General features: G+C 59.0%; 4 protein-coding genes across 4 annotated transcripts; 3 read left to right on the plus strand and 1 right to left on the minus strand.

Annotated features, from left to right (window-relative positions):
* The first annotated feature begins 2,950 nt into the window (after positions 1-2,950).
* Positions 2,951-7,441, plus strand: LOC117647013 (low-density lipoprotein receptor-related protein 1B). The gene is made up of 4 exons (XM_034388491.1): positions 2,951-3,144; positions 5,087-5,242; positions 6,256-6,396; positions 6,530-7,441. The coding sequence occupies exons 1-4, from the start codon at positions 3,021-3,023 to the stop codon at positions 6,613-6,615; spliced, it is 507 nt and encodes a 168-aa protein (XP_034244382.1). The 5' UTR covers positions 2,951-3,020; the 3' UTR covers positions 6,616-7,441.
* On the minus strand, positions 7,399-8,712 carry LOC117647011 (EEF1A lysine methyltransferase 2). Its single transcript, XM_034388490.1, has 6 exons — positions 8,519-8,712; positions 8,332-8,430; positions 8,173-8,257; positions 7,996-8,100; positions 7,696-7,921; positions 7,399-7,610 (listed from the first exon to the last, which is right to left on the minus strand). Exons 1-6 carry the CDS (start codon positions 8,575-8,577, stop codon positions 7,507-7,509), a joined length of 678 nt encoding a protein of 225 aa, XP_034244381.1. The 5' UTR covers positions 8,578-8,712; the 3' UTR covers positions 7,399-7,506.
* Positions 8,713-8,750: 38 nt separating this feature from the next.
* LOC117647010 (exocyst complex component 4) lies at positions 8,751-14,674 on the plus strand. Its single transcript, XM_034388489.1, has 16 exons — positions 8,751-8,810; positions 9,296-9,457; positions 9,538-9,707; positions 9,790-10,170; positions 10,246-10,396; positions 10,482-10,892; positions 10,971-11,098; positions 11,186-11,270; positions 11,353-11,486; positions 11,569-11,746; positions 11,840-12,060; positions 12,142-12,382; positions 12,459-12,647; positions 12,730-12,900; positions 12,999-13,205; positions 13,282-14,674. The coding sequence occupies exons 1-16, from the start codon at positions 8,751-8,753 to the stop codon at positions 13,447-13,449; spliced, it is 3,057 nt and encodes a 1,018-aa protein (XP_034244380.1). The 3' UTR covers positions 13,450-14,674.
* Positions 14,675-15,119: 445 nt separating this feature from the next.
* LOC117647406 (neuropeptide CCHamide-1 receptor-like) lies at positions 15,120-31,910 on the plus strand. The gene is made up of 6 exons (XM_034389133.1): positions 15,120-15,469; positions 29,481-29,743; positions 29,873-30,188; positions 30,263-30,493; positions 31,405-31,561; positions 31,639-31,910. Exons 1-6 carry the CDS (start codon positions 15,458-15,460, stop codon positions 31,908-31,910), a joined length of 1,251 nt encoding a protein of 416 aa, XP_034245024.1. The 5' UTR covers positions 15,120-15,457.
* The last annotated feature ends 19,916 nt before the right edge of the window (positions 31,911-51,826 follow it).

Raw genomic sequence — 51,826 nt, forward strand, 5'->3', positions numbered from 1 at the left:
TCCGGGATTTCGACCGCCTCCGCCGGTCCTCTGGCCCACTGTGGGCCTTCCCTTCCGCCCTGCGACCGCGCGAGCTAATAATACGCACGCGAGGCTAAAAATACACACAGAGACCATCCAGGTGGCGACGAGTGTGAGTGTGGTGCGGTGTGTTTGCCAGGTGATAAGCGGAGGGGCGGGCCCAGGGGGTGGGGGAGGGCGGCGTGTTCTCTTGTTACAGTGGCGGCACGAGTCACGCCGCGTGTCAAACGCGAGGCGCGGCGCCACTTTCAACACTCCCACAAACCGGGTGGCGAAGCGGCGAAAACGAGAAAATAAGAGGGGGAAAACTGGACCGGTCCCGGGTTCGAATCCCGGTCGGTCCCCGTAGCCGGTCCGTTTTCTTCGCCGCCGGGCCCGTCCCCCGAACCACCCCGAACACACAAAGCCGCCGCGAGTCGTGCCGTGCCCTATTAGCGCCCCGGAAGCACCGCGAGGCACTGCCTTCCAGAAGTTGCAAAAGCGGTGCATGTTTTACTAAATGTCGGCAGGCCCCGCCGCGCCGCGCCGCGCCGCGCCCCGAAACGGAACGAGGTAATATACGTGCGCCACCCGCCCCTCCCCTCCTCAAGGTGCACTCTTATCTTGGCCGTTTGACCTTAGGCCCAGGATGGCCAGGATGCGCGGTGCGGCGCGGTGCGCCCAGGGCCGGGCTATCGTGCATCGAGCACGATCTAGACATGCTTCGGTACAAACCGTCGGCCGACTCGCAATTCGCAGACGGGCCCTCAACTTTGACCCCCCGGCCCGCCTTCGCTTCGCCTGCCGGGGGTGCGTTCGTCGCGCTGCCTCTGTCGCACCCCTGCGGCGCGCCCAAGAGTGCGAGAGAGTGCGGCACTTGGGCCCGCTGGAGGTGACCGGGCCGTGGCGTGCCGCGCTGGGCGCGCTGGGCGTCCATGGCGACACGGCGACACGCGCGGCGCCGCGCGGTGACCGGGCCGCGGGCCGCGAGCCGCAGCGCCAAGGAGGCCTCCAAGAACAGCCCCGCGATAAGGGCGGCAGGGCCCGCTCCCAACTTTTACTACCCGGGGCACCGCGAGTCCGAGTCCACGACAAGGTGAAGACTGCGACGCAGAGTCCATTTGCCAGAAGACCGGTGGAGGCGGTCGAAATCCCGGACACGTTTTGAGCTCCAGAGTCGCTTAACGGGACTCGAACCGAGCGTGTGACCCCACTACTGGATTGCTCTCAAGACGAGGAATCCATTGGTGGGGTCACACGCTCGGTTCGAGTCCCGGGAGCATTTCCTCAGACCAAAAAACATGTACCTTCGAGGACTTCGCGTACTTTCGCGTGGCAGGGGGTGGGCGGCGGCGGACGACGGTGACGTCACCGGCGCGTTGACCACCGCGCCGTCTCCGGTCTGCGGATGGCGTCCGGGGCGCCGGGGCGGCCGCTGCAGCCAAGGCAGGCAAGGTCAATCGGGGCGGGGCGGGGGAGCACTCGGTGTCGTCACCCACCACGTCACGGTACCCCCACCTGGACGGCGGCGTGGACGGCCTGCCCCCGACGCGGCGTGGCACGGCGCGGTCGTCGCAGTGACCGTCGTGTTTGCGCCCTTCACCTCCGCCCCGGCGGACTGGCTGACTGGCTCGAGCTTCAGGATTTGCCCGCCGCCATTTGAATTTCAAATGGAGGTCATTTCAAAATCCCGCGCTTCCGTCCACCCCCGGTGGTCGGTGGCCGGCTGCCCGTCGTCGCCCGGATAGGGGGAGGCGAGGCGGTGGTGGTGGTGGTGGGGGGATGCGGTGCAAATGGGACTGCAGCAGTGCAGGATTAGAACGGCCGCCGCACTACAGTGCAAGGGGTAGGGGGGGGGGGCACTCTCGACCAAATTGAATCCACCCGAAAACAAAAAACAACCCCCAACGTTGATGAATTTCTAATTGCAAATTACTCTGCCTCTCTGGGTCGTCGAAAAGAAACGCCAAAACCGCGGCAACATTTTTTTTCTTTCGTTAAAATTCGCACACTGGAGGAGTGGAGCGTGAAAACGACCTCTCCAGTCATTTTGCCCGCGAGCGCGGTAAATGCAGCGCCGTGGTCTGCTTCCCTTTACAGTGAAGGGGCACTATTAGCCGGTTTATGGCTCGGGCGTTCATGCAACGTCGACAGCCGGTTTACGAAATGTCTTGGGTCGCGCGCGCGCGGGGGGCAGGATTTTCGTTCGGGTGGTCAAAGCGAGCGGGCAGCGGGCTCGAACCAGCTCTATCTTGTTCCCTCGGGCGGCGGGGCGGTTGCCTCTAGACGCCCCACCCTTCCCTTTCCCTCTCGCCTGCACCGCCCCTCGCCTCCATAAACTACTCTCTGACACCCTCCGGCCCTCAGGCCCTCCGCACGGTGTGCTAGCGGCTCGGCCACTAGTCATTACAACTGCTTTCACTGAAATATTGCTTGGCGCGGCGATGGCACCTGAGGTTCATCATCCAGATTCTGATTCACGCCGTTGGGCTAGAAACCTGCTGCCGCCACTTAGAACGACTCTCGGAGGGTCCGGCCTCCCCTGGCGCGGCAGGCCGCGGGGCGGGCCGCGCTGGAGACTTGGACGGCCGGGTGGACACCGGGCCGCGAGATAAGCGCCAAGGACGCCGAGAAGGACGCCACCGACACCGAGCAGGGGAAGGAGGACGAGGACGGCGAGGGAGAACCGCCACCCCCTCGGCGGCCACGGTAGCGTAGTGTGTAGTACTGCCCTGGCGTGACCACACGCCGTGCCGTGCCGCGCGGCCTCCACCGCGCCCATTGGCCAAGACCCCCGGGCAGGCCGCGGAGAGGGGGGAGCTTCTGGAGGCACGGCGAGGACCCCGTTCGGTTCGGCGGGGTGCTGCGGGCCGCGGCACGCTTCGGCCTCCAGTCCGCATCCAGACGGCGTCTTGCTCAGGCCGCCTCCGCGCCCCGCCGCCAAGCCGCCTCGCCGCCCGTCCGAGCCGAGGTCCTTGAGGCCCCCTAGCGGCCCCCTAGCGGCCCCCAGCAGCAGCAGGATGCGCGCCCACTGCCTGGTGGCGCTGGTGGCGGTGCTGGCGGTGCTCGGCACCACGAGCGTCGACGCGCTCACCGCCTTCGGCAAGTCCAACAGCCAGGACAACAAGGACAAGACGCCTACAGGTGAGTACGCACTACGCACGTGTTGCGTCCCACTGTCGTTTCATATTTTTTTTCGGCCTTTTTCGCCGCGGCCGGGTTCGAACCCGCGACGTGTGCAATGCATGGCTGGCCGGGCCGCGCTGGCGTGCACCCACACCCAAAACTACCCCGAAAGCACTGCCTATCAATCAACTGCGGAAAAGGAAAAAAGGAAAAACACCGAAAGAAAAACAAAGAAAAGCCAGAAAGTGAAGTGAGGGAATGCCTTGAACTGGGCTCATTTCCGGAGCCCTCAAGAAAAATGTGTTGGTCGAGGACAGGGCCTCCGTCACCAGCACGCAACCCGCCTCGTCTCTCTCAGGGCGAGGGCCCCCCTCACTGATTCAATCCCGATCAACTCCACAGTGTATCGTCGCTCCGTCTCTCTCTCTCACTCCTGCGGGGGGGCGTCGCGTAGGTGCGAGAGAGACGGCGGCGGCACGCTGTGCGAAATCAGTCTGGCGGCTTCGCCAAGCTTCGGCGGCGGGCTTTGCATGATACTTTCGGGAGGTGCTGGCGCGCTGCGCGCTGCGCGCTGGGAGGGGGCATTGGAGGCACATTCGTGACTGCATCGGCGGCCTGGCTGTTTCCACGTTCCACACAGTGTGCCACACACGAGCGCGCTGGCACTGCTGGCGCTGCTGGCAGCCCGTCTGACATGCTGACAACTCGTTTCTTCGATTTAAGGCAGTAGTATTCTCGCCATCGCCGTTTACCTGCGCCCGTCACGACACCGCACCGCCACGCCGCCGCTTGCCCCCCCAGCCTCCTCCCCCCCCCCCCCTCCGGCCGCCGCCGTGCCGTACAAATACTATCGCGTGACCTTGAGAGCTTTGGTGCTTCGGCCGCACGCGTGTTTTCCACCCTTTTCAACTAGCGCATCTGGAGATGGCTCATGGATTGTCTACTCGGACGGTTATGTTTACCGATCGCAGTGGACGAAACCAAAATATCTTCTCTCGAGACGATTTTCTGGGCTAAGAGACGCACGCCGCTTGAACGTCGAGGAGTTCGTTGTGCAGGGTCACGTCCACGATACACTACTAGCCCGGTCGGCGGGGGCGGGCATCACCCCTGCCAAGGGAGCCAAGGGCAGGCGGGGCTTGGGATCAGAGACACCTGGGCGGTGGTCGAGCGGAGGTGGAGCTAAATTTCGGAAATTTCGGAAAGAACGCTACGAAATTCGTGTGCATTGTTGTCGAAAATCTAGTTTGCGAACCTTGAACCCGTGCCTGCCGACCCGCGGAGACCCTACAGTGATTCCACACGGCGTCGCTCCGTCTCTCTCGCACCCCTACGGGGCGCCCCGTGAGTGCGAGAGAGACAGGGCGCTAGCTTCCATGTTTGCGTAGAACGGTTATTGCGCTAATCGCGGCTGGCATCTTTCTGGAGGCGACCGCCGCGACCGCCGGCTGCAACTACCCGTCTGTCTCTCTCGCACACCCGCCCCACAGCCGCGAGTGCGAGAGAGACAGACTGCGCGGGAGGAGGGAGCCTGAAATAGCCGGGCGACAGCCCCTGCAAGACCGGCACAGCGCAGCGCGCGGACAAGGGCAACGGCCGAGTCCGCCGAGCCATACCGTTCCGATGCATGAATATGAATATTCCCGAAGGCTTGCCGAAGGCGCATGAAACTCGCACTCAACCCCACAAAATAAACTTAAAAACAAAAACAATGAAAAAAAAATGCAAAAATGCATCTTGCATGGCGCGTTGCGACGAATGCACGATGAATGCCCCCCCCCCCACGGAACGAAAGCACAAACGCATCAAGCAGGCAGCACAACCGTACGGCATGATAACAAGAAAAAAAAAGTGCATTCATTTTTTTATTTATTACAAAAAAATGCACGAAAAATAATTGAAGTATCCGGGAGTTGAAGCCACGGAACCGGCGGCTGATGCTTGCTGTCTTGATTTGCAGCCAAGGTGCCAAAGGGGCGGTTGTGCAACTCGGGGGCGGACTGCGAGGGGACGGCCTCCACGACGTGCATGCTGGACAAGGCGGACGGCAAGAAGCACTGCCTGTGTCGGGACGGCACGGCGCCCGTCAACAGCAAGTGCACCTCCCAGCCGGTCCGTAAGTGAACAGAAAAAAAAAGCAAGGGCGTCGACGGGGTGTGGAATTCCGAAAGTCATGCTACCCCCTGTTCACCCCACGGAGTCACGCCGCCATTGCCTCCGGTATGTGGTCTGGGTTCGAATACCGCCGACTGCAAACCCCTTTTTTCAGCTTTATGCTTTTCAAGGGCGTCGTCAGCGTGGGTACACTGCCCGGTCGAAATCTAATCCCGCGAGCCGCAATCACCGCCGTGCAGTGCGGCGACCGCGCTGCGACATTCAGCTTTTTGGGGTGACTCGGTGACTCGGTTTGGAGGACTCTCTGGTTTCGGGCGGCAGGTCCGCGTCCGCGGCACGCGCGCCGCACCGGGCGGCGCCGCGGCGAAACGCCTCAAGTCGGCCGCCGAGACGCGGCGGATACGGCGACGCCACGGCGACGCGGGTCGCGGATCGATACACCGCCTGACGCCTTTATGCCCGTACTTAGCATGCTAAGCGGCCAGCCGGCCAGCCAGCCAGCCTGCCAGCAGGCCAACATAAACCCCGCGGAGATACTATGCTGCTGCGGCGCGACGCGGTGTGTCACCGCGAGAGGGCCTGCAAACTTTACAGCATGCACCACTTGGCAAAATAAGAAGGGGTTGGTTTTGAACGCCAGCATGGCAAAACTCGCCTTGTTTTTGTGAGAGTGTGCCGAAGGCATGTGTGAACTGGCCGTGGGTTGGCGGGGCTCCCTCCCGGAGCGCCTGCAGTCGGCAGGGTAGGCCGTCCCGCGGGGCTGGCGTGCGCTGCCCGCCCGCAGGTTGCCTACCCGCCGGGCGCTCGCCGCTCGCCACACGCTCCACCGCAAAATTGCCCGTCTGTTCCTGTTCCTTTCCACGGGGCGGTGCGAGGGGCCGGTCCGAGGGGCGGTCCCTGACTCCGACTCCCTGACCCACTGCCGACGTGGCCGAGGCCTGCAATTTCGGCCGACCCTCGCACCCCACAGTCCCCCACCGCCACCACGACTGACTCTGTTTTCTCACTTTGCAGTCCCCGGAAAGCCGTGCAGCAGCTCGCAGGACTGCATCCTCAACGCCGAGTGCATCACGCCGAACGACACCAGCAGAAAGCAGTGCACGTGCAAGGAGGGCTACGAGTACCAGCCCAGCATAGACGACTCGCTGTGCAGTGGTGGGTGCCGCCGAACACCGAATGACGATACACTGTCGGTCCTTCCGGTCTCGATAACGATATGAGCGGGAAACGGAAGTCGGGCGACTGTACGTACTCTGGGTGCTCGGCGTGACAACGTGACTTGTTGCAGGTTGCGCCGCGGCCCTGCCCTGGCTCGTCACGCTCCTCCTCACGCTGTTCGTCCTCGTCTCCACGGACCGGCGGAGCTGTTCATAGTGGCTCGGCGACCACCGTCACGCCAGACGCCACCGCGGCCAGCAGACTCACTCTGTCTCTCTCGCACCCTCGCGGGACGCCCCATGAGGGCGAGAGAGACAGAGCGACGAAAGCGGAACCCGGAATCAGTTTGCGGCGCGCCCTCCCAACGTCGAGCAACACTGACCCAGCGACCAAAAATGGGTGGCTACCCCCGCCAGAGTCATCTTTCTCCATGTCTGTCTTTTTCCTCTGTCATTTTCACCTTGACCATTAATGTGCCCACTTTTATAAAATTATTTCATCGTGACTTCACTCTTACCCTGTTTTGTCCGTGCCCATAAAACATATAACAGTAATTTCCATTTCTTAGACGCTTAGGTGGGAGAAGTCACAACCACTACTGTTCATTTGCTTTACCGCACCTCAGAATGTGCACCAGAAGAGTCATTTGTTAGTCTTATAGTAGCCAACTGAACCATCTTTGCTTTAACAACCAGAATTTAGATTTGGTGAGTCTTTCTTTTGGGCTTTCTACATTTGCTGAATTTCCACTTTTCCAAATTTCATTTGTAAATATTTGGCACGCATAGATATTTAGTGTTCTGGAATAATCAGGCTAATTTAATGTGATGATCCTTTTTTTTTGCGATAGTGATACTTTAACTGCACACACACCTACAGTGATCACTTTAAAATTCAATCAAAATTAGACGTGTTTTAGGTTTTTTTTCTTCATGGCTTTTGTTTTGTAAATGTAATATATCACTAGATTATCTTTTTTTATGTAAATGAAAGCGATGGTTTTATAATAAAATGATGTATCACTTCTTTATTAAAAAAGATAATTAAAGAAATGGTGTTAAAAACAAAAATGTTTGAAGGTACATTTACTGACAACCCAAAGCCTCTTCATTGTGAGCTTTTCCTTTGAAATACGACCGATGCAACTTTGCTACCAGTCTTGCCTCCGAATTGAAATTGTGGAGTTGGAAGAACGCAAACCACTGAGAAATCTGGGAATGAAATTTAAGTGAACATGAAAGCTCTCCAACAGTTACAATAATTACATGCGTAAAATCTGTCCAGCAGATCACTTACACTTGTTAAAATGAGCCTCAAGTTCAGCCTGAGTCCAGTTGCAAGATGTTAAGATGAACAGTCCCTCCACATCCAATAGATTGTTTACAGATTCAATGTAAAGACTTCGTTTCTCTTGGGCATTTTCTGGATTAAGACTTATGGCATCATAAGTTCCTTTATCAAGGACAATTTTAAATCTTCTACCATTAAATGGACATGCCGAATCAGCCAGAATATCACATGTCTGGAAATTTACCGAAATTGCACAGTAAGACATTTATTATTGAGAGGTTCAATTACACCCAAACCATTTAATACCTCAAATTTGATGTTCAATTGGCGGGCTGATGAAACTTCCTCAGCCAATTTCACAGCCGCTGCCGAGTAATCGACTCCAGTAAGATTGGTAAATCCTTCATCAGCCTAATTGAAGTAAAATGATATTTTACGTTGGGAAAATAAAACAGAAGCTCAAGGAAACAGTGAAAAACTTACCAGTTCTACGAGCAACATTCCATTGCCACATCCCAAGTCAACGATGCTGTCGCTGCTCTGGATGTCTTCACTGTTGCACATCCACCTGCGTGCAGAGGTAAAAAGCGTACAGGAAAATCATGTCACAAGTACGACAACACAGAGTGACCACACACAAACCTCACAACTCGCATTGCGCTATCTTCGCCGAACCAAATTTCTCCGACATCTCCATGGTCCTTAAAATTTGCCAGTTCGGTTTGGTACGCTGAATCCCAACTGAAATCCAAACAAGGTGTCAGGAGGCATCAAGTAAACATAACCCAAAGAGCCACGAGGAGTGGAAAAATAATATATAAATGCATACTATTCCTTGGTTCCGAGCTCAGACGTGGGTAGCTCAGAGGTTTCTTCTGAGTTGCTCATGGTTTTGAAGGAGTGTTACAACGAATTTTTGGCTTCGGAAACTGAAATAAGTGCCGAAGCCTCTTTTCAGCAGCAAAGCAGGCAGCTAACCGGGAATGACAAATTAGTCCATCTCGGGTATGAGAAAGTATTCAGTACTCAGTTGAATCAGGACAACTCCCAAAAGGGCCACCATGGCGGGGGTCGCGCCCCCAACAAAACCGCCTCGCAGCGTCAAGCAGCCAAAAGAAAGCGTAAGAAACTAATTTTTTCTGTCAAAGTACATTTTGAAGGCTTTCGTTCATTATAATTCGTAACTTTTTCTTGATGAGGTGCCCTGGTGGCTCGTGTCCTAACCTTTCTTTGGGTGGGAGGTCACCGCTGTCAAGATTGAAAACATGTTGATTTCGGAAAGTCATGCTGATAGAGAAGGAGTCAATACATTAAAGGCACTTGCATGCAACTCCAGTTATGTTGTATGAACGTCTACCTCCTTTTTATGGAGGTGAATTAATGACAAGTGTCACATTTAACCTACCCTTCACCTTTTGACATTTCATCCTAGTTTGTTTACATTGAGCATTGAATGGGCAGACCATGTCATGAAAGAATCCTAGGGTCTATTTTATTCAGTTGTACTCTCCCATGTAGTTTGTTTAACAATTTTTGCTGAGATGAAGCATCCTGTTATTTATAGATACTGATCAATAACTGTGTATGTGTCGTTATTCTGTTTCAGAGTGGACTGTTAATGTCCGTTATTAGAACTCTATCTGCAAGCGAATCCAATGAACAGCGTGACCGTGAGAAAGCCAAGCTTGAGAAAGAATACAAGCGTAGTGATCAAAGACTTGATGAGCTCATTTCACTTCATCACAATGATCTCACACAAGTTATGCAGGCAAGAAAGTTGACCCTGTTCCTTTTTCATTAACTCTTGGATAATCTCTAGGAGTAACCAACAAATTTTTTTTTTAACAGGTGTTTGCTAAGTTATCAGCCACCGTGACAGCATCTAGAGAAAAAATACTTGCTGTCAAAGAAAACTTACAGGCTTGCAAAATGCTGCTACACTGTAGAAGAGATGAACTGAAGAAACTGTGGCTTGAAGGAGTAGAACATAAACATGTCTTGCAATTGCTGGAAGAAATGTGAGTTATATTTATTAGCTTATTCACTATACAAAAATGAAATAACTTTGACAGTTCGTTGATTGTATGCTACAAATTTCAGAGAACAATTACGTGAAGTACCCTCTCAGCTGGCCATACATCTTGCCAAAAAGCAGTATTTGCAAGCTACTAAATTGTTAGTTTCTGCACTTTCACTTGGTGATGGTAGTTTGGAGAAAGTAGAAGCTCTACGAGATTTAAGGAATGAACTTCAAGCAAAGAAACAACAATTACATGTCAAGTTGCTAGAAGAGTTGAGTCATCACTTATATGTTGAGTCCACGCAAGATGTTCTAGCTCTTAGACGTCAGGGTTCTGGAAGAGACATGAATGCCTGTGCATCTCCATTCCAACGTGCTTCTGAACTTAGAGCTTCAGCACGGGGAAAAGCAAGACGCAATCTACTTGACGTAACAGCATTCCCCGGAACCCCTTCAAATAGGTAACTGCAGTAAGATTCCCGCCTAATTTCAAATGTGCAAGACATGTTACTAATTTGCATGTTATTTACTTTTAGACCCGGTTTAAGCCCAAAAGGTTCAGCAGTTGATGCATTTGACTTGTCAGAGGATATTGATTTCACAACCACTCACGTCAATCCAGAGCACTATGTTGCGATTATAATTGAGTGTTTGGCAGTTCTTGGAAAGATACCCGAAGCCGTAGAGGTAAATTATTTGCTTATCATGTCAAAGCAAACTTTTAGGTTTGTCATTAAAAGCAAAGAATGAAATATTTATTTTTTCTCTGCAGTCATTGAGGGTTCAAATGCAGTCAGAGCTGCTGGGAGTTGTTTCACGAACTACCCGTGCTTTGCTGGATGGCGTAGTTTTACAAGCACCAATCACTGGACAAGCAGGGCTGGCAGGGCCCTCCTTGTGGCCTGTGCCTAGTGTAGTGAGTATTCCAAATGGACCAGGAACTCCATCTCAGGTTCCGAATGGAGATGGCAGGCACAAAGCTGGGCATGGAAGTGGCTCAGGCAATACTCAGCCAAACCATCCCCTGCCTGAGCTCCTCTATACTTTACTGGATCAATTCCGCCACATCGCAGAAGGGCATCGATTTGTTTTAAAGCGCATGGGACAAACATGCGAAAAATACAATTTAAAGAATATTCGACTGTATGAAATATCTGACCTGTGGTCAATGGTGCAGGCAGTGGTAAGTAGTATTTCCATGTAAGACTCTTGTTAGTTGAATACAAATGCCAGATTTCTGTATGTGATATTTTTATTGCAGATGCAATTAGTTCTGACTGATTACTTAGATATTCAGAACACAGCAGCCGACGCACAACAAGCCACATCATCATTCTCTGAACAAAGTAGTGATATATCTTCCTATTTCTCTCGTCGAAAGATACAGAGGTTTGTGTTTGAAATTTTTATGTGTTTTCTCTTTTTCTTCACTGCTTGTAGGTTCATTCAAAATTATCATGACACTTTGTATTACAGACCAAAGAAAACTCCTCTATTTAAGTTCGAGCATTCATTAAATGCTCTAAATACAAGTATTGCAGAAGAGCAATCTGGTTTGAAAGTAAGTTTCTCCAAAATACTGTAAGAAGTTACCTGGAGCTACTTCTATGTTTCCTTCCAGTAACATTTAACCTTGGCTCTAGGTTCATGCTGATGGCCGCCCTCAAAGAGATAAGCTTTTGATTTGTTCATCTGATCCCCACAATATAACTCTCATATTTATTCCTATAACAAAATTCATAGAAGAAATTGAAATGGCAACAAACTGCAAAGTTGGGTAGGTATATTTACTTGCCGGTTTACTTTCAAATTTATGAGTAGTTCTTATTGATCTGATTAAAATATTTTATTTATTGAAGGGTCCCTTGCACACTCAATGCATTCTTATCTGACTACATTAAAGAAGTTTTCCTTGGCCGTTACCAATCAAAAATGTCTTCAACTATAGAAATGGTGACGAAGTCACCAGAGGCATGGAGAGGTATTATTACTCCAGAGCAAATGCGCGAACTCAGGAGGACACGGCCTCTCCTTTTGGTATGTTTTTTCATTAAATTTGCACTGTTTGGATATAATCTGTACCTTTATGACTTAGTTTTAGTAACCATTGTTATTCTTTTTTTCATCCAGAGCACTGTTGCAGTAGACGGCTGTGTCAAGGGTTTACATCAGCTCATCATGGCTTTGCCTGTTTATACGGAACATTTCCTAGGAATTGTTAGTAATTTACTTTGCAGCTATCGTGAAACATGTCAGGCTGCCTACAGAGGCAAGGTGCAGCCAGAGTCAGAGGATAAACGTATTTTCAGTGCAGCATTTTTGAAAGATGAAGATATAAGTAGATTTATAAAGTGAGTGTTCAACATCCCTTTTGCACAGTTATTTTTTTTAAGTACATCTTTGCTGAACAAATTATATGCTATTCTATTCAGATCTTTGCCAAACTGGGCAAACTTACAAGCCCAAAAGGCTATTCATCTCCAAAGACAAAAGCGTCGTGCCTTGCATAGAGAGGAAACAACAGACGAAGAGAGTCCTGAGGACATACGTCAAAGAAACGAAAAGGAGGCAGAAATTCTAGCCAGTGCCTTAGGTGAAGGAGGAGTGAACCATCATGAAATCATATCAGATGTGAAACATTTACGCAGTTTAGCATTACTGCAAGAAAGCATGGTTAGTGAAGTTGTTTTAGTATAGTTCTCTGCTGAATATGGTTGCAGGAAATTAATTTTTAATTTCTTTGTGTTAGGAATGGTTTGCTGGTTGTTTATATAACTTTGCCAGTGAGCTTCCTCGTCAGTCACCCACCCAGCCTGTTGTTCGAGTTATGTCAGAAGCCAGCCCTGTGGTACAGAATGCTACTGTCGATGGATTGCAGCAATTGGCCAAAGAATTTGAAGACCTTGCAGATACGTGCCTGTTGGTTTTACATCTTGAGGTGGGGATCCTTTTTTTGTTTTTTATTGTTATTCAGAGAGAGAGAAAAGTTACTGAGGACCTTCTTCCCTTCTGAAATTTAGGTTCGTGTTCAGTGCTTCCACTATCTCCTACCCAAAGTCAAGGATTATGGCAGATTGGCAGATTGTGGCATGGACTCTCAGGAACCAGATCCTAAGGTTCTAGAGCTAACCAGGGCTCTGACTGGCTGTGATGAAGCACTTACAAGCATTTTGCAGCCTCTAAAATGCAAAGTTAGTTACTCCTCATTCATTCATTCATCATACAAAGAATAGTCAATCAATATTTACTTTAAGAATGTATTCATGTTTGATTCTTGGCTTTTTTGCAGTACGTATTTGAGGGCTTGGGACATTTTATGTCCAAAATATTGATGAGTGTTGCCCAGTATATTGATCGAATCGATGAAGGTGGTATTCAGAAAATGTGCCGCAACATATTTACATTGCAGCAATCCTTGACCAATATTACCATGACAAGAGAAGTAGCTTTGGATCACGCAAGGCACTATTATGAGCTCTTTTATCTTACACCTGAGGCAAGTATAAATTTGTGAAACTATCCTTGTCGTATTCATCAAGGTTCTTTTCCCTAAGATTCATTTATTCTTGCAGGAAATTCTCAGTGGTGTTGTTGAGAAAGGACCGCAGTTTTCTGAGTTAGAGTATATGAATGCATTCCAGCTTGTCCATCGCAGCCAACCTGACCAAGATGTTACAGCTCTGAATGCTCATCTGACAAGGCTCTCAGACATACTAGGGGAAGTTGGAGTGACTGTATGATACAAGTATGGCTCAGGCAGACGAAGTCTGTTCTGAGCTTCCCACTGTCTCCAAATTCAAGAAAGCAGGATGCGTCGCTGATGCATCAGTTTTCTGACTTAATCACTCAAATTTATCATGCCCCTTAAGATATTGCACTGTGTGATATTTTCTTAAAGTCTTAATTGTTCATAATCATCATCATGGAGGTCATAATCACAAATTTTGCAACATCATCTGAGGTATAAGTAAACCCAATGTTTCATTACAAGTGTGGAAATATTTATGAAAATTTATAAATTGTTACATGGAATATCCTTTAATTGTTGATTTTTAGAGTAGTTCAAGTTAAAGAGCCATAGATTGTCCTATATATCAATTTTTAGTAGCATAAAACTTTAAAGAAATGGCATGTGATATCAAGTTGTTGACATAATACTGTTTTCATGACAAACATCTGTCCCCTGTTATTGTTAATGTATCTAATATATAGTGCTGTTTATAAACCCATCATTTATATTACTCATGTAAATAAGATATCAAAACTCAGTTGTTTCTAATCATTAGCTCATGAGAAAAACAAAGGAACAGATGTTACATTTGTATGTGTAAGCAATATTAAGGGCTTAGTGTTCCCATAGTTCTTATCTGTTAATCCAGCAGTAAGTGAGGAAACATCATGGTTTGACCAAATATGTGATTTTCTTGTAGAAATAGAAAATTGACTTTCCTGTAATCTTTTTAAAAAAAGCCATGGAAAAAGAAATCAGGGTTTCCTTAGTGCTTCCAGTTAGAGAGTTTAATGAAGTGATTCGTATGTTGATATACTTGTGTTTAAAATTCAGCCTCATCTATTCCTTTTTCGAGCATTTTCTTTGACCTTGGCAGTTTTTGAAAATACTTATTTATGAATAGTGTTTTACCCTTTGGATTGTGCAAAATTTTGATCATCTCTTTGTTTTGCTCGTCTGTGGATATCATGTTTGTGTTGACTTTGCCACTCTTCATACAAAGTATTTGAGACGATAGTATATGATTTCGAGATGAAAAGATAGTATTTTTAACTATTTTTTTGTCATTTTTGTATAGAACTGTATAGTTGTAGCAACTTGTCCCCCACCGGGATGCTCAGGTCACCATCACTCAAAGGTGCTGATAGAACTACACTTTTTTTTTGGTGTGTGTGTGTGTGTGTGTTTGTGTGTGTGATTTTGGTGAATAAACAAGTTGTGAATGTAACTCTAAATGCGAGAACGAATCATTTTCCCAATGACTGGGGTCCAAAACACGGGCACAAAATTGGACGTGCTCATTCCACAGGTGTGCCCGTCCCGACGGGGCTCACCGACGTTGGAAAGCAACAAGTCCACACTACACGTGGGACCAGTGGGACGCAGGGGAAGGTCCGGGGGTTGCTGTAGGTCTGTAGGTTCTCTGAGGGCGGGGGGTATCGCATCGCGAACGCGTGGGACTCTACTCCCGACTCAGGGCAGGCAGGGGGTCCCTGGTCCCGTGGGTGCGTGGGGGGCTGCGCCAAGCTTCGCGCTGCGCGACGGCGGGCTGCGCGCCCCTCCACCACCAAGGCGCCGAGCGCGCCCGCGCCGAGGCCGTGGGGGTGTGTTTGAAAGGCCCGCCGGGCCGGGCGCTCGCCTCGCGAGCTCGCCGCGCGTCCAGAGACGCCGCGACTGGTCCATTGGTCCAGACACCCCGGAACCGGCAGCCGGCACTCACCCGTGTCCACCGCGTCGCGAGGCGCCACGCGCGAAGCGCCAACACAGCGAGCACGGACACGCGACAGTGCCACTCAGTGCAACAGTGGGGCAGAGACGAGAGAGTGCAGCGAGAGTGCGACAGAGAGAGACAGTGCGCGGAATGCGTCGACGGCGATGGTCCTGCGCGCAGATCTTCCCCGGAGGCTGACGCGCTCCGGGGCGAAGCTCCCACAACAGGTGCCCGGGGCGTCCGGGGCGTCCGGGATGGAAGGGTTGTAAGGCGCGAGCGTCCCGTCTAGCAGTCTAGCACCGCTACCATGGAGGACCTGGTGAGTACAACGGTACAACCAGGCAGGCAGCACAGCAGGACAGATAATACACCTCGCTTAATCGATCAAAAAACGAAAGTTTAAATTTTTTTAAAGAAAAATTTTAAGTTTTTGTGACAGACATTTTTTTTATGCATCGCAGACAGAGCGGGCAGGTTGAAGGCCCACTAAACATGGCAGTGGTGCGGAGGGGAGGGGGAGACTGGAGACACCCGGCGATTGTAAACGTCGGAATGACTTGGGCCAACAACAGGTGAAGTGGAGGTGGCGAGCGTGGCGAGCGGGCAAAGGCAGTTGTCCAAGCTCCCAGGCTGCTCAGTGCTCCACTCGGCCCCACTCCCCCGGCCCGGCCAACGGCCAACTCCCCCCGCCGGCAAAGACACAAGACACCCGTTAACAAACTTGCGCCGCGCGCCGCCGCCTTGCCTTTCGCATTCGAATCCCCAGACGATCGCATTAAAGAGAGAGGAGGGGGGGGGCAAACTGGGCCAAAATTAGGTGCACAGTGAAAAACGATCGAGAAACTTTTCACACCGAAACAACAAAAACGACACAAAATCAAATTTTTAAAAACCTTAAAAGCGGAGATTAAAACGTAAATAAATAAGGAGAGAGGCGTCACGAGGGTGAACATGAAAAATTCAACGCTAGTTGCTTTCCCCCCACGGACCCCACGGCACTGTTTTCCCCCCGGGCCCTTCCCTCTCTCTTTTTTCCATAAATTAGCAGCGCGCTTCTTCCTCCTCGCTCTAGCCTCGCTGGAGGACGCGGCGACGCTGTTACCGAGGTGCGCCTTGAGCCGCGGCCTGTTATTGTTGACGGGGAGGCAGAGCCCTGGCAGACCGCGGCCTCCAGAAACCGCCAGAAACACGGCAGATTCATGAAGCCGAGAACCCACACCGCGCGGCGCGGCGGCGCGGCGGCCAAGGCGGTGGCGCGCTGGCAAGGTAGACGTCTCCTTTCCTTTCTCGCTAAGGGCTGCCGTGCCGCCTGGCTGCCATGCTCGCAGGCTTTCTCTCTCATTAGGGTGCCTGCAGGCTGGTGCCGAGCCGCCTCCCTCTGTCTCTCTCGCACTCACGGGGCGAGCCGTGGCGGTGCGAGAGAGACAGACAGTGGACCGACCGCTTGCCGCCGCTTCGCCGGAAGTCGGGGGCGAAGCGAAACCGGACCGCGTCGTCGCCGCCGCGCGGCGCGCAGTGTTGATCCAACTCGACTCCTCCTCCTTCCTCCTCTATTAAACAGTCCGTTCTTAATTCCTTAATTAATAGCGAGGGGCGCGAAGCAGCGCGCTGCCGTGTCCAACTCACCCCGTTGCCGTGCCGTGCCGTGCCGCATGTCAGTCTACCCCGCGACGGCCCGAGCGGCCCGAGCGGCCCGAGCCATAAAATGGGGGCTAGCGCGCGCCGCCGCCGCGCGGCCAGACGCTTTCCTCGGGGCGCTATTTTCTGTTCGGAAAAGTCAGACTGAGACCAAGTCACCAAGTCGACGACGAGGAGATTTACCAAGTTCCGCCAACTTCGTGGACTTCGTGTCGCCCGGCCCGACTCGCCCCACATTATTGCGGGCAAACCACTATGCCGCACGAACAAATAAATGTGCGGATTCGTAAGAATATCGATGTTGTTATTGTTGTGGAAAAAGATGGTCTTTTTTCTGTTTCTTTGGCTGGCTGGGCCGGGCTGGGCCGGGCTGGGCTGACCGGAAGGAAGGAACGCGGGGTGCGCTGTGAATCAAACATCGCGCTGCCGAGCCGTGCCGAGCCGCGCCGCGCCGAGGCGCGCTGCTGCACCATTAACGGTCCATCTAGCTCATGCCAAATACGCGAGAAAAAGTCGTAAAAAATGGCGCGGGGAGTCCCGAAAAAAGAGGGCGGTATCATTTCCGCGCGCGTCACTCAGCCCGAAGCGTCACCAGGGCCACGCCGGGCCGACTGCCACTGCCGCTCCAGGAAGACGATTCAGAAAAACGCGGGAAAGGGAGTTTTGCTCGTAGCCATGGCAATGGCTTAGTGACTATTTTTATTTTGACATCATTTGACGCCATTTTGACCTGATTTGGTCTACCTGTTGTCCTTGGTTAGTCGGACCTGTAGTTTGTCGATCCCTTCGACCAAACCCAACCGATTTTTTTTTCGTGAAGTGACGCGCCAAATGTGTCAATTTGCTGGTCGTCGAAGCATCGCTGTTCGAGTGATTTCGCGAAACGGCGCTAAGGAGAAGGCGGCGGCGACGACAACTCGAGATTTGTCCAAAAGCCGTCTCTGTTAGGAATCTAAAAATATTTTTTTTTGCGTGTCGGTTGGCTGCAATGAGTTAGGGCTTGAAACTGCGGCACTCTGTGCAGGGCCTGCAACGCCTTCGCGCGGCGCTGGGGCCGTGGCTGGGGCGCTGGGGGGTCATTTAAAACGGAACACAACGGCCCTCCGTTCCCCCGCCCGCCTCGGCCCGCCTGCTGCCTCTTCGCTGTCTCCTCCCTCTCCCTCCCTCTCGCTTACCCCACGAGAGAGAGAGACAGAGCGACGAAAGCCCTTGTTCGGAATCAGACTGCTGTCGCGGACCTCGCCGCGCGCGAGTGTGTGGTGAGAGTTAGTTCCGCATCGCGTGCGAGGGCTGGGGCGGGCTGGTGCGGGCTGGGGCGGGCTGGGGCGGGCTGGGGCGGGCTGGGGCGGGCCGGGGTCGGCCAGACTGGAGCACGTTATTGTGCGGTGCAATCACCAGCCGGAGAGTTTCAACCACTATTTATCACTCAGTGAGCCACAGAGAACGGCCGAGGAGGAGAGAGAGAGAGAGAGGGAGAGTGTCTCGAGCGCAAGGATGGGAGGCCGGAAGGGCTGGGGATGAGGAAGCAGAAAAGCAGGAAGGGGCTGTTGCAGCTACAAATCTAGCGGAGGCGTCGCGCGCCGTGTGTGTGTGAGTGTGAGTGTGAGTGTACCGAATGCCGACGCAGCCCCACCGTCTTAATTAAATGTGCAAACTAACGCACGCGACGAGGAACGAAAGAAAAGGCAGCGGCTGCAAGACTGTGATTCCCAGAGTCGCTTCCCTCGCTCTGTCTCTCTCGCACTCGACGGGGTGACCCGCACAGGTGCGAGAGAGACAGAGCGAATGAGATCAGTCTGCGGCAGCAAAGCCTTGCAAAGACGAGAGCAAAGCAGCGGGAAAAATAGAATTAGTGCGACGCACAGGGAGGGCTAGTGCACGGCCTCAAGGAAAACATCAGCGCTGCGTGGAAAGAACGCGAAAGGACTACAGTGTGTGTGTGTGGTGCGTGCGTGAGTGTGTCGGGGAAGAGGGGGAGAAAAGGTGACAGACGCACGCACACACAAACACAAACACGCGGCAACAACGATGACACAGACAGAGCACACAACTCACGGGCACAACCACCGCGCCGCGACGCACCGCGACGCGCAGCGTGGCGCGCTCTCAGGCCACGCCGCAGAAGAGGCCTCCCGTTGTGTCGTCCGGCCCGGCACGTCTACCTGGAGTCTGGAGGAGTCTGGAGGCTGGAGGCGCGGCGGGAGGGGAGGGGAGGGGACACGACCGTCGTCGCGCGTGGACGTCAAGTGCGGCGAAGCGGCGATACAGTGTAGCGAGCGGTTCAGGGCCAGGGCGACCAGGGCTTGGACCAGGGTCAGGTCGACGATGATGGACTTCCCCCCGGACTTTGATGTATTCCGCGGGACTCCACAGCACCGCGACCACCGCGACGCGTAGTATCTGCTGGCGAAACCCGACGCGCCCCGCCCCGCCCCGACGGCACTGACCTTCATGGAGTCAGTCCTTGAGCCCTCGGAAGCACGCCCTCGTCATCCTCGTCGTCCTCGTCGTCCTCGTAGCCCTTCCCGCCGGGCGGGCTGCCCGCGAGAGGGCGAGAGGCGCAGGCTTTCCCGTGTCTCCCTCGTTGGCGGCTTTTTAATTGCCGTTCGCGGACTCAAGCGGGGGCGGGGGCGTGGCGGCGGCGGAGGCACAGGACGAACGAAATGTGAGCACCCCGTCGTGCTGTCGTCGCGGCTGGAGGGCCGGCAGGCACACTCGGCACGCCGGAGGGGAGGACGCCCCGTCCTGGCCACTTTGAAGTCCCCCCCCCCTCGTCATTGACATCATTGCCGAGTGTATCATCATTCTGGCCGGCCCGGGGCCGCTATTGCCATCCCCGGGCGTCGCCGTCGAGGCCGTCAACACCGCCATCCATCTCGTCGGGGCGACACACCGGCCGCCGAACCGGCCACACCCTGGCGTGCCCTGGCGTGCCCTGGCGCCAGCGCGGGCCCGGCAGGCACCTACTCGATACACCACCTGGTCTAAACCCGATTAGACAAGAATAATACACCTTTCGAAATGTCCGCAGTTGGCCATGGCTTACAGTGTGAGACTCGCGCAGTCAGCGTCCTGGCGGTCCTAGGTTCGAGCCTCTCTCAGCCCCTTACTTTTATCGCCGGGGCTCAGGACCGTTAAATTAGCCAGCAATTAAATTTGCGGTAGTATTTTAGACTACGCGCCCCTAAGCCGCGGCGGTTTCTTATGTAACGGAGCGGGGCGGGGCGGGGCGACGGCCGGAACCTGAGTGTTGGCAGACCGCGGCCGCAGCGCAACGGTCCAATTAGGCAAACCCCGAAACCCCGAAACCCCCAACGCCCAAAACCCCGAACCCCTCCCGCTCGCCGGAACATTAGTGGAGGAGAATCGTATTTCGCGCCGAGGAGTTCCATTGCGCTGCTATGCGCGCACTGTAAAACCCCCGAGCATCATTGTCTGCATTCGCCACTCCAGCCGGGACCAACCAACCAGGACCGACCAACCAGGACGACGAACCGGAATAAACCCAGGGCCTGCACACGTGCACACTGCAAATGCAGGTCAACAGGTGTGCCGATTATCATGGGCTGTGGGCCCCACTCACGTGAGCCCAGCACGTCCCTCGAGTGTGTGTGTGTGTGTGTGTGTGTGTGCCTGCCTGTGCGAGTGTGTGTGCGCGCGCCACACAACCAGTCCGGCCCATCATCATGATCCTCCACCCCGAGCCCCGACCTGCCCCGACCGCTCAGTATGTATGCTGAGTAACCTACCCCTCCCGGCCCGCCCCGCCCCGCCCCTCTCGTCCCCACCACCCTCCCCGCCAGTAAACAACCTCTCGAGTTCATTATTTGAGGGGGCTTCGCCGGGGCCGCTACAATGGCGCCCCGCCCCGCCCCGCCCCGCCCCGCCCCGCCCCGCCCCGCCACGCCCCGCCCCGCCCCGCCCCGCCCCGCCACGCCCCGCCCCGCCCCGCCCCGCCACGCCCCGCCCCGCCCCCACCACGCTCCGACAACCCTTGACTAGCGACACGGAGCACGCCGGCGGCTTGCGTCCGAGAGGCGCGCGTCGCTTAAATACCCTTTCCGACAGTGCCTTTTGGGGCGGGGCGGGCGCGTCCGAAACGGGCCCGCTTTGGCATTCACTCGGAACGCCTCCCCGACGAGCGAGGAGCGGCCTCAAACGGAGACGGGCCGTGGTCTAGCCTTGGCGGCGGCCTGTTCATGAATTGATATCACTTTCCGAGGGGCGGGGGGGGGGAGGGGGGTCGCCACCGGGGCTGTAATAAAATAAACCGACTAACTATGTGGACGATAAATTAGGGGCAAGTGGCCATCCTGGTAGTGTAGTGTCGCCAGTGTAGGGCCGGGGTGGGGGAGGACGCTCTAATACTTTCACACCAAGACGACCACGACGCGAACACCGTTTCGATTTTTTCCCGAAGGGTGGGGCTGCTGGCCCTTGTTCCCGATGCATGGGAAGGTTAAGTCGGCAGGATCGCCGCAAGGCAACACCACAGCAAAGGGCCAAAGGCGGCCAAAGGAAGGGAAGAACCAAACGTATGGACTCTGAAATCTCGAGCTTCGTGCGTCGCGCGGTTCCTAGAAGACCATCGAGACGACGACGGCGCGCGTGTCTCGCTCCCTATGCCTTTGAAAGCGTGCTCTGTCTTCTGCCGCCGCCTCGCCTCGCGGTCGGGAGTGACGGAGAGAGTGCGAGAGTGAGCGAGAGAGCGAGCTGGCGCCGCCGCCCCTCACCACACGAGTTTCTTCTGTGTGTCCCTTTGTTTTATTTCTTTCGCGTCGCCTGTCCCCGCCCCGCCCGGCCCGCTCGAGGACCCCGCGAGGAACTCTGCCCCTTTGGGTGCCGGAAATCCGTCAACGTCGCCGCCGAGGGGGACGCTGGGCGATCGTGGCGGCCGCGCCACTATTCGCAGAGCTTCTTTCTCTCTCTGCCAATAACGTCCACGCTAATTAGTCTATCCCCGACTCGATATCAGTCAGTGCAATCAGGGAGGCCACCTGAACCTGGGGCCGAGGGCCCGGAGGGACCGGGCCGTTTGAGTGGGCCGGGCAGCACCGCCACAGCACTGGCAGAAGGACCACCGCCACCTCGAAGGAAGGCGCCCCCAAGGCCCACCCACGCGGCCTGCAGTCAACACCAAGACAAACCCAAACCGCGCGAGCCAACTCGGGAGACTTTGGAGCCGCCCGGCCCCGCCGCCGCCCACGCGACCAAGTCCGGGATGATATTTGCATGGACGGCGGGCAGCCCCCATTCATCAAGCTAAAACACCCGTTTGCGGTGGGCTGTTGTCAGCTTCGCATAACCCTAAATCAGCACCGTAACGCAATTATCACGATCGTCAGCAAGGCCAAGATGGCCCTCACCAGGACGGCCAGCACGGCCAGGACCGCGGCGGGGTAATTTTCTTCGGTGGCGCCTAATCTGTAGTGCAGCCCCCAGCGGGCAGCGCAGACGCGGCAGAGAGAGAGAGAGAGGAGAGAGAGAGAGAGAGAGAGAGAGAGAGAGAGAGAGAGAGAGAGAGAGAGAGAGCCAGATGGCAGGTGGTGCCGGAGCCGAGGGAGCCAGGGCGGCCAGGGCGGCCAGAAGCGGTCCCGACTAATCTGCCGGCGTCTCCGCCACTCCGCCGCCCCGCCACGGCGACGTGATAACGGACTGGACAGCGCTGCCATTGCCAACTGTTGAATAATTAAACCGGAAAAAAGAGCGACCTGCTGACAGGGGTTGAATCTGGCGTGTCGCGCCGCGAAAGTCGCCATGCCCTGCTCGTGTCTCGTTCGTCGCCTGCTCACCACCACCGACACGGAACTCCGGATCCGGACCCCCGGACCCCGGGCCCCCGGATCCGAACCCTCGGATCCGGACCCCCGGATCCGGCCCCTCGGATCTGGAACCCCGGATCCGGACCCCCGGATCCGGACCCCCGGATCCGGACCCCCGGATCCGAACCCTCGGATCCGGACCCCCGGATTCGGCCCTTCGGATCTGGAACCCCGGATCCGGACCCACGGACCCACGGACCCGGGGCCCCGGGGTCCGGTGGTCCGGATCCGGGGGTCCGGATCCGAGACTCCGGATCCGGACCCCTTGACCCCGGGCCCCCGGATCCGAACCCTCGGATCCGGACCCCCGGATCCGGCCCCTCGGATCTGGAACCCCGGATCCGGACCTCCGGATCCGGACCCCCGGACTCCCGGATCCGGACCTCCGGATCCGGACCCCGGATCCAGACCCCCGGATCCGAACCCTCGGATCCAGACCCCCGGATCCGGAGTCTCGGATCCGGCCCCGCGGATCTGGAACCCCGGATCCGAACTCTCGGATACGGACCCCCGGACCCCCGGATCCGGCCCCTTGGACCCCGGGGCCCCGGGTCCGTGGGTCCGGATCCGGGGTTCCAGATCCGAAGGGCCGAATCCGGGGGTCCGGATCCGAGGGTTCGGATCCGGGGGCCCGGGCTCCGGGGGTCCGGATCTGGAGTTCCGGATCCGGTGGTCCGGATCCGGGGGGTCCGGACCCCTAGATCCGGATCCCCGGACCTCCGGATCCGGACCCCCGGATCCGGGCCCTCGGATCCGGACCCCCGGATCCGGAGACCCGGATCCGGACCGCCGGATCCGGGCCACCGGATCCGGATCCGAGGGTCCGGATCCGGGGGTCCGGATCCAGGGTTCCAGGTTCGAGGGGCCGGATCCGGACCCCCGGATCCGAGCCCTCGGATCCGGACCCCCGGATTCAGCCCTTCGGATCTGGAACCCCGGATCCGGACCCACGGACCCACGGACCCGGGGCCCCGGGGTCCGGTGGTCCGGATCCGGGGGTCCGGATCCGAGACTCCGGATCCGGACCCCTTGACCCCGGGCCCCCGGATCCGAACCCTCGGATCCGGACCCCCGGATCCGGCCCCTCGGATCTGGAACTCTGGATCCGGACCTCCGGATCCGGACCCTCGGATCCGGATCCGGGGGTCCGGATCCGAGGGCCCGGATCCGGGGGTCCGGATCCGGAGGTCCGGGGATCCGGATCTAGGGGTCCGGACCCCCCCGATCCGGGTCCGTGGGTCCGTGGGTCCGGATCCGGGGTTCCAGATCCGAAGGGCCGAATCCGGGGGTCCGGATCCGAGGGTTCGGATCCGGACCCCCGGATCCGGCCCCTCGGATCTGGAACCCTGGATCCGGACCTCCGGATCCGGACCCTGGATCCGGACCTCCGGATCCGGACCCTCGGATCCGGATCCGGGGGTCCGGATCCGAGGGCCCGGATCCGGGGGTCCGGATCCGGAGGTCCGGGGATCCGGATCTAGGGGTCCGGACCCCCCGGATCCGGACCACCGGATCCGGAACTCCAGATCCGGACCCCCGGAGCCCGGGCCCCCGGATCCGAACCCTCGGATCCGGACCCCCGGATTCGGCCCTTCGGATCTGGAACCCCGGATCCGGACCCACGGACCCGGGGCCCCGGGGTCCAAGGGGCCGGATCCGGGGGTCCGGGGGTCCGTATCCGAGAGTTCGGATCCGGGGTTCCAGATCCGCGGGGCCGGATCCGAGACTCCGGATCCGGGGGTCTGGATCCGAGGGTTCGGATCCGGGGGTCTGGATCCGGGGTCCGGATCCGGAGGTCCGGATCCGGGAGTCCGGGGGTCCGGATCCGGAGGTCCGGATCCGGGAGTCCGGGGGTCCGGATCCGGAGGTCCGGATCCGGGGTTCCAGACCCGAGGGGCCGGATCCGGGGGTCCGGGTGTCCGGATCCGAGGGTTCGGATCCGGGGGGTCCGGATCCGAGGGCCCGGATCCGGGGGTCCGGATCCGGAGGTCCGGGGATCCGGATCTAGGGGTCCGGACCCCCGGATCCGGACCACCGGATACGAAATTAATTAAAATTGAAATGATGAAATGATGAAATGGGTTGGCAGCACTGCCGTGATTCGTTGGGCGGCGCATTGAAGCGCAGCGACGCTGAGTCACCCCTCGGCTGCCCCGGGCGAGCGGCACGGACGTGTTTGCCGGGGGAGTTTGCGGACGGTTTAGCGATACGGCCCAAAAGATGGCAGAAATGGAGGAGAAGCGGCAAAATAAATAAAGTTCGGCCCCCCCAAAAAAAGTTTGAACTCGCGACCTGGCGGTGGACCTGGCGGAACGGCCACGAGAACGAACTGCTCAGTTTCATTCGGAGCGGGCGGTGCGCGGGCGGTGATTAGTAACGAGTCCCTGCCATTGGCAAGGCGGTGACTTTTGGCGCGGGAGCGCGGAACGGACGGAACGGACGCATTGTCGCACGGCTCCAAAGTTGGAGTAATTAATATCGAATTGGAGAGGGGGCAGGGCAGCAGCCGGCAGCGAAACCAATACGGGGGATTGAAAAGTCGGCGAACAGTGAGCACTGCCGCGCTGCCGCGCTGCCGTGACACAATGGGCGCCAAAGTCGAATCGGCTGCGGCGTGGCGGACGGGCACGGCGGCACGGCGGCACGGCGGAGGGAGAGGACGAGGGCACGAGAGGCACGCGGCAAAAGGTGTGCGCGACCGGGCGGCACGCATAGCGTTTCGTTTTGCTCGGCCCCGGTTGTCTTTGTGCCCATCTGTCATTATCAGGAGCATCCCCCAGGGACACGCCGCGCGATCGGGAGTCAGAGGGCAGAGGGGGAGAGGGGGGGGGGAGAGAGGGGGAGAGAGGAGCAGGATATTATCAAACGATTTTCAGTCTGCTCTGCTGTGCGTTTCGCTTCGTTTCGCCACCCCTCTGCGTTTGGCGGCCTGGCGGGTAACGTACTGCAGACTTCCATCTGCTCCGCCGAATTAGCTTCGCGTCGTCCCACCCTCACTTACTACCCCTCCACCGCGACCGCCGCCACCACCGCAAAAAGCAATAAGTGCTTTCGACAAAAGGAAATACTTCTTCAATTTTTTTGGTGTGAGCCAAAGCACCCGGCAGCTACCTTGCAATAAGGCTTCAGAGGGCTGATTCCGAGCCAGTCCCGCTCCGTCTTGTCACTCCGTCCCTCTCTCGCTCCGCGGGTGCGAGAGAGTCAGAGAGAGATGGAGAGACGATTCCGGAATCGCTCTGCAGGCCAATCAGGGCCCATTCACGATGGCAGACGTGCGGCCAGGTCGGCCAGGCGCGCAACGATTGTCGCCGCTCTCAGCCCCTCAGCAGACGCTTCCGTCTCCCTCCTTTCCCACCCCTCCACTCTCGCAACAAAAAAAACCGTGTTTTTTCCGCCAGAAACAAACTTAAAAAAGTCGCTATATTTTTTAAAATATCCTCTCCTGCGGGCATTTTGATTCAACTTATCTGTCCAGATACAGCCCACGGTAAGGGGCGTGGAAGACGCGGGGGACGTTCCCCGGACGTTCCTGGCACAACCTCGCCCTCCTCCATCAAATAATGGACACCGTATCAAGGGACATCTCGGAGGGGGGGGGGGAGCCTGAGTGACGCGCGCGGCTCGAGCACACAGTGTGTGCGTGCGTCCACCAGTGTGTGTGTAAGTGTGCGTGAGAGAGAGAAAAGGGGTTGGCAGGAAGGCCCTCTCTTTTAGAAATGTGCCGCCGGCGCCGGACCTGTCTCGCAAAAAAAATAATAAAGAAAAGGGGGGTCCGAGGGTTATCTCCATCTCCTCGGGGCTTGCGCCTGGGCCCGGGGCTGGCCTGGACGTTCTGGACACACACACGCTCGTCACTGTCCGCCCGACGGCCCGGCGGCCCGACGACCACGGCACGGTGCCAGGATGGACTTCGAGGCCGCCGCCGTCGCCCTCCGGCGGGGCTGGCGAGGCTGGCGAGGCTGGCGGGGCCGGCCGCCTGCGGGGTAGGCCACCCCCGTGCTGCAGCGCGCCGCTGTGCTGCGTGGCGGCCTACCCTCTGTCCGTCGGGCGCTCCGGGCGTGCCGCGTGCTGCGAGCGCGGATGCTGTCGCCGCGCTGCCGGGCTGCCGCCACATTTGCATAGGAGCACGACGTCGTCATGAAATATGCAGCGCGGCGACCTCTTGGCGGCGAGGAGCTGGTCGTCATCACGCCGCCAGCACCGCCAGGACGACGACGCGGTGACAGGCCCCTCTTGTCCTCCGCGGCCCCCGCACCTGTTGCGGCGCGGCCCCGCCGAGGAAACCCCGAAGGGAACCCGAAGGAACCCGAAGGGAACCCGAAGGAACGGCCAGGGCGACGTGTACGAGGTTATCTGTTCGCTTGGCGGCTTGGCAGTTGCCGAGGCTCGTCCCGCACCCTTATTGGCCCTCCCCGTCGTCGTCCTTTCATCCTCCAAGACGGCCTCGCCATATCCGGGGAGCAGGAAGCGAAAAAATAAGTTTACAGCAGTCACTGTGTGAGTGTGTGTGTGTGTGTGTGTGTGTGTGCGAGCGCGCGTGCGTGTGGTTGGTGGCGGAGGGAGCGGCGGGGTGGGTGGAGGGGTGGGGGAGGCATTCCTAGCGCGTTGGCCGCATCGCGTGGTCTTTACGAGCCGATAAAAACATGAGAAAGCGCAACAAACCGAGTCGCGTCTCCAGACCGCCGCCACATCGCGCCCCACAGCCCTAACGGGGTGGGGTGGGGCGGACTCCTCTAGACACGTTATTAATTCCTACAACTTTTTCGGCGCACCACAATAGAAGGCAGCCTAATTTATGACCGTGTTTTTGGAGCGAAGGCCTGCCGGCTCGTCGAAGTGGGGGCCTCGCCGGCCTGCTCCGGGACATACTTGTTATGCCGGGCCAGGCGGGCCAGGCCAGGCGGGCCTGCCGGGCGGCGCTGCACTTTGCCGCCCCCGGGGGCGGCGTCCCGTCCGGGGGCGGCACTCCACCGCCTTCCGCCTTCCCCGGGCCTGGAGACTGGTTCCGAGAGTCGTCGCTCTGTCTCTCTCGCACCTGCACGGGACGCCCCATGAGTGCGAGAGAGACAGAGCGACGGCTCTCGGAATGAGCGTGCTGGCCTGCCCAGTCTCCGGCAGGGCCTCGGCATGATGTAGGCGCCTTGCAACCCCAACTCCCCCTGCCGGCGCCCTGCCGCCGCCGCGGCGTGGAGGCGTGGGCGGACAGCAAGCAGGCTTCCTATAACTACCGCTGCTCCTCCCGAGGCAGTAAAAAAAGGGGGGGAAATGCTAAGCTTTGACGTGGCGCGGCCCCGGGTTCGAATACCAGCCGAGCCGGGCGGAATATTTGGCCGGCGAAATCCTTGCGACCGACTTGGGCATCCAAAGTACGGCGCCGAGACCACAGAACTCCGCGGAGCCCCGCCGCTCACGCTCCAGCGCAGCACAAAGGGCCGGGAAATAAAAGAAGGAAAGAAATGGAAAGGGAAAGGGGTGCAAACAAACGAAGCCCTCGTCTGCGCCATATTGACATTCCGCTCGCCGGTAAAGGGCATCCCAATAGCAAGGGATGTTTTGTAGACTGCCTCCGACTCCAGCGAGGAGACTCCCTGCGGTACGCACCAGCGGCACCAGCAACGGCAACCTCATTTCGCTGATGGATGACACGCGTGAAACTCATTTTCCGTTCCGGCGGCAGCGGTGCGCGGCGAGCAGCGGGAGCAGCGCGCAGCACGCAGGGCGCGCATCCGCACGCCGAACGGGCGGCCCCGAGGCGGCCCGCTGTGTGGCCGTCGAGTCGAGTCGAGTCACTAACTTGACAGCTTCAGAAGGCAGCGAGATGAGACGCAGCCACGCCGGGCCACGCCACACCGCGCGCGAGGCTTCGGTCCCGCGAGACGGAAAATCATTCGATGACTACTTGTTCGGGCACCTTCGCCTTCGCCCTCCGCCCTGCGAATCCACTTTTGGCGCCAAACCGGGGTGGCATGACGAGCGTCGCGCGGGAAATTCAAATGAAAAACTTCCGACCGCACCTGCGCGCGTCGTCACCCCCGCGTGTCTCCTTTTTTTCCTCCTCTTTTCTCTCTTTTTTTTTCGCGACTTGTTTGGGAGCGCGCCAACGATGGCCGTCATTATCGCCGGCGGGGAGTTTGAAAAACCGCCCAAACTTTTGCGAGCAACTTCCTGGCGCGCTCTGTCTCCGCCCCGCTTGGCTCCCTCCTTGAGCATCGAGGTGGCATAGTTGCCTTCACCCGTTTGCGCCGTTGCGATTGCCGGCGACGCTATTTACCCCGACGGCTCGGATCCGACGTCGGGGATCGCGCTGATGAGTACACAGCTCTCTCTCTCTCTCTCTCTCTCTCCCTCTCTCTCTCAAGCCAGTTGCTGCCTCGCCCGTAAATATTTGCGGGCCCGTTGTTTTTGCCGCGTTTATGACTCGGCCGTTAAGACGTGAGAGGAGTCGCATCGGCGGGGCGGCTGTGCCCTGGCTGTGGCGCCCGGGGGTGCGAGAGAGACAGGAGGGCCGCCCTACGCGAGGCCGCCGACGAGCCTCCCCGACATGGCTCCGCCGGGCGACCTTGTCGGCGTGGGGGAGCGTGCAGCGTCCCTACACACTGCCGTATAAACTCGTTGCCTCCCCCCGGCCGCCGGCCCGCCCTCCACCGCGAGCCTTGATGCCCAGAGTAGACACACGTACATACACACACTCTGACTGCACACATGTTTTTTTCGGCTCGGGAACTGGGTCGCCAACAAGGACGCAGCGGCTTGAGTCGATTGAACGGTGTCTAATATTCATGACCTCCACGTGGGCGAAGAGGAGTCTGTTGTCGCCTGCCGCTATCCTCCACGCTTGGGGATGATCACGCCTCCGCCGCTCTGTTGCAGGTCGACCACTTCTACAGGTTGGCCGCGGTCCCGAACGGGTCCCTGGCGTCCCCCACCCCGTGGGGCAACTTCTCGGACTGGGCCAACCTGAGCACCTCGGAGCCGTGCCCGGAGATCCCGTACGAAGAGCGGCCCGAGACGTACTTCGTGCCCGTCATCTTCGCCATCATCTTCCTCGTCGGCGTGCTGGGCAACGGCACCCTCATCTGCATGTTCGTCAGCGACCGCAACATGCGCAACGAGCCCAACACCTTCATTTTCAGGTGCGGAACCAATAGAAATCGACAAAAAAAGCCGAGGGCGCGGAGGGTATTTGAACCCGGTATTTTAGCTTGTGAAATCGACGCCCTAGCCCACGCAGCCACGGTGACACGCACTTGGTGATGTTCCAGCTTGGCGTGCGGTGACCTGCTGGTCATCCTGACGGCCGTGCCCTTCGTGTGGGTCATCTACATCGTGCCGTACTGGCCCTTCGGCCTCATCGTGTGCCGGCTGTCCGAGACCGTCAAGGAGCTGTCCATCGGCGTGTCCGTGTTCACGCTCACGGCCCTGTCGGCCGCCCGCTACTTCCCCGTCGTGTACCCGATGCGCGCGCGTTCCGGCGGCAGGTCCGCGGCCGTGCGCTGGAGTGCCGTCAGCTCCGTGGCCATCTGGATCGTGGCGCTGGGCTGCGCCATGCCCGTCGCCCTCAACGCCTTCCTCATCCCGGTGGGTACACGGCATCCCCGCCGCGGCGCTCCAGTACCTCCAGACCGTCACTGTCTCTCTACCACCTGCTGCAGATGAAGGAGATCGACCACCCCGCGTGCGTGAAGGGCGACCACTACGTCGCCTGCTTCCCCTTCCCCATGGAGTGGAGCTGCAAGATGGCGGTGTACCAGTGCGTCATCTACTACGCCGTGCCGCTCACCATCATCTTCGTCTTCTACGCGCTCATGGCGCAGCGCCTGTTCCAGAGCGCGGCCACGCTGCCCGGCGAGCAGGAGGGCCACCACCCGGCCCGTAACCGCCAGGTCAGTGGTTCGAGCCCCCAATTTTCCGCCTCTTTTTCGGGCCGATTCGACATCAAAGCGCGGAAAGAGCGCACCGCAGCCGCGCGCCGGACGCGTGAATAAACAACAACAAACTACAGCGGGCCAGCGGGCCGTTTGACGGTGGCCTGGAGGACCGCAGCGCCGCGTGGCACGCGTTTCAAAGTAGCTTCTCCTTCTCTTTTTTGTCGCTCTGCCTGAGAGATGTATGGATAGCACCCCCGCGGCGGCACAGCGGCCCACATGGGTTGAGACCCGCTGCCAACTTGTAACAGTAGACTCCAGCTGTGCAAGCTGCGCTACCATCCATTGGTAAAACGGCGCAGCCGGAGAGAACGCGCGTCCAAAACACACACCGACGCCCCGGCAAAAAAGACGGGAAAACACACAGCAGAACGGGGTGAGACGCAGATCGCGCCCGGCCCGGGCCTTCTCACACCTTCTGGTACGCCCTGCCCTTTCCCACGTGACCGCATCGGACTGTCAGCACCGCGCCCCACGAGTTCGAATGCGACTCGTGGAGCCCTCAGCCGAGCGAATCAGGACATCGGTTTGACACTCTGTCCCTCTCCGCCCCTTGGAGAGCCCCGTGAGCGTGACGGAGACAGATTGGCGAAATGACTCGGCCGCCTCGGCTGCTCGGGGTGGGGCCCTGTTTGAGGTGACGGGTAGTCTGGCCGCGTAATTGGAAGGGTATTGGCATCGGGACTCTCCTTTGGAAGACGATGGGCGCGTGGGGGAGGCCCCGCGCCTGGGTTTCGATGACCCGATGGCCCGATGGCCCCGCAGTCGACTGGAAACGGCGCCAGCGCTGGCTGCCCAATCATATCGATCATTTCAAACGCGGCGCCAATAAAAGACTCCCCACTTGAACGGCCCGATTGCTGTTCCAGGTTCGCGCGCGCCGGAAGGTGGCCAAGATGGTGCTGGCCTTCGTGCTGGTCTTCTGGGCCTGCTTCACGCCGCATCAGATCTTCGCGCTGTGGTTCCACTGCGCCCCGGACTCGAGGGAGAACTTCAACAGTTTTTGGAACTACTTCAGAATATGCGGTAGGTAATTAATTTGGACACCCTTCCTGTGTTTGGAGCGACGTCTCGTAAAAGGGTGACTGGCTTTGCCGTTGCAGCGTTCTGCCTCAAGTTCCTCAACTCGTGCGCCAACCCCGTGGCGCTGTACTGCGTGAGCGGCATGTTCCGCAAAAAGTTCCAGCGCTACCTGGGCTGGCTGCTGCGTGGCGGCCGCCGGAGACGATCCTCCAACAGCCTGCTGACGAGCAGCGGCACGATGCAGCCGCGCCGCGCCAGCAAGGCCCGCACCATCCAGCGCACCATCACGCGCCGCCAGCGCACCGGCACCACGCTCGTCACCACCGCCTTCGTCAACGGCGGCACCGCCTAGGGCGGCCCTCGGGGCGCCCGCCCAGCCAGAAGACCGGCACCGGCGGCCGAAATCCCGGACGCGTTTTGAGCTACAGAGTCGCTAAATGGGACTCGAACAGAACGTGTGACCCCACCAATGGATTCCTCGCTCGGAGAGCTATCCATTGGTGGGGTCACACGTTCGGTTCGAGTCCCATTTGGCGACACTGGAGCTCAAAACGCGTCCGGGACTTTGACGGCCTCCACCTGTCTTCTGGCCCACTGTGGCGCCCCGCCCCGCCAGGCGTCGGGGGTGGCAACCCTAGCCCCGCTGGCGGCGGCCCAAACACGTCGGCCACCTTGTCAGCTGCGTGGGACTGGCAGCACTGTGTTACGTGTTCCCCCACGCCTCCTCAGCCTGTGTGTGTTTGCCAAGAAACACCTTGGCACAGTGAAGTGCTCCCCCTCTGAACGCTGTGCTCTGACACTGCTGACGCGCTGACGCCTAGTGACTTTGTTGTGCACCCAGCAGCGGTACGGACTTTTCCTGTTTGCCAAAGTATTGCAGCAACTGAACAAAACAAAAATGAAAAAAAAAGACATGGAATAAAGCTTTTTAGAAAAGTACCAAGCCCGCTGTCTTCGTCTTCTCTGAGTTGCTTTCGTTTACCTTTCTCCTCTTCTACAAGGCCCACGCCTAGCAGCGACAGGCCCGCTCGTCGCGCGAGTCGGTTGGGTTGCCTACCATGCCGGCGCCTCTGGTGGTGGCACGGCCGGCGCCGCACCGCACGCGGTCTCGCCCGGCAGACAGAGCGAGGCAGAGTGAGACAGAGTGAGACAGAGTGCACCATCGCCACACAAAGGACGGCGCCACCGCGCACTGATTACCGGGACGTCAATGTCGATTCGGCTCTTGTTCCAGCCAAAGCGGGCCGTCATGGTGATGGCCGCCCGCCCTGCCCTCGGCCATGCCGGCCCGGCGCCCCGATGCTCCCCCGGCCACGGCGGCCGCCCCACCCCGCCGGCGAGAAGGCTGATTGAGCGCGTCATCTCATTTCCCCGCCCTCGGCTGCCCATAGCCCTTATCCGGCACGTTGCCGATAAAGCCGATGCCTTGGCCGCCGCGCCCCGCAGGGCCCCAGACTGATTCCGAGAGTCGTTTTCGTCGCTCTGTCTCTCTCCCACCTTCACGACACGCCCCATGAGTGCGAGAGAGACAGAGCGACCGAAACGACTCTCGGAATCAGCCTGCTGGCACGGCGGCCAACTCGTCGACGACGACGTGCAGTCCAAGCTGCTGCCTGTCGGGGACCGACCGAGGCCGCCGTCGGCCTGACACGCGCGTGACATAGGGTTATAGACAGGCAAAAAGGAGCGTGCCCCGGCGGGCCGCCGCCGTCGCGTCGTTTTTCTCGATTTTATCAATTGTTTGAGAGGATGGAAAAAGCGGGCGTTCTCTTAATCGGCCGCCGGACATGACACAAAACGCCGCGGGCGGGTCGGGCGGCCGGCAAAAAGCGCAGAACGCACCGCGGGCTGTGGTTGCTGCGCATTGCTGCACTAACTCATGGCTATGCCGGCTCGCCTGCCGGTTGCGTGCGCTGCGCTGGCGGTGCCCTGGCGGCCCCGCGCAGATGGCGATGATGGCGCTGATGTCCCGATAGCGATCTGGCGGCACGGTTTGGTTTGACACCGCGCTGTTTCATCCTCCACTTATTCCGTCTGGCCGAGATGCAGCACTAGATGACCCCGTGCCGGGCCGGCCTGCAATATTCGGCGCACCAACAACGGCAGCCTCGCAACGGGGAGTGCAAAAAAAGCTAAATGTGCAGCAGCCGGCGGCGGGTATCGAACCGCCGGACTCGGCTGTCGAAAGTGGTCTCGTAGTGCTCTCAGCCGTCGACATGCTGCAGGGACAGCAGCACCTGCAGGAACTTGAACCAGTTCTGCAGGACCTGCAGGCAGAAGCGCCTGTCGATGGTACCCATGCCGCGGCCGTACAGCCTGCACCCGCGGCCGCCCGAGGACGCCGTCATCATGCCGAGCCGCAGCCGCTGCAGCGCGCGCGCCTCCTCCAACCAGGGGCCCTGGTAGGCCAGGGACGCGACGCGGCGCTGCGCCGCCGCCTGTGAGTCGCCGGCCAGGCACAGCGGCACGAACATGGTGGCGACCAAGGTGGCCAGGCCGAAGACGTACGTGTCGGCCCTCAAGCCGTTCAGCACCAGCTGCGGCAATTTGTCCCGTTTTAGCGCCGATGGGACGACACCTTCTGGTGCTGAGCTAGGGGCATGGGCGCACCCTGCCTGGCCCTTTACCTCCACGGTGCTCAGCAGCGGCGCGGCCAGGATGACGACGTGGAAGTGGGGCAGCAGGTCCACGATGACGAGGTTCACGGCCGCGGCCACGTTCAGCAGAGCGGACTGCTGCTGCGGCCAGCGGCGGTCGCAGGGCGCGGTCTGCAACAGCCATCCCGGGTTCGAGTACCGCCACCGAGGTCCATCTCGCATTTTGCTCTCTGCTCACCGCGACGGCCCGGCCGACGGCGTCGAAGGCGACGGCCATGCTGGAGAACAGGGTCAGGATGGCGAGGAGCATGTGGTAGTAGGCGCAGCGCAGGCAGCTGTAGGCCAGCCACTGGAAGGGCACGCACCACAGCCGCAGCGCGTCGGCGACGGCCTCCTCGGAGACTGCACATTCGCCAAAACGGGAGACGGCAAGGAGCATTTTTACTCTGCAGTGGTGCATCCGTGCCCCAGTCGACTGATTCCGAGAGTCGTTTCTGTCGCTCTGTCTCTCTCGCACCTACACGGGACGCCGAATGAGTGCGACAGAGACAGAGCGACGGAAACGACCCTGCAGTCCGTCGTCCACTGGCAGTCCGGCACGGTCCGGCGCGCATCGCACGTACTCCGCGCGCCATGGCGGAGGCAAGGCGGAGGCGTCCTAGGGCGCGGGCGAGGGCGCGGCCGGGGCACGTCGGGGGTAATATTGCCCACTTTGCTGCCGACGCGACGTGACGTAGGGACGGACGGACGGAGGGTGGTTCGGGCATACCGGCAGGGCTGCCGGCCGCGCGGTGCAGCAGGGCAGCGACGTACGCGAACCATCGCGACCTCCGGTTGATAGCCAGTATTGTCCGCCAGATGATCAGCTGGTTGACGACGCCGTAGACGACGAGGAACCAGCCGATCGCCGTCATCCAACGGCACGTCCGCCGCATGCGGCGCTGCGGATTGGGAGCACAGGGCGGCACTGCAGCCTGATTGCGAGGGGCGTTTTCATCGCTCTGTCTCTCTCGCACCTGTACGGGACGCCCTATGAGTGCGAGAGAGACGGGGTGACGAGAACGGCTCTTGGATCCGCTGGGTGTTTGATGCCGCCGCTGCGCTACCTTAGACTCGGGGTGAGCGACGGGCTCCAGGCTCTCGACGATGTTCAGGAGGTTCAGGAAGCAGTGCCGGAGGCTCGCCAGGCGGTTGTGGTACACGATGATGGTCATGAAGGCGGGGTACGCCACGAGGCCGACACGCAGGTGGGGCTGGGCCGCGGCCGTGGACACGCTCAGGGCCGCCACCACCTCGGACGCCATCAGCGCGACCCACACCGCGTTCACGGCGTACGCCAGCTGGAGGGGCCAGGACGGGGTGGATCAGTTGCCCTACCCGTGGACCACCTCTCCGTTGGCCTGCCTCTCAGATGTCTGGAATATCTCTACTATGAGTGGGTCAACTGAGAGGCAGGTCTACTGATACACGCCCTTTCGGAAAACGACGCGGAAAATGGGCGGAAAACTCGAGATTCGAACCCCGAACCCGGTGTACCGTGGAGCCGCGGAGGAACGACAGCAGGCGCGGCAAGAGCCAGGCGGACTCCCCGGGGGGCAGCAAGTACGGCTGCCACCGCCGCAGCTGTCTCGTCAGGGGGCACTCGGCGTCCTCCAGGACGGAGTCCGGGACGCGCCGCGTTCGCTGGGGACTCTGAGGGGAAATTGCAATTCGAAGAAGCGAGCAAGAAGCGAGCCGCCAAACGTCTGTCTCACTGTTGCAGGAGAGAGACGGGCACTACCTGCATGGCGATGGGATGCGATGCGCAGGCGCCTCTGAGACTGCTCAGACTGCCCCGGGCGGCTCCGTTGGGGCGCCCCTTGCACCTCCAGCCGGCCGCTGCCGAAGAGCGCCGTCTCCCTCCGTCTCTCTCGCACACCCGACGGAACCACCCACGAGTGCGAGAGAGACAGAGCGACGACGGCCCGGAACGCCTCGCATATTCATGTTCGCGTGCGCTGCTTGGCGCGCACTGCTGGCGCCGCTCCGCCGCCCCGCTGCTGCAGGTGCCCGAAGTTACACGCACATATTAATGAGCTGCAGCCCAAGACGCGCGTCCACGTGTCACGCCGAGAAGCTAGAGAAGCTAGAGACACCGGGGCTATTGCGCCGCCAGCGAAAGACGCATATTGTACTACAAAGCGAGGAATACTTTGGGTTGGCCTCGTGGTTAGGGTGTCAGACGCGGGTTCAACACCAGCCAACTCTTTTTTCCCCAATTTTTTTTTTTTTGGGAAAGATGTGTGCTTTTTGCATAGCTCTACTCTACTCCGGGTGCGCGCTGCTTCGGCCGCTGCCTTGGACTTGAAGGGCGCGTTCGATACGCATGTTCGCGGAAACTGACTGACGTAATCCCGGGCAGTGGGGCGAGTCCTGTTCGTCGCTCCGTCTCCCTCGCACTCACGGGGCGTCCCTTGTAGGTGCGAGAGAGACAGAGCGACAGAGCGACGAAAAAGGACTTTCGGAATCCAGTCGGCGGGAGGATCACCGCGCCGCGGGGTAAAAGTTAAGGTCAAGAGATGCTCCTCCGCACGCCCCGGTCGAGCCTTGCCGAGCCTTGCCCGTCCTTTTCTTTCTGCCTCCATTTTCCGCGACAATCACTATGATTACCGGCGCGATAAGGCCCCAAATGAAACAAGAGTCGTAAAGGCGATGATTAACGCGCCACCCGCACACCTCGGCCGGCTCGTCGGGCCTCGCACAGTGGGCCGGAAAGACCAGTGGAGGAGGCCGAAATTCTGGACGCGTTTTGAAGCTCCACAGTCGCTAAGCAGGACTCGAACCGAGCGTGTGACCCCACCAATGGATTCCTCGTTCGGAGAGCAATCCATTGGTGGGGTCACACGCTCGGTTCGAGTGCCATTTAGCGACTCTGGAGCTCAAAACGCGTCTAGACTTCTTGCCGCCTCCACCGTTCTTCTGGCCCACTGTGCACCGGGACGACTCAGCGACTCGGACGGGCGCGGTGCGGCGCGATGCGCGAGGTGCGTGTATTTCGGGACCTGCTCAAGGATAAGCACCAGGAACCAATCATCCTTTCGGCCCGTTGTTGTCCTACACTAGGGAAAAGAAAACAATAAAAAGGCCTATTTAATCATCCATCATATCGTCCCGCGTTGCGGTGCCGGGTACGCGGATGAGAACAGCAGGCCTGCGTGGGTGTCGTGCTTGGCGTGCCCGCCTCAGCCTGGCTTCAGCCGCCTCCACCGCGCCCGCTCTGTCTCTCTCGCACCTGTACGGGGCGCCCCATGCGTGCGAGAGAGACGGAGCGACGAAAACGACCCAGGCTGCAGCGCGCACGCCGCGCACGCCGGCGAGTTTAATTAGATCGACATAAAACGCTCGCCAACAACAACACCAACAACAACTTGAGATTCAAATTTTGCCGCGCCAAGTTGCCGCCGCCGAACTTCGACCTACCCGCCCCGCCCCGCCCCGCCCCGCCCCGCCCCGCCCCGCCCCGCCTGCAGCTCAAAGCGGCAGCGCAGCGCGTGCTCTTTGTTTTTATCTCGGAAAGCAAAGAAAGCGGTAACAGCGCACTCCAGACTCCGGGCGGATGGAGTTGTGAATAAAGACCCGGCAATACACTGCGCGAGTGCGCCGGGGGCGAAATGGAAAATGGAAAATGGAAAATGGAAAATGGAAAATGGCACCGGAAAGGGTGGATAGGGCGGCGGCGGGGGACCCGGGGGGACCCCAGTGCAGTTGGTCGTGAATTAGGAGGGCCAGTTAAGCTCGCACCGTATCGCTCGGTTGCAGCAATCGGGGCACTCACACACGCGCGCACACACACACACACACACACACACACAGTGCGCCGCGCGTTCTGGTGGGAAGGGGCTCAAATGAGTCGGTATATTCGCCGCTCGCCGAACGCCGCGCCGCCTTCCGAATTTCTCAGCCGCAGTGTGTGTGTGCGTGTGTGTGCGTGTGTGAGAGAGAGTGTGTGGGTGTGTTTGTGTAGCCCACCCGCTGCACTCGAGATTTATGTATAACCTGTTTTACCATCGTTCGTCTACGTTGTGTGTGTTTTGTTGTTGTCTGTGTGAGTGTGTGTCTGTGTGTCTGTGTGCGCGCAGGCTTGGGAACATTTACTCCAAGTCCCTGCCGGCCCTGCCGGCCTTCCAGCGCGGAGTCTCGCGTCATTTTGTAACGCACACACACTGACAGGTCGCGGTTAGGGCCCGCGCCGTGCATGTCTCGTCGGAACGGCTTGGGGATCAAAAACTCTGGCCGTGCGTCTTCTAATTGCGTTCAATTGGAATCAAACGCCCGCTCTGTTTACCGACGTTCATGTGGGGCGATCTCGCTACAGGTGGGTCTCGACCCGCCGCCGGCTCCTCCTTGCGCAAGGAGGACTTCCACGCCCCCCTCCCCCCCGGCCCCTCCAGCCCGATGCCCCCCCCCCCCTTTCCGGACGCATCCGACGTGCCATCTGATACGGCCGTGCCCTCGGCTTGGGCGTCATCCTCTGCGGACCGATGCCGAGGGTCGTGGCTCTGCCTCTCTCGCACCCGTCGGGGTGCCCCGCGAGTGCGAGAGAGACAGAGCGACGATATTGACTCACAGTGTGCTGCGTAGGGCCGTAGGGCTGGACTCGGATGGCACCTTATTAAGCGGGACACATCGCATCAGTCTTGTACCAGCCAAGGCTCTGTCCCTCTCGCACCCACGGGGGCCGTGCCGTTGTTGTGCGAGAGGGACAGAGCGACGATAGTTCGGCCGGCCGGCGGCACTGCAAGTGGTATTCGCTCCGCCATGTACGTCGACGCGGCTGTTAAAAATGGCGGTACAGCCGGCCTGTTAATCAAAGAGCGCCTCCTTGTGCGCGGCGGCGGCACCGCGGCGCGGAGGCTCAAGGTTCGAGACCCGGCGACGCCAGACTGGAAAAATGTTTTTCGAGAGGCTGTGGGGCAGGACGCTGCCGCGCATACAGATGAGGAGCCGTCGGTCCGAGCGCCGGTCGGAGTATGTCGCAATTTCAGCTTCCTCGAAAAATTAAAAAAAAAAATCTCATTCAACGAACGTAATGAAAGCAGATAATGCGTCGCGTTTCACAACTGCTGTGATAGCCGAGAGGTTAGAGACGTGGGATCGAGTTACCGCAGGCCGGCGTTCGAATACCAGCGTCACAAAAGTTTTTTCGACTTGCTATCCTAAGGGTGGTGGTTCGAGGCCATGAGAGCGGAGCCGTGTGCAACAGGCCCACATGCCGGAGGTTCGACTCCTAACAAATATTTCCATTTGATTTTACTGCCTCACCCAGTGCGGTTCAAACCCGTAAACGTGAGCCCTCACCGAGCATGGGACGTGGTGGTCCAGGGAGTAGAGGCGTCGGTTCTCAGTGCTAGGGTCGGCGGTTCGACTCCCCTAACTTCTTGCGAAATTTTGACCGGGTCGGTCGAGTCCTGTTGCGTCAAGAACCCACCTCACGCCGATTCCCTCATCATGGGCCGTGGTGGCCGAGAGCGTAAAGTCGTGTGATCCCGATGGCGAGGTGCGGGGATCGAATCCCATCATTTCATTACATTTTTCGACCGCCTTCCTCCCAGTGCGACTCAAACCCGTCGTCCAACACGCTGCCAGACGTACAAGCGTGATAGCGTAGTGGTCAGAGTCACATTCACCTGGCCACTCCGCTGTGGGTGTCTAAAAAGCAATCCGCTTCGGCGGGTTGGCCTCGGCACTGGAGCGATGGCGTATTTGATCCATCAATCCAGACCACCCGGTGTGTGGTTGCGGGTGGTGCCTCCTTGACTTGTCGGGGAGGCGATGATAAGTCCTTTGAAGCTGGCCTAAAACGCTGTATGTTCGGTACGGGAGCGCCGGACAGTGGGGGTACCATGGGGTACACAACCAACCCTACGAAAACAAGAAGCTCCCACCAAACCTCTTCTCTGTCTGAGTCTCTCTCTGTCTCTCTGTCGTCTCACTCTACGTCCCGCCCCTCAAAGAGCTTCGTACTGGGTGCTCTCACCCAGCTGCCTGAGCTTTGGGGTCCTACTGGGTCCCCCGGCGAACGCTTAGGGTCGCTGACGGGATTAACCCCAGGTACCTGATAGCACCGGTTCCCATCCCGAACACCGAAGTAAAGCAGGAGGCCTCCCCATTAAGACTGGGGAGGGGGTGTAGAGTTCAAATTTTTTTCTTTTCCCTTTCAAATTTCTCGGTTAATACTCGTTTGGTTTTCTTATACGGGGTAGTATGCGGGCTCATTCCAAACAGTAGTTTTAAGTATGTTTCAAGTGTGAAGGTATCATCTGCTAAAAAATGAAAACTTGTGCCGGTATTCGAACCCACGGCAGACAGCTGGTGTACTCGACTTGTGCATGCGCCACCGCTCGTCGTTGCAGCGGACGGGTTGTCGTCAGCGCGGCAGCACGCGGCAACACGCGGCAGCTGGCGTCCAAATAAAAGCCAAACGTATTCGTCGGTGGCGCCCCCATGCGGCGCGGCGGCGCGGCGGCTGCGTTCAACAAGTTGCCTAAGCGTTTTGTAAGTTCGCTGTTTGGTGTGATCGGGATCGGGCCAGCCAAAGGCAGGCAAAGGAGCCGAGCCGGGTCCCTCCGTGGGAGCCGCGTGGCAGGCCGCGTGGCGGTGACGGGCCGAGACCCATCAAATAAATCCCGACTTTCGAAAGGTCCCCTCGACAAACCCGGTCAAACAAACCCGGACAATCCCGTCCATTGGTGGGGTCACACGCTCGACTCTGAAGCTTAAAACGCGTCTAGAGTTTTGGCCACCTCCGCCGGTCTTCTGGCCCACCGTGCGGCGGACTGCACGGACTGTGCTCGGGTTGCGCGGCGGTGCATCGCGCTGGCCGCCGCCAGACTCATTCCGAGAGTCGCTCTGTCTCTCTCGCACTCACGGGGCGTCCCGTACTGGTGCGAGAGAGACAGAGCGACGAATCAGTCCGCCGGCTGGCCGGGCGTTGCATTCAAATGCCAGTGCCGCCATGGTGCCGCGGTGCTCGTCGCGGTGGGCTAGCCGGCACAGCCGGCACAGCCAGCGCTGGCGCGGTGGGGACTGAGGTGGACTGGGGACGCGCGTCCAGAGCCCCCTGCAGGTCCCCATGCAAGGCGCCATTTCGGGACGCCGAAAAGCCAGCACACTGCGGGCAGGCCGTAGCGTGTTGGCTCGCCGGCGTTGTTGCTGGTCTTGCTGAGGTGCCTGCCAGCTGTTCGAAAGGTCGGCCGTTTTCGGGGAGCACGGGTCGCTCGCTGCACTGATTGGCCGTGGCTCGGGCTGGACTACTTCATCGGTAGTGAGTGAGGCGAAGGGTCCCGGGTTCAAATCCTCTTCCTAAAACTTTTTTTTTCTGATTTTTTTCATGATGTTTCTAAAGGAATTTTTTCATTTCAGCTTTTGTATGGCTAAAGAAGATTGACTTATCGGCGGAGGCGGGTTTGTCTCCTCCTTTGGTCCCTTTATTGGCTCTTGTTTGAAAACTAATTTGTCCCCCCGCTCGCGACACGGCCCTCTCGAGCCGCGTGTGTCTGTCGGAGGGGAGCGCCTGCGACGTAGGCCGCGCCCACGGCCTCCGCGCTCCGCTGTACGGCGTGGTGGCCTACGCTCCGTTCCGCAGGCGCTCTCTCTCTTTCCGCGCGCCTTCTTATCGGAAACCGAGAGGAAAAGTCGGCCGATACAGTGCCGCTGACCCGTCACCCCCTCTCCCCCCCCCCCTCACACACGCGCGCACACACACACACACACACACGGTGTCGGTGCGCTATTTGCTTTCTGTCTTTCCGGACGCTGCGAGGCTGCTGCCCGGTTGAAACCGCTCCGAATAAATCGATTACCATTCGAGGTCCCGCGCGAGTATTTGCTGAGGGCCCCATAGAGTTGAATGGGCCCGTAATTATCTCGGCCATGGGGCGTACTCATCCTCACACTCACACACAAACACACACACGCGCGCGCACGCACACAGGGTGACACAGTCACGCACACAGTCGCAGGCAAAACAAACACACTAGTCGGTGCACTTGACCCGCTGCCAATACCGCCGCATAGCGTCCGCCATTGTCGTATTACGCTTCGATTGCGCAACGCTTATCCGCAGAGAAAGTGTCAATAGCGTATCGCGGAGCCGTGAGCCGTGGGGCACTGTGGGGCCCCACGCGGCCCACCTCTGACACGACCCGACCGACGCGGCGGCCCACACCAGCCACAGGGCTCGGCCAGGACCTCCCGGAGGACCCAACGCCCACCCGCAAAAAGGCCGCTGATTTTTACGGCCCGACGTTGAAGTGGAAGTATAGTTAGTTGTTAGGTTGGCGGTTTACACGCCGAAATTACGCGACAGCTGCTGTTAGTTGAACGATGCGGCCGGCTCGTGGCAAAATGGAGTTGTGCCCCAGGTGCTAGACGTTGGTGCAGGGACGGGGTCGGGCGTTCGGTCGCCTCAATTGAGTTGCATCTCGCACCGGTGTGGACTCGCAGTGATTGCTCCTCTGCGAGGTTGGCGGTTCGAATCCCAGCGGTCCCCGTGGTTCTGGTGTTCTGGGTGCCGCGTTTCGGCCGGCGCGGTGGGAGAGGGACAGAAGGTGGCCGGCTACCCCTCCCTCCCCTGCCCCCCACCCCCTCCCCCACCCCTCGCTCGCTGCGCGCGGCCGGTGTGCCTGACGGGCCTGACGGTTGGTGCAGCCGCCAGGCCCGCCAGGCGTCCCACCACCTCTCTGGACCCGCGCCGCCCCGCGCCGCCCCGCCCAGGTATAAATACTTTCTCCCGATATTTCGCACCCGCATTCGCGTTTTGTCAGTGCCGCTACCCTCGCGTGCGGCCGCCCCGTCCTGCTCCGTCGTGCAGTGTCGCGCGTGTGTGAGTGTGTGTGTGCAAGCATGTGCGGATAGCGGAGCTGCCAAGGATTAACTCGCCACCGACATCACGGGTAAGAGCAGAAGCCGGCCTGACGGGATCAGGATCCGGGCCCAGCCTAGGCCAGCCTAGGCCAGCCTCCGGGCGAGGGCGGGGGCGGCACACCCCCACGTGGGCCCATTAGGGGCAATGAGCCCCCAAAGAGGACCAAACGACCCTTCATACACACGGCGTCCACAGCCAGTCCCTTTAGCCGCTCTGCCTCTCTCGCACACACGCCGCGTTCTGGAACGGTGCGAGAGAGACAGAGCGACGAGGCGGCGCGGCAGTCAGCCGGCCAGGCCGCGCGATTAGCCCACCGGCCCAACCAATAACGGATTCCGGCTAAATGAGCTCGCTTTTAGCAGTGCGACTTCTCTCGGCTTTCCGCGCGTTTTGAAAAAGCACCGCGTTGCCCAACGTGTATCGCCCCGAATCCCGGGTTCGAACACCGCCAGGGGCGCGCCTTAGCCTCGGAGTTACATCAACGACGCGCACGCACGGACGCAAATTACCCGGTGCGTACACGATTAATTGCGAGCAATAAACATGGACGAGGCCAGAGTTCGTGGTTCGCCTCCGGGCCGGGCCGCCTTTTTACCGTAACGAGCTTGGCGACGCGTGGGCCTTGAACCCCCTGGGCCGGGCCGGGCCCCCTGACCCGGCGGCCCCCGGCGGCCCCCACAGCGTGTGTGCCCATCCGACACTAAACGGCGCGTAACCGTCGCCTTCCGTCTCCATCCCCCTTTTCTTTCCTCCTCAGCAGTTCACCAAAGTCTCGGAAAAGTTTCGGTTTTGTGTGTACTTGGCTCGGGAGGGTGATTAGTCGCGATCGGCGGATGGTCCAGCGTGTCTCCCCTTTTAATTTATTTTTCCTCTTCTAATCGCCTTGATGAGGCCCGCGGGCCCTTCGGACCCTTTGGCTGCCACTGCCGGTCTATTTGACCCGGGAGCAAACGGCGCGCCCCGCCCGGCCCCGCCTCTCGCGGGACGGAGGATCAAAGCACTGCAGTGATGCTCGCTCTCTTCCCCGCGTTCACTGTTAAAACCGAAACTGCGGCTGCCGCGCTGCCGCGCGCTTTCCCGCTGCCGCGCCGCCTCTCCGCCTCCGAGCGGCTCGGCGGCGACTCAGCCTGTGTCGCGTCGTTTTGCTTGATTCACTGTCAGGAAGCGAACTTGGGCCGCGGCGGCGACACGACGCCCTTTTGTTGGATGGAAGGAACGCGTCGTAAAGCGAGGCGGCGGCGGTGGTAGCGGCGGTGGTAGCGGCGGTGGTAGCGGCGGTGGTAGCGGCGGTGGTAGCGGCGGTGGTAGCGGCGGTGGTAGCGGCGGTGGTAGCGGCGGTGGTAGCGGCAGCGCAGAGGATGGGCCGTTTTTACGATCCCTTAATCCACACGGTTACATGCATGTGCGGGACTCCGCGGAGCTGTGTCTCGAAGGCGGCTTGTCCCGCTCGTCCCGCGGCGGCGGAGGCTTCGCGGGCTTGGCGGCTTCGCAACGCCAAAATGACGACGTCGACGTAGACGACGCCGCGAGGGACATTAGCGCGTCCCGCTGTTGGAACCTGGCCTTGCCGTATCATGACGCCCAAATTTGAATTTTAAATGTTATCGGGAAAACGACGCGCCGCGCGGGCGTGATGTGTGAGTGAGTGTGGGTCGCCTGCGTTATTAGGGCGTACATCGCTATCGGCGTGCGCCTTCAGCCTCGCCTGCAGGGATTTGCTTTACGTTTCCTCGTGTTTTACTTTGGTTTTACTCTTGTCACAGAAAAAAACTAGATTCAGCGAGTGTCGAACCTCCGGCTGCGGGCCACGGAGCACACGCCCTAACCACTCGGCCAACCCGACCACTTATCGTTCCACGAGACCCTTGTTCGTTTACATGTTCCAGTCGTTAGGTTTAACAGCGGTGCCCCTCGGTCGAAAATTAGGCAGGTCATGAAACCGGCGGGCCTAATGATGCGCTCCGCCATTCGTAAACACTTTGAGAGGTCGCTGCTGTTTCCCACGGCGGTGCGGTCCACGCTCGGGTCCACGCACACACAACATGCTTTCCCGCCAAATCGAGTGTTTACTGCTGCTTTGATCCAGCGGCACGTGGTCCCGCGTGGCCGGGCCATCAGCACATAATAGTCCGGTCCGTGTGTGTTTGTGTGTGTGTGTGTGTGTCCGCGCGCGTGCGTGCCCGGAGGGCGGGGCGTGTGAACGTCCTTGCCTAGCACCCACGCCGCACCACTGCCAACTTGCCAGACCCTTTTTTTCTTTCTCCTCTTTTTTCCAGTTTTTTCAGAACAACAACAACAAGGACACGGTACTGCACTGCATTGCACTCGACTACCGTGGGCCTGCCCGCGCGCCGCCCGCCTCGACTTGCACAATGAGTTTCGTAAGGCGCCGGGTCAAGTGCGGCAGGTGTCAAACACACACACACACGCACAGAGGCTCACACGCACACACGGACACACAACGAGCTCGGCGCGGGCGATGCACTAAAAACGGATTAACACGGGTCGTGCAGCAGACTACGTTGCCCAGTCCAGTTGTTGGCGGCTGCGGTCGTGCATTGTGATTATGACAGTGGGAGCCACAGAAACCGCCGATGCCGTCCGTCTGTGTGCGTGTCCATTTCCCGTGTTTGTGTGCGAGCGCATTACGGCGATTGGGAGGCTGTCCGTGGACCGAGGGGGAAACGACTTCGGTTATCCGATGTACAGCAAATTGGTTATCCGCTATCCGGATAACCAGAAATTTCGAAGTAATCCGGGGAAATTCTGAGGTAATCCAGGGTAATCCGGGGAAATTCTGAGGTAATCCGGGGTAATCCGGCGCAATCCAATGGTAATCCTGGAAAATTTTCGATGTAATCCGGAGGTAATCCGCGGGTTATCCGGGGTTATCCCTATCCGATGTACACAAAATTTCTCAGTCGTTTCCCCCTCGCCGTGGACACACTGCATGCAGCACAGTCCAATAGACATAGTTAGCACATTGTTTCGTACCTCCGCGTGTTGCGTGTTGTACCGGGTGGGCGGGCCCGGTGGACTCCGCGAAGTGTAGCGCGCACTTCGCTAAACCGTCCTGCTTTTCGTCGAGCCGTTACGGCCCGCATCCCATACCTTATTGGAGCCGTAGAGTCGCAACAAGTCGAACAAGCCCCACTCAGAAGACAAAAGGCGTTCAAAGGCTTTCTCCGCCCTTATGCGGTGTCTCGGCCGGGCTGAGCACAGCCGGGCCGACCGTTACGTGTCCTTGATGTGCGAAATCTTTATGCAGTGGACCGACCGCACTGAATGGTGTCACTACGATCTGCATGGGCCTCGCTGGGCTGCGCCGGGCTTGCCGACCGCTGACGCAACAATTGTCTCAAACCTGCGTGCCAAAACGCCGTGTCGCAAGCGACGTCGTTCGTATTTGCAACTGCGACGACGGACAGTCCCTCGAGGTAAACAGCGTCCCAAAGTCCTATGCACACAGCTTCTGTAATCCTCTTTGCTCTGACTGGACCGGCCGCGCGGTTTGCTGCGCCAAGCTGTGCCATGCCGCTGGGCTGGACGCCTATAGGCAGAGGGCTAGAGCAGCTAGGGCCTCGGAGACGCCGCGCCACCCGCCGCAGCGCGCCGCAGCGTCGGCCAAGAGGCCAAGGCCACCGGCAGGAAATCATCTATTCATTATGATCGTCGTAGTCCTGATGATCGTCACCATGGCATCGCGCAATATATCATGACCAGTAGTCAGACACTGTGCGTGTAAAGTTCCTTATAGTTTCAAATTTGACTTTTTGTAGACACTTATTTTCTTAACGTTTGCAATTTGTATAAATGTTTTGATTATAAGTAGCAAGTTTTTAGCCTTTTACAATTTTTCAAATCTTTCGACTTTTTGTTTTCGGGACTGGTGTCGGCTAGACCTTGGCGGTGTTTCCCGCCTCAGATTGGCCGCCCCCACCTCCCTAGGTGTACGGAACGGTACGTTACGCGTGACCCCTCGCGGGAGTCGGCATCCATCCGCGCATCAATGACTCCGCCAAGGCCACTCTCAGTTTGAGCCCTCCATTGTGCCACCGGTTTGTTTACTTTTTCTTCGCTCTGCGAATAGTGTCCGCGCGGGAAATGGCTGCACTCTCCGCGCCGCTATCCGCACCGCGCCGCGCGTCACTTCTCGAGCCGCGGTTCCCCGCCGACTCCAGCCGCCGCCGCGTCTAGCCGCGTCTGGCCGCCCCGTCGGTTTGAGTTGATAATTGGAGCCTGAGAGATTCCATCCGAATCGGACGGCAGTGTGGCCCTCTTTTACTTTCTAATTGCAGCGGCACTGCGAGGGCCCATGGCAGGCCGCCCTGCCGATACTCTTTTGTCTCTGCCGCCCACGCACCGCGAAACGAGTCATCATCGGAACGATGACGAAAATCGGGGTCGTTATGTAGCCGGTGAAGTAGTGCAAAGTACACTGTGGAAAAAAATCCGCTTTACTTTGTACACTACAGCAGTGTGATAACCCCCTCGCCGGTCTTCTTCCGGGCCGCGTTGTTCGCGTAGTTTGTTTATAGCGGCCACAATCACATTCGCCAACTCACTGGGGGAGGTACTTCATTGATTGTTGTTGCTGTTGGTTAAAGGGAGCTCGGGGATAGGCCACGTGGCAGGCACGTGTAACCGGAGCCGCGGATGCAGCGGGACCGTATATTTCTCAGCGTACGTGTGTGTGCAGTGGGAACGGGGCCCGGGCAATCGGTACCACACACACACACAGCGTGCGTGGGAAGGACAAACGGCATTTCAACTGATTTGCTTGGCTTGCTCCATCTCCGCCTTGCCCCATTTCATACCTGCCTAAGCCCGGCGGCTGCCAGGGGGCATTAGGGCTCCAGGGGCCTCCCGCACCTGCCAGGCGGCCTCCGTGACGGTCTCCACGGTCTCCACGTGCGCGGCGTGGGCGTCCGCGCCACTGTGGGGGTGGGATGGGGCCGGCGGGGTCATTTTTCACCGACGCGGCAGCCTCAGCGTGTGCGGCAAAACTTGGCAGAAGAGGGGAGTTCAAGCGGAGCGGGCGTCCGTGCATATGGAGCGAAACTCGGGTGACCTATCATCCCTCGAAGATCATATCCTCCTGCAGTCCGATTCCGAGCAAGGCTGCTGCTGCCTGTTTCTCTCGCACCCCTGCCGAGTGCCCCTTGAGTGCGACGGAGACAGAGCGACTCAACTTGCAGCTCATTTCCCCCCACCGGCTGCCCGCTTCCGTACCCCTTGCGTAATGAAACAATCAGGAGGAGGACACCGCAGCGCAGGCTGGACGGGGCTGGACGGCGTGCATTGTACAGTCCCGGACGAAAAGGGTGGCCCGACGCACGCGGCCGCACGCGGCGCTTTGCGGCAGACGAATGGGTTCGACGCGCGCTGCTGCGCCGCAGATGTATGTCTGTACAGTGCAGTGTGCGAGCGAGGGTGGCGCCAAAAGTTGTCCGCATCAGCCGCGGCCTTGAGACGCAGCCAGGGTCGCTTGGTCTCCACGAACAAAAGCCCGATGGAAACGTGCGTCTGCTGAAACGTAGACAAACGCGCAGCGGTGTCAGCGTTCCGGGCAACGCGACGAGCGGGGAAAGCACTCCGCGTTTACACGGCCCAATTTGACTGCAAAACAAACACGAGGCTGCGCGGCACACTGGCGATATTGGACGGGCTGCCGAACACACTGGTCCTGGCAGTGCCCCGGCAGTGCCCTGGCAGTGCCGTGCCCGTCCCTCACCGCTGCGCCGCTCCGCCTCGCCGGAAATCGCACGCTCTTCTGCAAGGCGCGTCGGAAACGCGCGCGAGAAGGCGAGGCGGTGGAGGGAGGGGACTGGGCCAGTAGGGCCAACAGCCGTACCGTAAAAACGAATCGCGCCTGGTTTGTGTGGCGCTGTGGTTGGGTCGCTGGTGTGTGCTGCCATTGCCCGCAGGACCCGCAGGACACGAGGCCTTACTTGTGGGACTGCCGAAAGAGCCATCCTCGCCTCCGGTTCCGCACGGCCCTGCTCGGTTCGATGCCGGCGAGGCGCGGTGAGGCTGCAGGGACACACGTGTGGTAAGTGCCGCTATCTGCCGGCCAATTTGAGCACCTTGAGCCTCTCCCCGATGAGGCCGCGATAAGCCGAGAGACCTTTCCGCCGCGGCCAGGCTGGGCAGGCTAGGCCAGCCCGGCCGACATTCAAAGCTGTCTGGGCCACTGCGAGCAGAAACACCATTTTGACGAGATTGCTATCGACGTCGGGTGAACTTTCCGAAGGCGGATTAGGGTGCAGTCCGGGCCGGCCTGGCTCATCTATCCACCCAGAAGGACGAGGCCTCGATGACCCCGCGGTGGGCATTGTGATGTTGGCTAACCCGCTGACATCACCGTGCGCCATGAGGGATTGACTGGGTCCAACAGCCCTGGTCCCTGGAACCGGGAACCGGCCAGCCGGCCCCAAAAGAAGATGACCCGGCACGGCCGCGCCGGCAGGAGGACGGGTCAGGAAGTCACCAAGGGGTCGCGACCACGCCGACCACAGCGACCACACCCACAGGTGTTACATGACCTGGAGATAAACTTTCCGAAATGTGTTGGGATGGGAGTCTGCGCCCCGGTGAGAGCGCCGGCGTCATCTGTGGGGCCGGACCGGTCTGGTTCGCTCAACAGTTCGCGCCTGCTCCCACCGAACGGGGAAAATTCGGGTGTTAGCGAATTCGCACCAGTCTAGTCAAAGTTATTGTTTCACCACTCCGGGATAAGGGTAGTATGGCAGGCTGGGTTCGAGCCAGGTCCAATCACCACGCCATAACAATATCAGCGCACCAAGTCATCCCGAAGTCGTGCCGAAGTCGTACCGAAGTCGTCCCGAAGTCACGCCGGGCCGGGGACGGCGCTCGGGAAGCGCGCGAAGCTTAATCCGGGGCTTACCCAGGGTACCCAGGGTACCGCTGGGTGCCGCTCGGTTGAATCATCGGGACCGTGGCGGCGCGGCGGTGGCGGTGCGAACCGCGAACCTGTTCTGGCGCAAGAGGTGAGGGTCAGGCAGGCGGCTGCCCCTCATCAGGCGCGGAGATGAACCCGAAGAGTGCGCGATGTCTGGCGATGCCTGGCGATGCGCGCCTCGCTCGCCGTTTTGGTCCCGGGGCAGGGCAAGCGCACGCAAGGGCTGCGCGCAGCGCCCAAGCGGAGTGCACGAACCTGCACTGCACAGTGTATACAGATTTCTCGCAACAACGGAGCCATCCCGGCGGAAATCGGCTTACCTTCATGGCCGTGCGAGCGCCGGGCTATGGGCCGCTACTTGACCCCCCCCCCCTCTCCTCGCTTTCAAGGGCTGTTTGGATGCAGCGGCGCAGGCGAGGCCGGCAGATTACCCCGACTGTACGTTTTACTGAGTGCAGGGTTGCAGCCTAAGCCTGCTGAAGTGCGCGCTACAGTGCACTTCCAGCGCCGGCCTGCGAGAGCCGGGACAGCCAGGTCCCCGGCGTCCCCGCCGTCCGCGCGCAGAGCTGATACCGTCCCCACCCCTTCTTCCGAACCTGCCAGTTCCACTCTGTAACTCTGTCCCTCCCTGCAGGCTGATTCCCAGCTCGGGTCCCGTCTCTTTTGTCTCCCTCGCACCCCGACGAGGCGGTCCACGAGCGCGAGAGAGACATCCCCCGCGCGGAGTCGGTCTGCTAGTCGAGGGCTGCTGCTGCCATGGGTCCATGGCCGACGGGGGATGGGGGTACACCCGCCCGCTCGCCCTGCCCTCTGCCTGCCCTCCAGGGAGGAGTCCCAGCCGCGCCCAGCCCCCTTGGTGTTGGTGGCCCCCGCGCGCGTCGCTGACCGCTCGCTTGCCCTTTGGCCATTTCGCGGCGGAAACCACGCCACCGAGGCGGCCGGACGTGTTGGTGGCGTTCATTTGCGACAGCAGCGCCCCGCCAGCCCCGCCAGCCCCGCCACACGCGTCGCCATGGCGTCGCCGAACCGTTATTTATGTCCCTGGGGATTACTGTGCACTAGTAGTCCCTGGCCAGCCAGAAGCCCCACCCTACCCTGGCCGTCCCTGGCCCCCTGGCCCCGACGGCACCCGCCGCGTCACTTCGTCCTGTTCATGGTAGTCGAGCCCGAGACGCCAGAGACGCCCGAGATGTCGGAGGATTTCGGGTCCCGACCGCACCGCCGACGCCGCCGCGGCCAAGGCACGCGCGCCGTGGAAGCGTTTCCCGGCCGCACGCCGTCAAGGCCGTGCCGCGGCCCGGTGAAGATCTCGGCCGGGAGTGTTGTGATGATTCAATTCCGATACTGTGTTGTCGGCCGACGGACCACTACCGCCGCAAGCGTGTAGGGATGTATCGGCAGCCCTAGCCCAGCCTTAGGGCAGCGCCCCACTGAGGGCTGGCAGCTCTAATCCATACCTCCATTCACGTCCCGCGGAAATGTGTCGGCGTGGAACGACGCCAGCAGGCGTATTGCGCGCGGGCGAGAGAGAGACCGAGACATCAATACGACGTGCCGAAGGCTCGGCCACGATAAGCGATACGTTCGGGCGGTTCGGATTCCACCGGCGGCGCCGCGCTATGCTTTTGTCCTGCTCCCGCCGCCCCGACGCCGCCTGGAGGGAGAGAGAGAAGGACAACGGGTTCATTAAAATAATAAAAACGGATGAGCACACGTCGTGGTCGCGGCTGCAAAAGTGACGGTTCCCGCTGTGACGGGTCGACGGGTCGCGACCCGGGCCGGATTATGCCTTCTACTGACAGTCGCTAGACGGATGACCCTGCTGTCGACTGGGCCGCCTCTCA

This window comes from Thrips palmi, unplaced genomic scaffold (assembly GCF_012932325.1).
Source record: "Thrips palmi isolate BJ-2018 unplaced genomic scaffold, TpBJ-2018v1 HiC_scaffold_2, whole genome shotgun sequence".
In the NCBI taxonomy this organism is placed as follows: domain Eukaryota; kingdom Metazoa; phylum Arthropoda; class Insecta; order Thysanoptera; family Thripidae; genus Thrips; species Thrips palmi.

What these genes read in the sequence shown, in the direction of transcription:
- LOC117647013 (XM_034388491.1), top strand. Translation starts at nt 3,021, where the DNA reads ATGCGCGCCCACTGCCTGGTGGCGCTGGTGGCGGTGCTGGCGGTGCTC. An exon ending in CAAGGACAAGACGCCTACAG is followed by an intron (nt 3,145 to 5,086) that starts GTGAGTACGCAC and finishes CTTGATTTGCAG; the next exon opens with CCAAGGTGCCAAAGGGGCGG. An exon ending in AGACGACTCGCTGTGCAGTG is followed by an intron (nt 6,397 to 6,529) that starts GTGGGTGCCGCC and finishes GACTTGTTGCAG; the next exon opens with GTTGCGCCGCGGCCCTGCCC.
- LOC117647011 (XM_034388490.1), bottom strand. Translation starts at nt 8,577, where the DNA reads ATGAGCAACTCAGAAGAAACCTCTGAGCTACCCACGTCTGAGCTCGGA. An exon ending in GAATGTTGCTCGTAGAACTG is followed by an intron (nt 8,101 to 8,172) that starts GTAAGTTTTTCA and finishes TACTTCAATTAG; the next exon opens with GCTGATGAAGGATTTACCAA. An exon ending in TGAGGCTCATTTTAACAAGT is followed by an intron (nt 7,611 to 7,695) that starts GTAAGTGATCTG and finishes TTTCATTCCCAG; the next exon opens with ATTTCTCAGTGGTTTGCGTT.
- LOC117647010 (XM_034388489.1), top strand. Translation starts at nt 8,751, where the DNA reads ATGGCGGGGGTCGCGCCCCCAACAAAACCGCCTCGCAGCGTCAAGCAG. An exon ending in GCAACAAACTGCAAAGTTGG is followed by an intron (nt 11,487 to 11,568) that starts GTAGGTATATTT and finishes TATTTATTGAAG; the next exon opens with GGTCCCTTGCACACTCAATG. An exon ending in TGCAGCCTCTAAAATGCAAA is followed by an intron (nt 12,901 to 12,998) that starts GTTAGTTACTCC and finishes GCTTTTTTGCAG; the next exon opens with TACGTATTTGAGGGCTTGGG.
- LOC117647406 (XM_034389133.1), top strand. An exon ending in TCAACGCCTTCCTCATCCCG is followed by an intron (nt 30,189 to 30,262) that starts GTGGGTACACGG and finishes CACCTGCTGCAG; the next exon opens with ATGAAGGAGATCGACCACCC. An exon ending in ACCCGGCCCGTAACCGCCAG is followed by an intron (nt 30,494 to 31,404) that starts GTCAGTGGTTCG and finishes TTGCTGTTCCAG; the next exon opens with GTTCGCGCGCGCCGGAAGGT.